The sequence below is a fragment of the Lytechinus pictus genome, chromosome 2 (assembly GCF_037042905.1).
Source record: "Lytechinus pictus isolate F3 Inbred chromosome 2, Lp3.0, whole genome shotgun sequence".
In the NCBI taxonomy this organism is placed as follows: Eukaryota; Metazoa; Echinodermata; class Echinoidea; order Temnopleuroida; family Toxopneustidae; genus Lytechinus; species Lytechinus pictus.
The window spans coordinates 63360089-63421036 of NC_087246.1; the positions used below are offsets into that span (position 1 = coordinate 63360089).

At 35.6% G+C, this 60948-nt stretch overlaps 1 protein-coding gene across 1 annotated transcript; it reads left to right on the plus strand.

The window, feature by feature from the left end:
* The first annotated feature begins 34290 nt into the window (after positions 1 to 34290).
* LOC129253825 (DNA topoisomerase I, mitochondrial-like) lies at positions 34291 to 59222 on the plus strand. The gene is made up of 18 exons (XM_064095366.1): positions 34291 to 34416; positions 36718 to 36739; positions 37577 to 38207; positions 38582 to 38651; positions 40323 to 40450; positions 42009 to 42138; positions 42757 to 42926; positions 43642 to 43757; positions 44626 to 44747; positions 45067 to 45189; positions 46408 to 46595; positions 47572 to 47716; positions 48261 to 48404; positions 48870 to 49055; positions 49947 to 50130; positions 52213 to 52435; positions 53206 to 53355; positions 53953 to 59222. The coding sequence occupies exons 1-18, from the start codon at positions 34408 to 34410 to the stop codon at positions 54053 to 54055; spliced, it is 2844 nt and encodes a 947-aa protein (XP_063951436.1). The 5' UTR covers positions 34291 to 34407; the 3' UTR covers positions 54056 to 59222.
* The last annotated feature ends 1726 nt before the right edge of the window (positions 59223 to 60948 follow it).

The window sequence follows — 60948 nt, forward strand, 5'->3', positions numbered from 1 at the left end:
TGCGAGTGCGAAGCGCGAGCTGATATTTTATTATTATTTTGACCTAGGATCGAGACATTTTAGGCTTAAGGACATGTTATCATCATATAAGAATGATGACTATCTTCTATTTCTTTTCCTAAATCTTGTTAATATTTATTTCTGAAAAGGGACAATTTAGTTATTATGATTTCATACAAATTTTATTTCATATTAATCTGTTAAGCCTAATGAGTGTGTGAAATTTGTTGACAGTGCATGAGGCCTGAAAACTGGATATTTTAAGTATTTTTGTAATCATGAATAGGATTCATTGGTTGATATATTTTTAGCAAATAATGCGAGCGCAAATCGCGATCCGGAATTTTTTAATGAGGGGATTTAAATAGTTTGTTATAGAATTAATATATAGGTATACATAACTCACCAATCAAAATGCGAGCACACAGCGCTAGCTCATAGGCCTATATTATTTTTTTACGATCGAGACACCTGAAAAGGTATATTTAGAGAATCTTATATGAAATACAAAAAGACAATAGGTAGGCCTACTTGGCAAATAGTGCGAGCGCACAAAATGTTGCGAATGTTGATTTAAACCATAAAACGGACATTTCCGATTCAAACCATAAAACGGACATTTTCCAGAGCACTTAAAAACATAAATTGGTAAATAAAACAAAATGAAAGATCGATGTCCGAGCTGAATTATGTTTTGTATATTGATATCAAAACTTTATAACTACATATCAGCCTATTGAGCAAGATATGTATCTCGTCGAACAGGCAATGCGAGCGCGATGCGCGAGCGAAACTTTAATATAGTGAATGTTTTCCAAGTCTTCTCCTGACCTTATTTTATTCACTCGTCTTCCTCCTTTTATGTTTTGTCTTTTTTTTTCTCCTTTATTTCCCCCTTTTTTTCTTTCCCCGTTTTTCCCAATTCATTTGCTCTGTCAATAGGGGCGGGGGAGGTTGCCCTCGGGCCGCCTCGATCCGCCTATGTTAGAAGTTGTTATGATGAACACGATGCATATCTATTAAGAAATGAATGCGACCGCTAAGCGCTAGCTGAAAAACTTTTATAATGATTAAATGAAAAATACATTTTCAGTTGTCAGGTTACAATATCAAATATTTTCAGCTTGTGCTTCTCGTTCGCATAAAAATCTGTAAGGTCGTGTTGCGTATATAACTAAACAATTTATTGATGCCAGCGCGAAGCGCGAGCTCAAATTTTTTATATACTGACTTAAGAAGGACTAAGGTATAACTCCTATTCTAATTGCTTGTCCTTTTTCTCTTCTTTTTTTCTGTTTCTTACCCCTTTTTTGCGCCACCATGGGGGGGAGCAAAATCTTTGCCCCCTGGATCGGCCTATGTATGCTGACTTGAAAAACACTAACACTTACATGTGGGATTGAAGCAGAGGATGCATACCTCATTAATCAAATATTGCGAGCGCGTAGCGCGAGCTAAATTTGATAATAACCCTTTTTGTGACCCTGAACAGGGTATCTATCTCGCTAAACAGACTTAAAACTCGAAAACATTGTTCTTGTCTGTTATCGTAAAAACGGGATATTTTAATTCAGCCGCATTAATTTAAGTTTTTTGGGCAGGACATATATTTCACTATAAACAGGCAATACGACAGGGGGGTGAAACTCCGCTTCTGCATCCGGTTAGACATGGGGAAATTTTGGAAGGTCAAAAGTGCACACTGCTCCCATTTTTCGCGTACAAGCCTATGGACACCACAACTTCATGGCACACCAGCGAAACGGAGGCGTGGTCATAATTGGCCTGCGCGCACAGCGTAAAGATATGCAAATAAGTATATTGTTACTAATTAGCATAATGCGCGACGTGATTGATTATGAAATGAATTCATAGAGTTGCGTCTTTGGTAATTAATAAGGTAGATTATGTCATTCATTCCCCGTTATTCAGTTGTTAATTCATCTTTCCTTGTTTACATATTTTCCTGTCGCGATTATTACTACATCAATCAATAAAATTATTTATTTGCTATAGCTATTTCCCTTGAAGAAATGTGGAAGCTTACAAGGAATTCATTAATAGGATTGAACTTAGGGATCTGCTTGCTCGATCTATTCATGCAGTCATCACTGCATATTATTTTCATTACACATCATTAATAGCCATAATTGTTTATATGTTTGGTTTTTTTTTAGGGGGGTAGATACTTAAAATGATCAGAGAAATCTTAGCAAGAGAGCAAAGCAATTTAGAAGGCAATTTTGTCTTTATTTTGAAATTGAAATGAACAATCTGGTGCAAATCTTATAAAGATTAAAAAAAAAAAATTTCTGAGTTTGGGATGGGAGCAAAATTAAGACAGCCCAGTACCCCCCCCCCCCTCCCCCGCATGAATTCACTCTCATCAAGGCTATCTTAAAAAGGTCACTTCCAAACAAGATAAAATTTTATTTGAACCTGCCCACCCCAAAATCTATCCATCGATCCCACCCTTCCCCCCCTCTCTTCCACACACACACATACATGTACCACATAATCATGCGAGCAAACAATTATTCTCATATCATTTTTATCCCACTCTTAAATCAAACTCATTTATCTCTTTAGGAAGAATGTCTAATTTGGCTGCACCTGATCTTAAAATATCACAGTATGCCATATTTTTATGGGCTATCTTGCCATGCATGCATGGTATTTTGATACTTTATGTTATACTCTTACCTGTTGTACTCGTATTATACCCATAGATACCTGACAAACAAAATCAATCAATCAGTAGCACCATCATATTCCAGTCATATAGAAGTATTCTTCATTATCATCATTACCTACATCACAACACAGTTTGGTAGCAATACATCATTATCACATATCTTTCACGCAATTTGAATGAATAAATCACGAATATCAAGATTAGAAAGTATATTTCAAATTAAAATATTTATTAAGGAATCAATTTCTGAATATGTGATCAAAATATTCATGTCCTCTTTTTCTCGCCAAAGCATCACATTAATTTACATCAGCAAAATGCATACAATTAATGCAACAGAAATTGCAAGGCTGTTACAAGGGAGGGGATGTAATTTTTTTGGTAAAATCTTGAGAAAACAAATTAAAAAAAATCACTTTCATAGGTATTGATAAGCCTTATATAGTCAATATAAGGGGACATCAAGGATGTCATTAAAAAAAATTTACGATATACCTCTCTCTCAAAGTCGGATACTCAAATATCAAGTAATTTTTTTTCAGCATTTGCTGACAAGAAATAGCATGCTAATCTAACCGAGGGCACTTCACAAAAAAGGGAGCACATTGCCACATTTCTCTAAAGAGTGCCTTCCCAAATCTGCACATTAGTAAATTAGTAACAAAATTGCTTATTGTCTATTGTTGTGAAGTGCTGCTAGAGCTGTGTTCTATTTCCAACAATTTTTTTTTCATTTTGAAGAGCTAATTTAATTCATAATACGGGACATGAACAATACAGTGCTACAAGAACAAAAAGAGATTAAAAACGAACAAAACAGTGCAACTTTTCACTTCCCCAAAAAAATAAATTCAACAGCTTAATGTCCAGCACTTCATATCCTTGTTTCATAAAGACGTCAATTATGGTAAATTTGCCCCAATTGTAACTAGCAACTAGCGTGGGAACCTCAATGTTGATCTGTTACTTTAATGTTTCCATGGTAATTACCAGAATGGCAAAGAGTTAGAGTAGTGGTTAGACTTAATGAAATGGGGTCCAGGAGTGAGTGATTTCTTAATCCTTTGTTCTGTCACCTTGTTTTTTTTAGTATGCACATTTTCAATGAAAATCCATTATTTCTTATTGTCTTATGTATGTCTGTAGGCATGTACATAGCCCAGAACTCAGTAAAGACCAATTCTGAATTGATTATATTACCAGAATACAACTTATCCCTTTCAAACTACTTATATCATTAACAGTTCTTTCACTGCTACTACATGTAGATGATTAGAACATTAATAAAGGGTGGGTAGGTGTGCCCTTTGGGAAAATATTTCAATCTTGTGTGAAACCTATGGACCTAAATATCAATACTCCAATTTTTTTTTCTACAGATGTGTAGTTCAAGCAACATTCAATATGTATTGACATGTTTATTCAAATTCATTCAATTTTTAAAATGTGTAATTGTGATGAAGTAGCTACTTGTTATGAACTTGGCCTCCATATTTCTTCTTATAATCTGCCCTGGTGATACTCAAACTGCCTGCGGAACCTGCATGGTAAACACACAAAAAAAGAAAAGAACAAAATGAGCTGCTGATATGAATTATTCTTACTCATCTAGTTCAGTTTATTAAGAAGTTTTAAACTTTTAATTAGGCCCTAATCTTCCATGCAATATTGTTTAGATAATGCACATGTAGTAATCTATATAGCCAGATAAAAATCACAGATCACTATTTATAGAGCATTATTCATAGAACTTTTTTGATTAAGTGTGTAAACTCATTCAAATATATATCATAAAATTACTCTCAATATTTTGTCCTTTTTTATTTCTGTCTACAAAGTAACTGAGTTTTAAAGTGATATCACATATGACTCATGTAGATAAGATAAGATAAGAGACATGGACAATAAGTATGTATTGATGAGAATGGAAATACTGGTGAATCTGAATCCAAATAGATATTTACTCACAATGGAGCTTTACTATATGGGATAACATGATCCAGAAAAAGTTGCTATAGCCCTCCCCCCCCCCCCCCCCAATAAAAAAGAAATAGGAGCATAAAACAAGCATACCTTACAAGTTTTCAGTTCAAATATCCTGTTCCTCATCAGATTGTAACTCTTGGTGATGTGTAAATGGTAGTTGACTTTGTACTTCTGACTGGGCTTGGACTGCTAAGAACTTGATTCCATTGGATCTGCAATTCAAAATACACACAATACAGTTTAGAATTTTAGAGGTGATCAACATAATTCCTCTTTTAAAACAATATTTTCAAAATTTCCAGCTAGTCCTATCCTAAGCCTATGAATATTCCCAACTAGAAAAAAGCTGGTCTTGACCGAAAACTTCCTTCTCTCTGTATTATGTTCCACTGACGAAATAGGCATAGGCCTACCTGGCTCTGTTTCCACTGACCATCTTCATTGTCAATAAGACTAGAGTCAGTAAATGGTTCAAGCATATACGTGGCCTACTATAGCGAGGCCTTTTGTCAATCTTATACACCAAGCCAGCTTTGACAGATGTAGGATAATTATTATTTGTGTGATAATTTGGCTCTCGCTCATTCACCAGTGCAAGACAATTGGGTTTTTTTTATCGTCTAGATCTATAAACATGTGAATCTCTGCATCTAAGTGAGTTCCTCTTTAAGTTTGATTTTGATTTTTAAAAAAAGTTAGCTTGCTCGCAAGTTTAAATGACCCTTTGCCTTTCACCAGAAATATGGTCAAGTGAGGAGAACAATAAAGATAAATCAATTGGATCAGCCCTCTCTCTACTTATACTTATAAAATTTAAAATGGGGCACTTTAAATTTTGTCACCCCTTCCCATAAAAATTGCACTCATGGTATACGATAACTGAGCAGTTTGAAACCTGACAAAGAAATGTTGTCCCCCAAAAATAAGAATCATTTAACTCCGTTATATGATTTTAGTCCAACGGTCCAGGCAGGGACTAGAATAAAGTTAATTTAAATCTTCGTAGAAAAAGTCAAACCAGACAGATCTAGAATTTCATTTTTAGAAATCAAGATTTAAGTTAGACCTATCCTAGGGCCTTACTTTTTAGTAAAAAAAGACTAATGTTAAAATCAGTCTCAAACCATTCCACCAGTGGGCAGTGGCAATTAAATCTACCGATATCAATATCATTCCAAATAGATTTAGTTCATTTAAATAATTGATTTAAAATTAATTTCTTTTTAAATGCAGAGAATTATATTGATTCATATAAAGATGGAATAGCGGTGTCAAAAAATCAGTAGGCTCAGGCCCAACTTTAAACTTCAACTCAAGCTTGTCAGTGACATTAATTCCCAACACCTAATAACCTAGCCTACATCGCCATCGGCAATATCGCAGCCGCCTGGCACCGGCGGTATCAATGCCCATTTCCCGCTCTGACTATATTATTTAGCTTAGATTTAATGCAGCTTTGCCGTTACTGAACAAGTCCACATCTACCCCTGATATTTGACAATGTAGGCCCTACTGAAATACAGATTTAATAAGGACGGACATGGGCGCTAGTGTAGTTTCGCACCTCCCCGTTTAATGGTTTTCAAACATGTACAATCTCACCCTAAATAATTCACAACCTAAAATACTTGCATCTGAGCCTCCAAAGTCCAGTAGAAGTTGAATATTTGCCGTTTTGACACTTTTTTTAAACAAAGTTTTACACCTATTTCGGAATCACTCGGTCGCTTGAAGCTCAGCGCTGCACATCATAAGCAGTGAAGCAGTCGGTACGCGTACAGTACGGTACCACCATAGAGATGTATACTAATTACGTTATTAGTATACATCTCTATGGGTACCACCTAGTGAAGTGCAAGAAGAGCGAGTTTTTCTATGGTATCTTCAAAAAGATTTTTTTCCCCTCTTTCAGCTTGCACCAAGTATTACGGTAGTGGTTGTGCAGAGTGGTTGATGTTTGTTGTGTGAAGGTGTGTGTGGGGTGTGCGTGTGTGTGCTTGTTTGAATGAAATAAGGAATGTGAAAAACCACTAGGCACTACCGTAATACTTGGTGCAAGCTGAAAGAGGGGAAAAAATCTTTTTGAAGATACCATAGAAAAACTCGCTCTTCTTGCACTTCACTAGGATAGGTGGTACGTACTGTACGCGTACCGACTGCTTATGTGCAGCGCTGAGCTTGATCGAGTGACCGAGTGATTCCGAAATAGGTGTAAAACTTTGTAAAAAAAAGTGTCAAAACGGCAAATATTCAACTTCTACTGGACTTTGGAGTCTCAGATGCAAGTATTTTAGGTTGTGAATTATTAAGGGTGAGATTGTACATGTTTGAAAACCATTAAACGGGGAGGTGCGAAACTACACTAGCGCCCGGACATGAAGCATTCTAATTAACCAACATAGTTCTACGAAAAACTATTATTTTCTGAGAAAATATGTCAGTCAGATCCGGAGTCAGATCTCAGTAATGGAATATGGAAATTGTGGTTTCCGTAGTAAACTACACAAAGTACATAAGGCCCTGACTGCGACGCCGAACCCCAGCAGCAAACACATTACAATTACAACCGAGATCAAAGCACGAAATTGAACTTAACTTACTTTTATTTGTATGGAATGCCATTACTTTGATGTAGATGTTCCCTCATAATTTTCTGCTCAACTGAATTTCACTCAGAAATCATGATTCCGGATACTAATTCTATAAACAGATAATTAGTCTTGCTATTGTATTTCAAATGTTGAATTTCGCAGAGTAAAAAAGAACGACACTTCGCGCAGATATCGTAGGGAATTGTGGGAAGGAAAAAAATATTTAATGCATAAGGACATGAATAAAACATTAGCGTTTTATCCAATCATACAAGTGCATTATGCGTATTTTGACGTCATTACTCATGAATTAAACATTGACCTTCCAAAATCAACCTTCAAATTGGCCAAATGGCAGCCATGTTTGTTATGTACAAAACCTATGGAAAATCAAAAACGCGCGAAAAGAGTTCCCTCTCTAGCTCCCTTCGGGAGCTTACGTATACGTAAGATCGTATCTCTGTGCAATACGAGAAATGTTGCGCCCCCGGTCGAAAATGAATTTGCATGAAGCCCTCTAAGTTCAAGGTCAATTTGGCGCCCTCGGTTGAACATAAACTTGGCGCCCCAATGTGAAATATAACTTTGCCCTCCCTCCCCCTCTCTGAAACATGTATTTGGTCAAAATTCAAATTAGCGCTCCCCTAGTTCGAACATCAATTTGGTGCCCCGCTAGATCGAACATCATGCAATTCGGCACTCAATTTGGCGCCCCCCTCCCAGTTCAAACATCAGTTCGGCGCCCCATTCGAACGTCATTTTGGCGCCATCAAATCGACGTCCATGTCAAAATCTCCCTCTTCCGTTTCCCATCTCCTTTTCTTTCCTTTTTCTTTCTCTTATCCTCATTCCCCTTCCTTCCTTTCTCTCTTTATTTCCCCCTCTTCCTTTCCCCCTTTTCTTCTCTTTTTCTCCCTCTTTCCTTTCCCCTTTTCTTCTCTTTTTTTCATTTTCTTTCCCTCTTTTCCTCTCTCTTTTCTCGTTTTTCCTCTCTCCCCCCTTACTCTCTCCTTTTTTCTTCTCTATTCCTCTCTCCCCCTCTTTTCTTATCTTTCTTCCTATCTTCCTCTCTCTTTAAATGTTATTCTCTTCCTTCCTCTTTTTTTCTACTTCTTTTCCCCCTTTTCCTTACTCCGTTCTTTTCTTGTCTTTTTTTCCCCTCTTCGGACCCGCGGTCTAACGGACCCGCGGTCTATCGGGATGTCCCCTAGATATATATGTATGCATGCACATATGCAAGCACACACTCAATCGGACCTATGGCTATACCCCGCATATATATATATAAAACGAGAAATTTGATTGGCCATTCCAACATCTGTGTTAAAAGTTACGAACCGTTGCGTACGTTATGACACAACCATACGTACGTTATGACACAACCACGCGTACGTTATGACACAACCACGCGTACGTTATGACAGAACCACGCGTACGTTATGTCAAAACCATATGTACGTTAAGAATGTCATAGAAGTATAATAGAAAATGTCCATACGTACGTTCTGTCAAGACCATACATACGTTATGACAGATCCACGCGTACGTTATGAAAGAACCATGCGTACGTTCTGGCTTGCACGCGTATGGTTTTGGCATGCGTTTTGGCGGGAACGGCCCACCATAGAAGGCTAGTGTAACAACGCCAAAACGTAACGATGACGAACAGCGAGCAAGGCAGCAAACGTACGGAGAATATGATGACGAAACACATAGCGTCTACACGAATAGCGAGGACGATGAATCTACGTTGTCACCAGAGACCTCTCCATCGAAAGCTGCCGGGAAAAACAAAGAATCTAAGACCAAGAAAAGGAAAATGAAACCAGTAAAGAACAAGAAGAAGTGAGTTCGAAAATATATGAATATGAAACATTTGGATCTTGATAATTAATATATGACAGAGTCTATTCACTTTGTATCGTTAAACGTACGTGGAATATGTGACATACTTAAAAGAAAGAAAGTATTTCTATGGTTAAAACGTCAAAAATGTGACATTGCATTTTTACAAGAGACTTTTTTGTCAAAAGACCTGGAAAATTTTATTTCAAACGAATGGAAAGGTTTAGGAATTTATGATCATGGAACGAAACACTCAAAAGGTGTAGCTATTTTAATCCGAAAGGATCTTGACATTAATATTATTGATATATATGCCAAAGGTGATGGTAGGTCCATAGCGTTAAGATTCATGAGTCATGATCTTGTTTATTTTTGCCTGAATGTATATGCTCCTGCTAAAAATGCACAGAAGGAGTTATTTTATGCGTCACTGTATAGTTGGGTGAACAGGTTAAAGAAACAGAATGATATCATGATTGCAGGAGGAGACTGGAATTGTGTGCAAAATAAAAAGTTAGATACAAGTGGAATGTCATATACATACTTACCTAAAAAATGGCTTGTTAAATTTCAAAACTGTAATAATTTAATAGATGTATGGAGAAAGAACTTCCCAGAGAGGAGACAATTTACTTGGAGGCAGTTATCACTCAATACATGTATATATTCACGGCTTGATTATTGGCTAGTCTCCAAGGCATTTGTTCCATATGTGCATTCTCTCGATATTAAACCAGTATTAAAGTGTGATCATAATGCTGTTTCGATGAAACTTCAGGTGACAACAAAAAAGAGGGGAAAGGGTTTTTGGAAATTGAACAATTCCTTACTTGATGATGAAATGTACAAAAAAGGCATAAAAAATGTTATTAAAAAGATTAAAATGGGATATAACAATTTTGATAATCAATTGAAGTGGGAGATGTGTAAAGTTAAAATAAAGGAGTTCAGCATTAAGTATACTTCTGATGTGTCAAGGAAGAAGAGAGAACATATAACACACATTGAAAAAAGATATAATCAACTTTGTGAAAAACTAGATAAAGATCAACGTAGCAAAGATGTAGACGAAATTAGTCGTTTAAAACGTCAGATCAATAAATGGTATGAATATCAATGCAAAGGTGCGTATGTTCGCTCAAGAGCAAGGTGGCTAGAGTTTGGAGAGAAATCGACTAAATATTTCTTCCAGCTTGAAAAAGCAAAAGGCAAAAAGAAAGAAATAGACTGTATCGATATTAATGGAAAGATTATTAAGGAAGATGAGAAAATTCTGTCAAATATACATGAATTCTATACTAAACTGTATAAAAAAGATGATGTAAGATCTGATTTAAAAGAATATATAGGTAACTTAAAGTTATATGTTTTGAATGATGAAGAAGCAAATATATGTGAGGGAAAGCTTACAGAAAATGAATGTTGGCTTGCACTAAAGTCAATGAATCTGAACAAGTCTCCTGGTAGTGACGGCCTAAGTGTTGAATTTTATAAATGTTTTTGGGAGGACTTGAAACAGATGGTAGTTGCTAGCCTGAATCAGGGATATGACAAAACACAATTGTCCTCAACTCAAAGTCAAGCCATCCTTACTCTTTTGTATAAAAAGGGCAACAAAAATCTTCTAGATAATTGGCGGCCCATATCACTTCTTAATATAGACTACAAACTAGCAGCTCGTGTTTTGACTGTTAGATTGAAGAAAATTATTCATTGCATTGTATCTGAAGATCAGTTTGGTTTTATGAAAAATCGTTCTGCACCTGAATGTATTAGACTTGTACAGGACATAATTGATTTTTGTCAAAGTACTGAGACACCTGGTATCATTATGTCATTAGACTTTAAGAAAGCCTTTGACACCGTTAATCATAATTTCTTATTCACTTTACTCGAAGAACTTGGTTTTAAAAATTCGTTTATTAAATGGATTAAGACTTTGGATAATAACGCCAGTGGTAAAATAATGAATTATGGTTGGATATCTAAAAGGTTTTCGATTAACAGGGGTGTAAGACAAGGATGTCCATTGTCTGCCCTTTTGTTTATTATTTTGGCAGAAGTTTTAGCAGCAAAAGTTAAACAGAATTCAAAAATTAGAGGTATTCAAGTACCTAACCCTGAATCAGATTGTTCAGATTTCATAGATATTCGCATAGTTCAGTTTGCAGATGATACTACAATTTTTGCAGATTCTGTCAACTCTGTTAAAGAAATAATGAGAGAAGTAGAAAATTTTGGTAAAAATGCCGGACCCAAAATTAATTGGTCAAAATCTAAGTTTATGAGATTAAATATCAATGTCCAAAACACTGAGGATTTAGAATTTACAGAAAATGCTATAAAATGTCTCGGGGTTTATGTTGGAAAATTTCATGGAGAAATTGAAAACTTAAATTGGGAAGGTAAAGTGAAGAAAATAAAAAGTACTTTAGATTTATGGAAAATGAGAAAACTAACTTTGTATGGGAAGGTGACTGTCATAAAGCATTTAGTCACTTCTCAATTAGTATATACAGCAATAGCAGTCCCAGTACCATTGAAAATAATTAAATTGGTAAATAAATTAATATACTCTTTTTTATGGAATTCCAAAGCTGAAAAGGTCAAGCGAAATGTATGCTGTAATTCTGAAATAGAAGGAGGCCTCAGAATGGTCAATTTACTTTACAAATGTTCTTTTCTTCGTTTATCATGGATTCAAAAATATATCTCAGGTGAAAAAACACCATGGAAAATTTTATTCAATTATTGGATCAGTAAAATTTCTGACATTCCTACGTGTTTGAGATTTAATTGCAAAAAAAATGATATAATAAGAATATGCAAAAGAAAACAATTACCAGTGTTTTACATTGACCTTTTTAGATCGTGGTCTGAAATAAAGTATATTCACATGTTTAATGTTTGCAATGTAAACCAAGAAATTATCTGGTATAATAGTAATATAAAACATGAGAAAGAAACGTTATTTTTTCAAAACTGGATCAAAGAGGGGATTTATACAGTGGGACAGATTATAGAAGATGGGAATTGGAAAGATTTTTCATGTATTAGCAACTATTTTAACCGCAGACAATTGCTTACTTCTTTCGAATTGTCAAAACTCAAAAAGGCATTTCCACACTTCTGGTTAGAGAAATTACGTAATACAAGAGCCCCACAACGGCTACAAAAAGAAGAACCTAATGTGATTGAGTTAGCAACAGGTGACTCAATTAATGTTGAGAAAATGTCAGCTAAACACTATTATAGTTTGTTAGTGGATAAATATAAAGAAGAACCCGTTTGTTTACATTTTTGGCAAGATCGTTTAGACTTGTCAAAATAATTTGATTGGAGTGAAGTATTTAAATTCAAATTTCAGCAAATTAATGACAATAAAATAAAACAATTTAATTTCAAACTTTTTCACAGAATATTGCCAAGTAAAGACAATTTATGCAAATGGGGAATTTCGAATGATAATTTATGTCGTACTTGCAATTGCAAGGAAACTATATGTCATTTTTATTGACATGCAAATAAGTGAGGTTATTTTGGAAAATAGTTTCGTGTCTAATTCGGAATATGTTTGGCCTTGATATTGACATTAATGAAAAAATGATTATTATAGGATATGATATAGGCAACCGAAAAACAAAACTCGTCAATTTCATCCTTAATTATGCCCAATATACTGTATATAAGAATTATGTCAAAGAATGTAATGATAAAAAGAAACATGTGTTACATGGAAACTATCTATTGAAAGATTTGAAAGCAGAAATAAGATTTTACCTAAGTTTAAAGTATAACCAGAAAAGATTTAATGAAACTGAGTTGCGGAAGATACGTTTTTACTTTGTGTGAATACGCTACCGGTCACGGTTTTTTGGTCCGCTGTTGGCTGGCCTGTTGGAGCCGGAGAACAATGGATTCAGTCCACTGAATCTATTGTTCTCTGGTTCTCGACGGGTGACAGCGGGCCGAGGAATTGTGACTGGTAGTGTAAGTTTTTTCGGGCTACCAAAAATGTGTAATTTATGATTTAGGTGGACTGATCGGGCCACCAAGAAAAAAAAGTTAGTGTGGATTCTGGCCTAGGACCTCATAGGAATTTCCAGGGCTCTTTGGGGCTTTTCGGTGGCAAAATCGATCACCCTGTGCCCTCATGTATTTTTATTCCTGTATTAATCAATGAGATTGGGTGTAATTGTTAAATATCATGTGTGTTTGTGCACAAAGTATTAACTCTTTGTGAATCACCACCGCCTGGTGAATTCTTATGCCACAGATTGGGGACAATTATTTATAACCAACTAGATTTAATAATTTATGATTGCGAAGTGTCACATGTGATGATTAATCCCAAGTTGTAATTATACATGATAATTATTCTGAAGCTGCTTTATTACATTATTTTTTGTTTGTTTATTTTAGCTTGCTATACCACTGAGGGGTTCAATAAGACCAGGAGTAATGTACACATGGTCTTCCAGACAAACCATGATGGATGAGTAAGTATTAACCTTGTAAATCATTTTGCAACTGTGACCTGGCATGTGAATAGTAATAATAATCATTGATATGTCATTGCCTATCTAGAGAAGTATTAGAGAGTTTGGATGAGTGTCATAGTGCCAAGAAAAGTTAAGACTTTCGTTTAGTTTCGGAGGTCTCTAGTGACAATGTACTTCCTAGATCTAATGGTAAATTATTCCATGGAAGAAGCCCATTCATTTTAGGCTACTCATGTTTTGGGGGGTATTTAGTGATGCTAGTGTGATGATCTTAGGCAATGAGCTCATGAGTCTTGTAAATATCTTGGTGCTAAATAATTTATATTAAACTCTATACACTTTGCAACCATTTTAATTGTTTGGAATCACCATTAGGTCAGAGGAAATGTATTATATTCAGATGACCTTGACAAAAAATCTTTCCAATATCATTGTAGAGATAAATAGGCACAATCTGACATAGCATCATGTATTGCAGATGACTGATGATGTTCCAAAACTTCAAACCAATTTGCAGTTGGTTCCTGGTAATTTTTCTCGAATTACCTTTACTATCTTTCATTTGGATGAACACAGGTATTTGCAAATGGATATGTTGCGTCAGCTTTCCCGACATAGCATCCCATGGTTTTCAAATCCTCAAAAGAAAGCATTGACCAGGGCCCCATCTTACAAAGAGTTACGATTGATCCAATCAATCGCAACTATGGACGGCCAGCAACATCAACATGTATTATTCATGTTTGTTCAAAACATTTTCTAACTATGATGTATATTCATGCATTCATTGTTTTCTTTAAAATTCACTGTGCTTCTCTTTGTTTACAAAGGACATTGTGCAAATTTCCTGTAGAAAAAATTATGACCCTGGTGGATTTTCATAGAGTTACGATTGATTGGCTTAATCGTAACTCTTTGTAAGATGGGGCCCAGGTTGACTAAAATAATACGTCAGTGATCAAATTTTGAAATCATTTGTTGTTTTGTACGCTTTTGGCTTATTGACTATTATTCAGGCTAGTGTCAAATCTTGTTTTCTTTTCAGTGGATGTGATGAACAAATTTTTAAAGAGAAACGATATATATCATCAAATCATCTTTCCAAAGAAATGATTGTACTATCAAATTAACTAGCTGTGATAATTTTTTCAAAATTACGAATAAAAGTGTCTCAAATTACAAAGAAAAAAATGATGAAATATATGTCCATACTACAATTTTGTATGTTTTTATGCAAGAACCATAATTGTGGAATATCTGTTTATTCCTTTGTTTTCTAAGCTGGACAGTTCAGAGAATAGACTTGGAGATCACAAGCCCCCAGAGAAAAGTCACAATCTACAAAGCGCCCTCTAGGGACCAGGAACAGTCATTGGAAGGAGGAGATAATGCACCACTCTGGGACTCAAGTGAAGAATTATACATTTTCTTTTCTTAGCAGAAGTATCCGATTAGCATAACAATGCTTGCATGAGGAGTGTCTGAATTCCTAAACGATTCGGAATTCACTGACCGAGTTCGACACAGCACAGTACGGACGTCTTATTTTCAACGCTTCTTCCACGTGTTAAACTCTATAGGCCTTATCGTAATAGATCTACGTTTGGATTCGATGTTAAATATAAAATAATGGCGAATCAAGAAATTAACCTCGGGTTATGCCACACATTAAAGGCAGTTTCAGAAAATTTTACTCAATAATCTGGAGTCTCTTCGCCTTCTTGTAAGCAATGCTACAAAGGAAGCATTGGCTCGTTTAAAGATTGGGCTGGCTGTTTGATTATGTTGATTCTCGATACATTGCCCGGGTCAGCGGAGCTTCTACAACTAAAAAAGGGCATCGGAGATGTCTTTCGAAAGGTAATAAGGTTCAATATGAATATAATTCTAGACGCCAGGAGGAGTTGGATAAGAAATTTGCCTTATTAGAGTAAGGTAAGCAGCGGGCGCAGCCCTTGCTTTGCTGAAGTAAGGTATTGCAGATATAATTAAAAGGAAGAAACATATCAGAAAAGCAGATGAATCTGAAGCAGGTTAGTGAGATAAAGATGAATGAAAATTCCAAACTAGGCTATTGCTTTTGAAATTTATGAACGGTTGTACATAATAGATATGGCCTTATGTTGTTAATGGAAGCTGTTCGTTTTTCAGCGGAATTACTTTATGACTTAATTATGGGAGATTAATCAAATAAATATATAGAGATCATTTTTATATTTTAGGTTGGTCCGCATTGGATGAATACTGATGAGGGAGAAAAGAATGAGGCAAGCTCAGGCTTGTGAAAATAGAAAGCGTAAGTTATTTCGTTCAAAAAACAAAGGTTATATTGGGCAAGAATGTTGGAAATTTTCAAGGTTCTTCTACTACTTCCGACAACTTATTTCGTATACCCTTTGGGTCAAGAAATCGATATTCGCTTGGCAGTGTTGCCAACTTATATGTACAAAATAGTTGGCGCGGGTATGCAAGTTGCCTCAGACCACCGACGAACGTTTTGCCTGTGGTAGACATGGGCACTGGAGAAGTTGCCCAGGTATCAGGAAGCAAGATCCCAGCAAGATTCATCCTTCAGAGATAACAATGCTCAACAGAGTTAAATGATCCATTGATCATGGTCAAACTGAGCAAGGTAAATGTCAGTTTTGTTCTGTATTTGACGAAGTGTGGTATTTGAAAACTGAAGAGTAGAATGATCAGAAGGGCGTAGCAAAGGAATCTATTCTTGATTCTACCTAGTCCATAATTATATGTTAAGAAAAGATGTGTTATTTTGGTTGAATTCCACCTCTTACTAATGAACCTAGACATAGGTATGACACAGATCAAACAATCTGGAATATATTGACTACTCCTGGTCCGTCAGCGGGCCCTTCTAAATTAAGAAATACAGAAACAGAGCATTGTTGAATTTGTTTCGGTTGGGAAACATCGAGTAACGTTAGTGTTGATTCGACAAGATGTGCAGGGTAGGAGGAAGAATTTTATTTGAGAAATTATGAGTATGATCAATGAAATTCAGAACCTTTGGTTAAAGGTAGATTGAATGCTTCCTTACAAATTGGAAATCAACTGATGCATCTCAATTTGTTCTAGATGTCAATGAACATGGTTACAAATTACCTTACAATAAGATGATAAGTCAGCATTGACATCGATCCCGATTTCGTTTCTGAAGCCATGAACGAATTATTATTAAAAAGGGTTTGGTTGTTGAATCCACCACTGCACCCCATGATGTTACCCCCTTTCAGATTCAATTCAGAGTTCAGATATAAAAAAGAGACTGATTCTTGGTTAACGTTATGTCAACTAACACTTGTGGAAGAACACTATTATACTTGAAGACTGGAATGTAGTCATGTCTTATTTAAAACAGGGAGATTTTATGCTTTCCTTTGAACTTAAGCAAGGTTATCATCATTATTACATTTTTCAAGTGCATGAAAAATTGTAGGCTTTAGTTGGGATTTTGGTAGTGGTACAAGGTTTTTCTCCTTTTAGGTGTTGTAATTGGGTTGGCAACAGCTACCTTTGTTTTCATTACACGATTTAAGCCTATCGTTAATCATTGGCGTATAGAAATGGTATTTTCATTTTTGTTTTGTATATAGATGATTGGGTCGTGCTGCTTCCTTTGATTCGTATGATACTATGGTCAAGACGGTGAAAAATGACTTACTTGAAGCAGGTTTGATACCAAATGTTGAGAAATATCTCAATGGACTCCTGTCCAGTGTTTGGATTGGTTAGGAATACCACGGGAAAGCAGAGTAGCTTATATAAAGATTACTGAAAGAAGGATGAAGGATCTTGAGTTATGTTCAGATTCATTTCAAGCAGAATTGCCTGAGGTTTCAGAACGAAAGATCGTAGTTATAGTTGGAAAGATACATTGTATCCAGTGTTTGGCACAGTTACTCAAATTAAAACCAGATTTATGCATCACGAAATCATCCGGAGGGTACATTGGGATAGGACATAATGTGATCAATAGTGATGAATTGATATTCGTGTTCTTCTTCTGGAGAAGAATTTGCATATTCTTAACGTAAACATTATTTCTGCTTATTCAGTTCCACAGACTTTCATCTATCCTGATGCAAGTCCATCAGGCTGCGGGGCCTGGGTTTCTGAGTGCGCAGGCATGAAATGGGATGAGATTGGTTTGAGTTTGAAATGGTTAAAAACTCCACTTGGAGAGAACTCAAGTCAGTAAGTATGACACTGCAAACAGTTGTATCTCACATGAGACATAAAACTGTCAAGGTCCTCTGTGATAATAAAGGAGTAGGATCGATTGTAAATAAAGGAAGTATGATTGCAGAATTGCATGAGATGAGTTTACACATCTTTGAGTTGTGTAAAAGAAACAACATTAGTCTTCACGTTCATTGGGCTCCCAGAGAGGAGAACCGTTTTGCAGATGCATTAAGTCGCATGATAGATTTTGATGATTGGGGTGTGTCAGATGAATTTGTCGGATTTTTGGACAAAATCTGGGGCCCTCACACTGTGGACAGACTTGCGGACGATTTTAATTTCAAAATTAAGAAGTTTAATTCTAAATATTGGTGTCCCCTAATAGATCATGTTGATCCCTTCTCATGTGATTGGTCGGGCGAGAGTAATTGGTTGGTTCCACCTATCGAATGTATAGCATGTATAGGGCAAGTACTTAAGCATCTGAAGGTTTTGTTCTGCTAGGGGGACTTTGGTTGTTCCCTTCTGGCCGTCTGCACCCTTCTGGCCGATTCTTTTCTCTGAACAAAGTGATTTTCGTTCCTTATTCTCTGAATACTTCAAAATTGATAATCCTCAAGGAATTTTCGTTCAAGGCAGAAATAAAAAAAAAAAAAAAAAAAAAAAAAAAAAACGGTTTGTGAGAGATGGCTGACATGAATGCTGGTATGTAATAAATCCATTTGATGGAGGTTAATTCAAAATTATACTGTTGGAATGCAACATGTAATTTTTACACGGCCGCATGGCAGATAGCTGCATAGCTAGGATCCACTTATGCTGCAGAGCAAAGAAGTGGTGATGGAAATTGGAGAATGTTATGATTATGTAAAAGGATAACCATCGTAAAGGTTGATAAGGCATTGATATGAGATTTCATTCTCAAATTAGTTATAATTTACTGGCGGCGGAGCTCAGAATGAAGAAATTGGTGATGATTGAAAACATTCAAGGTCTCAAAATTACAGAATTCTTGTGAATGAAATGTTTCAGAAAGTTTTTTGCAAGTGTTTTAAGGCAAAAATAAATATTTTCGCAAAGGAAATGAATCCCAAAGCTATTGTTTTGCTAAGCCTTCAAGATGATTGAAACGAATTATGATATGGAATTGTGATCTAATGAATTTCATACTGAAATTTTAGTGAAAATATAAAACCACCTGGTTTGAGGATAGCTGCATAGTTAATGTTTAATTTTGCTGTCATGGCTGTAAAACGTATTAGAAGTGATTAAATTTTGAGAATTTGATAAGAATGACTGAACTTGAGAATTTATCACAATTTGAATATATTGTGTTGAGATAAATATATACCAGCTTATAAGTTTTGTTTAATTTTTCTTAAATCCAGAAATTCTCTTCATGAAGGATATGATATAACTTTGAACAAGGTCTTGACAGCTTCGAGAGCTGATAACACTATGAGTAAATACAACAGAGCGTTGAATACCTGGAGAGATTAGTGTAAGCAAAATAAAGTAAATTCTGACACAGCAGAACCAGAAGATATTAGTCGCTATCTTATTCATTTGTATCAAAGAGAAGCTCCTTATTCGAGGATAGAATCGGCTTTTTACGCCATTAAGTGGCATTTTGACTGCAAGCCAAGGATGAATGTTAATCCCTGTGATCGCAAGTTCATACATATTGTTTTACAATGTTTAAAGAAATTACTAAACAAACCGATCGTTAAAGAAAGAAGTTATAACCCCAGACATTTTGAAAGCAGTTGTTGAGAAGTATGGATCTTCAACGAGTCTATTAGATATTCGATTATGTGCTATGATTTTGATTTCCTACGCAGGCATTCTACGATTTGATGAAATGATACATATTCGTAAATGTGATTTAGACTTGTATTTGTCTCATGTGAATACTTTCATCATGAAAAGTAAAACCGATATTTACAGGCAAGGAGCATGGGTTCTTATAGGTGCTACAAATTCCCCACCTGCCCCGTATTAGCTTTGAGGAAATATTTGATTGCAGCGGGGCTTAACGATGCCTCTGATGAAGTATTTCTTTTTAGGCCTCTAAATTACTGTAAATCCAGTAATAGTTACAAGTTAAGACGTGGACAGTTGTCTTATACTAGATGTTTAGAATTATTGAGAGAGGCGTTGGCGAAAGTAAGGTTGAATCCAAAGAGTTTTGGCATGCATAGCCTCCGAAGTGGCGGAGCCACAGCAGCAGCGAACTTTGGTGTTCCAGACAGGTTGTTTAAGAAACATGGTAGGTGGAGGTCGGAGACTGCTAAGGATGGATATATTAAAGACAATATGAAGGATTGTCTTTCAATTTCTATGAATTTGGGGCTTTAGAATTATTTTTATACCGGGTAAATTAGCCTCAGCCTAGTATGATTATACGTATAACTTTGTTAAAGATGGATTGTAGGCGTTCGATGAGATTGTTGAATGAGACATGTATTATTATCATTATACATTTAAAGTTGGTTAAATTGAAATGATTGCGTCGTGTAACTCATTTTCTTGTTTACCCGTTCTTTGATTGACTGAGAGGGGGAGCTATAAGTTTAGCTTGTCTTGCCGTCGAAGCTTGGTGCTCCCCTCGAAACAGGTATGTTTTTTGTAAAGTATATAAATGTTTTCTATTTCAGGTGTTGATGTTGTTGCACTGGTTGTGCTTAAGGATAGTGAGGCGTGACTGAAAATAATTTATTCACGATTGAGAGTCGAATTAGGGAATAAATACATTTTCTTTTCTTAGCAGAAGTATCCGATTAGCATAACAATGCTTGCGTGAGGAGTGTCTGAATTCCTAAACGATTCGGAATTCACTGACCGAGTTCGACACAGCACAGTACGGACGTCTTATTCGGGATGGATATGTGGACGATTGACTGGATGCAAGAAGATAGAGCAAAGAGAATTCTGATGGATGAATAGGCCTTACAGCATGTACAGTACATTGATGAGTTCTTCGAGATCTGAACTCAGAGGGAGGCCTCAGTACATTCGTCAGTAAGTACCGTTCGTGCTGTCTTGCCGTCGAAGCTTGGTGCTCCCCTCGAAACAGGTATGTTTTTTGTAAAGTATATAAATGTTTTCTATTTCAGGTGTTGATGTTGTTGCACTGGTTGTGCTTAAGGATAGTGAGGCGTGACTGAAAATAATTTATTCACGATTGAGAGTCGAATTAGGGAATAAAGGGAATAGATGACACTGTTAAGAATGGTTTCACTTGCAATGGATAACTCTTTCATTCTCCAGTGGTGGCCATTAACACAGGTTATTCAAATGTTATCGTCACTTGCAATAGATTGCAACAGGCGATCAGTAATGTGCCATTCACATGTTATCACCCGATGCAATAGCTTGCATCGGGTGATCGATAATGCATCATTCGGATGTTATCGTCACTTGCGATAGATATTTTCAGCAGCAGCATTTTCATTTATGAAGCGTCACAACGCAAATCTGTATGATGTACAACCTAAGCTCTGCCCGGTTTGAACCAGTGGTAATCTGTAAGCTTCAGAATCAGACGTCATCAAGACTTGCTTTGCATAAATAACACAGTTGTGTTCTTGACTGGTGATAGATCACACATAGCAATCAGTCACCACTCCTGATGAAGGAGTCATGTGACTCAGTCATGACATGTGATTCAGTCATGTGATATATCACCACGTGATTGATAGCATTGTCCATCACCTTTGAAGATAATGTCTGTAAGTGGGTTATTATTGCTTTTCTAACCATATTGTATAACAAATGGCTGCCATAACTTGTGTATCTAGTGGAACTCTTTTTACTTTGACACAGTGTTGTAACTTTTTTTTTTAATCAAAAGTTTGGATTGGACTGAACGTTGGGTGATAGATTACCCAGTCACGATAAAGGGTTCCTCAACAACAGTAAAACAAAAAGGAAAAGGAGGATGTGCAATAACTCAATTTGTAGAATAGTGGTGAATTTGATTATGTCTGTAGTCATTGATTTTAGAATCAAATTTTGTCTAATGAAACACCTCTGAATAAAATGGATCATCAGTTTTGCCAAGCTCATCTACTATCTTGCAAATCTTTGTCCAAGATTTTAAGACATCAATTAAGACATGATTTGTTTCTTGAATAAATGTTCATCTGTTAAAATCAATTTTAATATCAATTTTGGTTGATGAAAAAGTCCCTGGCTTTCAGTCAAAAATGTGTGACCTTTCAGGCACTAATCCCCTGTACACATTCCTTCAATAAGGATGTGAAGTAATTTTTCCCCGGTACCTTACAAACTATAAAATGAAAGAGAATGCCATACATCTTGTTTTGGATGACCAATATTTCACTGATTCTAAGCTCAATTTGTGATATTCTACAAAACTAAGAATAAATGAAGCCCTTGTTTATTTATTTATTACAAACTATTGTAACAGATATACTTGTCACATTATCTAAAATTTTGTGTCTCTAAATATGTAATGATGATTAAACTTGGTGTGCTGTCATTATTACAGATAATGACAGTACTATCATAATGTGAATAATCATGTATCTTCTGAAAATATCCTTATTCTTGAATGTTACCAGAAAGTAAGGTCTTGCTGCAAAGATTTGATCACACTAGGAAATACTTACATTACTGTGGACTGACCTTATTTGTCATTTCATAATTGACACAGAGAAATTGACCTTGGGGGTGTTTCACGAAGAGTAAAGTGTAACAAACTTAAGAGTCATGCTTAAATGCTGACGCTCACACATACATGTATAACGTGTGATGTTGTTGATTGATAGGCAGTAGCGCGCGTCCTCTTGTCAAGGTTTGACCGATGCTGTGATGTGTCTTATACCCCATGCAACTGGGAATTTAAGTGCAACTTTCACACTTCTTTGTGACACACCGTCCTGATCAATAGACCAGTTCGTAGTTCTTCATGGACAATTTTGGTCAAATGACCTTTCATTTCTTTCATTATGATAGGCAGATTTCAAAGCAAGATATTACCTAAGCTTGCCTTACATAGCAGGATGAAGAAATTGAATAGATCAGCTGACTAGAATAGCACACCAATGAACACTTTATGAAGGTACTTGTTGCATTCCTACTTTAAATGCATATCATAGCATGTTGCACAATGTACTTTGCAAACTGTGAAATACAGTTCGTGGATGCATTGTTGCTTTTTGTGGATGTAAATGAAAACCACATTCAAAAGAATATATGAATAATCAAGACATCAAAGTTGGTGCTTATCTCATTAGATTTTAAACCACCATGTCACTTCCTCTGACCTTCCTCTGATCATGCGTAGAATCTTTTGATCATGCGCAGAAAGGAACTACGAACTGGCTTATACAGCTGAAGGGTTTATGGGTGTGATTCTTTTATTTAGCTAGCACAGGACATCAAGGCAGGTTAGGGATCAATGCCTACAAACATACTAACAAACTTAGTGGTCTTCTTGACTCTATATAAGTGCAACAAGAGCAATCAGATACTAGACTCAGACCCGATTTTTATAATGTGCATGCACACAGATGAGACATAACCCATGACTTTTCCAGCCTAATATGTAGAATATGTTTACAAAGTTTACAAAGTGATTCTATTTCATGCAAGCTGTGCAACCTACTGTTCATTATGAACAACAAAACTTTGAATCCACTTGTTGTACTCTGCACACCTTACATGCCTAAGATAATCTCTCAAGAACAACAAGTACTTTTGTATAAAAAAATGCGTGAAATTTTCCTGGGGAGGTAGAGGGGAGATCCTGTACAATTATCTTTTAATCTACCCTAAACAAGCAATTTATCATGTCAAAAACAAAAATCATATCAAAACAAAAATATTGAAAGAAATAGATTTGAATTTGAATATGCGGGCAACTTTTCAAGATCACTCTCTGTGCTAGCTCGCATTTTCTAATTTTCCCTACTAGAACCCCTCATTTTCCAAATTCAAATTCAATTTGCTTTATTGCATTTGCATTGAATACGTTGTTAAACAGTCCGGATACTGACACATACAAAGTTCACAGAAAATAGAAAAATACATGAAATTTATTAATATATACTTGCGAATTAACAAAATATAATCAAAATTATTAAGAGTATGATTAAATATTGCACTTCTTGGGAGCGTTCCATTTTATCCGTCAGTTACCATAGTAACTGCTTCTCAGCCAATCAAAATCAAGGAAAGATGTCAGATCTGACAACTTGTGGGACAAAAATGTTGATGAAACGCTCCCCAGGTACAGTGATAAATATTTTCCCCCAATTTTTTCTATATCTAAAAAATCAATCAAACACACACAAAAAAACACTGTTATTGGTTGTTGCCTGGCCTTATATCTTTAAACAAAAAATATTCTGAGATCAACTTGACAATTTCAGTATGTTGATTTCATATGAATAGGTTTTTTTTTTACAAAATGCCTTTTAGAAATATCACTCTGAGGCTGCCAGGGGCTCCCTGGACCCTATCCCCCGCGCCGGCGGGCTTCGCACTACGCGAAGAAGAAGAGAAAAATTACAGCAAGATAAGAATAAAAAGATATATGAATGAAATAAGGGAAGGTGAATAATTGGAAAATGAAAAAAAAATTGGGTCATTATAAAAATGAAAATTTTGCTCGCGCTTCATAGATAACCATCCTTTTCATGATTACCAAAAGTGCTTAGAATGTGTCCAAATTTTAGGTCGGAATATCAAAATTTTTAGCTAGGGCTTTGCGCTCGCTTCAATTATTGTTTAGATAGATACCCATCCTGTTCATGGTTTTAAAAAAGTGCTTAGAATCTCAAGTTTTGGGTCGGAGCATCAAATATTTTCAGCTCGCGCTTGCATCAATAATTGTTTAGATATAGATACACACCCTCTTCATGATTACCAAAAGTGCTTAGAATGTCCAAGTTTTAGGTCAGAATATCAATATATTGGTACACTTGCGGATCCAGGGGGGCATGTGCCCCCTCCCCTCTTTGAGAGACAAAATTAAAATTTGTAATTTAAAAATGCCATTAAAACAGAAATGTACCCCCATTTTTTTTGCTCGTCAAATTTTTCCTCGGGGAAAATGTGCCCCTCCCCTTTTGGAAAATCCTTGATCCGCCACTGTATGGGTGAAAACATTTTTTCTGTCCCCACTTGTAGCAAATAACTGGTTTATATTTCAAGGAATGAAAACTGCATTTTCCACATGATACATTGATAATCCTGGTAAACGGTCAGAAACTGTTTTGGTGTGCATGAAAACATTAAGAAAATTAGAGATATTTTATGTTGGCTAAAGAGGGGGGGGGGGTGATGGGGATATGATTACGTCCCTTTCTCCCCAGTAAATTACAACTCTTAAATATGTTTCCCAATTTTCTTTTCTCTACTGCAGTATGAGCATCAAAATAAATGCCTTCTTCCTCCTCTTTCTTCTTCTTCGCTTTTTATAATTTGGACCTGAAAACCGTGTTCATTGGTGTCACTCCGACTTGAGCCGGGAACATACCTTATCGCCCTGCTAGCTACTAGTAGACATTATATTCCTATTTTCTCCCTCGTTGTTATCTCTCTCTCCTTTCTATCCATCATTTTCTCCTCCTCCTTCCTCTTCTTCTTCCTTATAGAAATAAGAGGGTATGAAATTATGAGTTTGATGATATCTGCATTATAAATAACCGTTAGGCCTACAATTTTTTGACAAAATTGAAATTTCGGGTAATAGTATAATATAATATTATTGCGCGTTTGTGACGTAACAAAGTGAAACATTAAAATTTCATAAGTCCGTTATTGGTTGGATTTTCATCAAGCAATATTTGTCTAGATTCGTTTCGCCCTTCTAGCGACTTAAACAAGTATACATGCTACCCCCCCCCCCCTCTCCGCTCTCCCGATATTAGGCTTTAACTTTCTCTCTCTCTCTCTCTCTGTTTTCCTTCTTCTTCTTCTTCTTAAAGGCTGTGCATGTAATATCCAAACAATACAAAGAATAAGAAATCACAATAAAGTAAACTAAAACAAAACAGAAACAAAGCGGAAAGAAAAAGACAGAAACAAAAACAACGAAAATAATTATGTAAAAACGGATAATCAATATGAGGACTTTTACAAATTCAGATTCAAATAAATCAAGATAAACCGTGCGAATTATGATCTGCCAATGAACTGACTGTAGGGATTGTTTCTGACCTTACATGTTTGATTGACGGTATCGAATAGCTATACCTGTTTTTGTACAAAAAAATATCCCTGCTTCCACATAGATGCCAAGATATGACACCCCCCCCCCCCCCATTTCGATTTTCATTCCCCGGTTTCATTCACGCCAGTGGGGTTTTATTGGTTTATGATCAAAGTTATTAGCAGATTAAAAAGTTATTGGAACCCCCGGGATAAAATCATATGCAATTCAAAATTATAACCATACTCTCATGATGCAGCGGATATAATCTTTGCCATAGGCCTAAATCTCTAGGGAGGCTTGCATGGCAAAATTACTTTTAAGATTGAGAGCTGGAGCGGATCGAGGAAGTCTGCGTTCTTAGAATGCAAAATTTAACAAATTAAACCGAGTTTGACTGCACTTTATAAAAGAAATATTGTTTCTTTCTAGATAAAAGTGTGTGGGGGATGATTACGATGCCGTTGAAGGCCTATACTGGTTATGTTATTCTCCCTCTCCGGGGGGGGGGGGGCTGACAGCTGTAATGAGCCAAAAGTTTTGGGCTCGGTGTAAAAATGGCAGAGGTATATAAATGGCCAGTCTTAAACCCCCATGCCAAAAACCCCAAAGCCCCTCCATGTATACAGTAGATAAAATAAGAAAGGTTCTGAGAATAAAATTAGAGTTATAATGTTTGACTAATGGAAAGGGCAACATTTTTAAGTCATACTGTAGATTTTCTGCACCAAAATTGATAACACCTGAGTTGGTTTTTCTTAATTTATTCCTGGACTTACATGCACAACCTTCTCATGTCAAATCGCTCTTCTAATATTCAAATTTGAAGCACACTTTGGATCCCAAGTATTCTACTTAGTTCATTAAAGGGGAAAATTCACCCTGACATAAAATTCATTGTAAAAATAGCAAAAAATAATTAAAATGATATTGGTTAGGGTTTAAAGGAATTCATCAAAGATTTAAAAAGCTATTAGAATTTATATTTCAATGGTGATGTCATTTGCGAGCAGTTTTTTTTCCATATATGGTGTAATGAAAAGTATAAATGAAATGTCATTTTAAAAAATGAAAATGGTTTCTATTGTTTTTCAATTTTTTTTTATTTCAATTTATTTCATTTTCAACAGAACAAAGTAAAGTGGTCGAAATAATTTCAATGAACTTATATACAGACAATATAAATTGAGGCATGTACAATTTATTATATTTTTACATAAGTAAAACAAAACAAAGTATTTTAAATTAGCAAAATATCATTATAAAATAAAATTCTGAGAAAATGGAGGGATCCACTTAAAAGCAGTGCTTGTATTGTGTGGACCCCTCTAAATAATTATTGTAGTATACATACAAATCATTTCACATCCGCTCCTGAAAGACTGTTTAGCAGTCATGAACCACTGATTAAAAATTTGAAAAGTATACGGTATGGTGCACAAAATACAGGACAGCTGCTCGTATTATACGTATATGACGTCACAGATCAAAAACTCAAACTTCTAATAACTTTCTGAATGTTTGATGAGTTTTCCGTAAACCTTCACCAATAATTTTTTCTGCTATTTTTACAGTAAATCATTTGTCAGGGTGAATTTCCCTTTTAAAATAGGTCGATAGAATGGTACCTAAGAAAAGCCTATAAATTTGAAATAAAATCCTTGATTCGCTACACATTTCCAAATTCATGCGGTAACTGTTACCATAGAAACTAGTTTAGGAACCTGACATTCACTGGACTAGCTGCAATGAGGTATTGCTCTGAAAAATTGAACACTAATTGCTATTATTATATCATTTACATTAAACTTAACTCCTTAAAAAAAGTTTGGAAATATGACTTTGATCAATAATCCCTCCTCGGTTTTTGTAAATATCAATGTGTAAGAAATATTAATAAATAGATCATTAAATTCTCTTTAAAATGATACCCTACATGATATGATTATGGTTCACATGGAGGTGCAGTGCCTTGAAAAGTGGGGCAAGGTCAAAATTCAAAAGTTGCAAACTGACACAATATTGAAAGTCACTGTTCCTTTTTTCCTAGGTGATGAGTGAGTTTTCTCACCGGTTTCTTTTAATTGTTTACATGCACCTTATCACACCTCTGCATGAGCAAACACATAACAAACAAACAAACAAACATGCATGGGTATTTCAAACCACGACTCAAACCATGTTATCTCACAGAACCATCACTACATAAACCACAACAAAACATAAAAAATGAAGAAGCAGGGGCTTGATTTGAATGGATTTTCATCTCTATTGACACAGACAAAAGAATCATGTTCTGTATTGACCATTCATGACTATTTCTGCTCGTTTTGCAGCTTTTCAATTCAGACCTTATCCAACACTTTTGAATCCTGCTCTTTTCATGATGGCATGATCATAACAAGCATGGTATCATTTTAAAGAAAATTAAATGATCTTTTAAATGATATCAAATATGCAATGTGTAAAATTGGGAGTTGGGAGAAATTAATGGCCAAACTAAGATTTCCAAACTATTTTTTGCTCGTTTTGCAGCTTTCCAATTCAGACCTAATCCCCCTCATCCAACACTTTTGAATCCTGCTCTTTCCGTGATGGTATGATCATAACTAGCATGGTATCATTCTAAAGAGAATTAAATTATCTTTTGAATGATGTCAAATATGCATTGTGTAAAATTGGGAGTTGGGAGAAATTAATGGCCAAACTCAGATTTCCAAACTTTTTTTGAGGGGTTTATATACGTATCATATCAATATCTATTCGGATCCATTATGATGTTAAAATATAACAAATAACTTTTATTACAGATCGTTTTGTTATTTTTCTGTTATCCAAGTATTGCAAGTGGTTCGAAGAAATCCCGAACTTGTCTATTTCAGTGTGTTAATGGTAGCCAAGGGCGCCGGAAGCGGGGGGGGGGCACTTGCCCCCCCCCCTAAATAAAATTTTGATGGGGCAAAACGAGATTTTGCCCCCACCCCAATGTGCCCCCCTAAAAGTAGAAAAATGATAAATTATTTAAGGACAAAAGTAAATGATGAAGGCACTTTTCTGCCTAAAAATTGTCATTTCTATTGTCAAAAATGAAAAAATTTCGCCCCTGACGGGGCAATTACATATCATAAGTATAAGCCTTGCGTCTTTTGACGAACATGTCCCTCTGTGAAACATACCTTTGATAAGCCCCTTTTCCATCTTATCACAGTGTGATAACGTTTAAAGTGATTGGTTAACATTGGTTTGACTTTAAAAAATCTGAGCTAGAAGGTCACACTTGTCACCTGTGTCTGTGATATGTTACAAAAATGAAGCCCAGAAAAAATTGCGTTTGAAAATAATTAATTAGTGCTTCAAAAATTGAAATATAAAGTGACCGAAAACACCATCTTAATTTCATCCCATACACTTATGTGTACTATTTAGGCGTCTATAAGACGCCTATTTACAAAATCGGGGTTTGCCTTGTAATTTTAGCTTTTCATTCTCAATAATGGTTGTTTTCAGGGTTTATTAGTTCTAATACATGCACTTGTACACATGTTTCATCTTGGTTTGAGAATTTTTTAAATCGGCTGCTCACAAAGTTAAACAATACCTTTAACCTTTTAATGAATACATTTCAGACTAAAACCGAATGGCAAATTGAAAGTGGTTCACCAATGCGTGCTGGCTGTACGCGCGGTCGCCCACCCGGAAACGCTCAGACCGGACCCACTAACGCGCGTGAACGCTAGTTATACCCCCGTCACACTTATTCGGAATCAGCAGGAATCGGGCAGAACCAGCCGGAATGAAGAACTTTCAAAATTCGTGCCACATTCGGGAGGGAATTTGAAATTTTCGCTACTTTTGCAAAAATGTCGTTAAAATACTTAGAACGTCCTTTGATCCCGCCTCTAATGATTCTTGCACATTCGGGTGTATTGACTGTCGAATGCAGCTCGAATACAGTCGGAACACAGGAAGAATATTAAGAATGCTGTTAGAATGCAGCAAGAATATTTAGAATGCAGTCAGAGAGCAGTCAGAATGCACTTTGAATGTCGTTCGATATTTCTCCACTTCGGATGCACTTCGAAAGTTTTGAACATGAGCAAAACATTCGGGACGGTCACAAGAATGGACCCGAATGTCTGGAATGCACTCAGAATGCAGTCAGAATTTTTAGAATGCGCTTCGAATATCCAGGAATGTACCAAGAATTTTCATTCCGACGGCATTCCGGCTCATTCCGCCTCTAGTGTGACGGGGGTTTTACTCGAGCAACATATGGAATCTATGTCATAGGCCCTAGGCCTATAGCTGTCAAGCCCAGAAACCATAACATCTCAAGGTCGTCATACTCTAGTCTAGTCTCAATCTTCCAATTTCTCGCCTATCAATTTGTGTAGTTCTGAAAATGACTGTAAAACGGTATCAGGGGAGTGTTTCATCATGTCCATGGTTTCATCAATATTTTCACCGACAAGTTGTCAGATCTGACATCTTTCCATGATTTTGATTGGCTGGGAGGCACTGTTCCTATGGTAACTGTCGGATAAAACGTCCGACAAGTCCTTTCATGAAACGCCCCCCAGGACAACTACCCCCCGGACAATTACCCCCGGACAACTACCCCCGGACAATTACCCCCGGACAACTACCCCCCCGGACAATTACCCCCTAGACAAAGGGCAAATTTTTAAGTGCTCTGTTTAATGTCCGTTTTATGGTGTGAATATAACTTGCAGCTTGCGCTATGCGCTCGCATTATTTGATTTGCCAAATTATATAACAAACTACTTAAAACCCCCCTTTTATGACAGTTTACCAAAAATTTCGTCTCACGATTTGCGCTCGCATTTTTGTTAAAAATATATCAAGTCACAAATCCTATTCAAGATTACAAAAGTGCTTAAAATATCCAGTTTTCAGGCCTCAGTGTCAACACATTTTACTCACTCATTTAGGCTTATTACATTAATAAATATGATAATAACATTTTCATGAATTCTTAATGACTACATTGTCCCTTTTCAGAAAAGAATATCGACAATATCACAGTTTCATATGTTTCATATCGCGCTCAGGAAGAGGAATAAGAAAGTTGTCATCATTTTCATATGATGACGAAATGTCCTTAGACCTAGAATGTCCAGGTCCTAGGTCAAAATAATAATGAAGATATCAGCTCGCGCTTCACACTCGCATCATTTATTAAGTGCTTTCCACATCCACTTCACAATTTCCCTACACAATGCTTTAGATAGTACTCAAATTCACCATTTTCATACCGGAACATCAAGTATTTTCCGCTCGCGCTTCGCGCTCGCATTGCTTTTTCGATGAGATTAATATCTTGCTCAATATAGGCTGAAATGGAGCTTAAAATATCAAGTTTCGAAGTCAATACACATAACATATTTCATCTCGGATATCGAGCTTTCATTATTTTTAAATTTACAAATTGATTTTTCAAGTGCTCTGTAAAATGTCCGTTTTATGGTCTAAATATTAATATTTTCAGCTCACGCTGCTCGGTCGCATTATTTTATTTGCATAGGCCTACTTCTTTATAAATTCTTACAAACCGTCCTTAAAATGCACCTTAAACGAATTATATACTATCATGATTGCCAATTTGTATAGAAAAAACACTGTATTTGATTATGTCATATTGTTTACAATTTAGTAAATTTGGTACTTAATTTCCTTCTTTAATGTTTAATTGCTTTCACCCAAGAATAATACACACAAAAACATTTTGTAATTTACCAGGTGTTCTTGTGTGTATTATCTTTGCATAAAGTTTTTTAGCTTACTGTATTAAGTTATAAAGCCACATCTTAATCTGGAATGTGCACCAATTGTTTCATAATTCTTAACTTCTTGTTAGTTGAACTGTTTTAAAATAACAGATTTATAGGTCTACTTGACAGTGTTAGTGTTGATAGTTGTGTTATCGACTTTCAATATTTCTACCTATGAAGGTGTCTTTTTTACGTTTTATCTATTTGCCTGATTTCTTTCCTGAAATTAAACCCAAAATAAATATTTAAAAAAAATCAGATCAGTTGGAATCAGAGATATTCAGCATTTGTGATTATTATAACTAATCGTGTTCAATTGTTATATGAAAACTTAGAATGAGGGCCAGTTTACAAATTTTCTGATGTATATATGCATAGCCAAACGGGAGGTTTCGGGTGCGAGCCCCCCCCCCCCCCATTTTTCATGATGCAGAAGGCGCCGCTAAACAAAAACAAAAAAGGAAAAAAGAAGAAAGTGAGAGAACAGGAGAAAGAGCAATATAAAAGAGAAAGAAAAAGTTATTAACGTAAGGTAAAGTAGAAAATATTTCGGAAACCTGTGCCACCGACCAAAACTTACAATGGGTCCTGCTTAATTCTAAAATTGATGCTGGAGAGAAGGGGGGATTTTCTGAAGGTAATTGTCCGGGGGGTAGTTGTCCGGGGGGTAATTGTCCAGGGGGTAGTTGTCCGGGGGTAATTGTCCCGGGGGTAATTGTCCGGGGGTAGTTGTCCGGGGGGTAGTTGTCCGGGGGGTAGTTGTCCGGGGGTAGTTGTCCGGGGGGTAGTTGTCCGGGGGGGGGTAGTTGTCTGGGGGGTAGTTGTCCGGGGGGGGGGGGTAGTTGTCCGGGGAGGTAGTTGTCCGGGGGTACGTAGTTGTCCGGGGGTACGTAGTTGTCCGGGGGGTAGTTGTCCGGGGGTAATTGTCCGGGGGGTAATTGTCCTCGGGGGGTAGTTGTCCTCGGGGGGGGGGTAATTGTCCGGGGGGTAATTGTCCTCAGGGGGGAATTGTCCGGGGGGTAGTTTTCCGGGGGGTGATTGTCCAGGGGGTAGTTGTCCTAGAACCCTGTAAAACAGAAAAGGATAAAGAGTTAAAGAGGCTTGAGTTGTTGGATTATTGGATAAAATAATGTCGTCCGTGTATGTAAATGTACATAAATAAATGTTTCTGAAAGGATATTGCATGAAAAATGTAATTTCTGGTATTTTGAGTCAATATAAGCGTAATACGTAATTTAATTGATCAGACATGAAAACCACATTCCGAAGCGATCGTTTTGCGCGAAAGTTCTCATAAATTAATATTTAGTGAAATCTATGTTTAATTCTCAAGAAATTTATTTTTGAATGCTCTAATTATAGAAACGCAACTTTTATACTCCATTTTTACACAAAGTCGACCGTTGGGGGGGGTCCCACACCCTCTCCCGCTCGATCGCTTCGGTATCTCACGCTGTCAAAAATATTGTGCCCCCTTCCGAAGGGGGCACAATATTTTTGCCCCCCTAAAAGTGAAAGTGTTCCGGCACGCCTGATGCGTGGTAGCGCACATTTGGTGTTTACATTAAAATTCGTTTGGTAATATGTGATGAAGTGCTGTTCTACTCTACGAAATGGCCAAGATAAATCCTTTCATTACTCACTAATTGAAATCATTTTGGCATGACAATTGTTGAATTTAATCATATCAACGATAAAGCTGACCTAAAATGAATAAAAAATCTAAATAATATCTTATCAGTTCATAATGCTCATTCCGTCGATATATAGGAGTCCATTCAAGGCCAATGCATTATGACTGATATTAACTGGAAAGGCTCTGTCTTTTCCTTGTTGATGTAGCATATGTCATGATCTTTACCTCAGTCATTTTACCTCTGCCATTTTTACCTCTGCCATTATTACCTCTGCCATTTTACCTCTGCCATTTTTACCTCTGACAATATACCTCTGCCCCCCCCCCCGGGGGGGGGGGTACTCGACCAAAAAATTGGTAGGTGTGTGCCGCCGGCGAGACAAAAACCGGGGGCCTTGGAGCGGACTTATTGTAAAAAGGAGGGTCCTCGGAACGGGCTTTTGAACTACAAATGCTTGTGAAAACGGGGGTCCTTAATGGAACGGGTCATTTTTACCTATGCCATTTTTACCTCTGCCATTTATGCCTGGCACCAAGTTTTGAGGGGGCCATGCAGATATGGCGTATCGGGCAAAATGTATAAAAAGTTGCAAGTGAGCTAGCACAAATTTCGATATTTCAGTATTACAAATTATTATGATCGACTTTGACATTGGCCCTAAGTCAGAAAATATTTCACCCTTCCCTCTTTTTTTTTCTTGCATGGTCGTGTTTTTTTTTAACCCTAACCCTTCCCCTCCCCCTTAATCTCAACTGTACGCTAGCGTACTACTACATGATACATCTATTTTGAAAAGAAAACAAATATAGATGAACAAAGCAAGTTGAAACGAGTCGTTTCCAAGACTTGGCCGGATCATCCGGGCATTTTTTAGACCACGCGCATGCGCTCTGAAAAAAGTTCGATACTTAGCCATTTTTCTGCGATCCTCATCCGCCATAACGTGGAAATTGGTTAGACAAAGAATCACCAAAATGAGTTCGGTAAGTTCGCACATTTTACTCTATTTTGTGGTGTTAGTGTCATAGCGTGAATTGGAATATTAGTGTATGTGGATTGAGATGGTTTTTATGTGGAATCAGTGTGTTAATACGGCTGCCGCCTCTACATCACACATGTGTTAGTTTTTGTTCGAGGTCGAAAGGAACGCTTCGCCATTGAAATGCACACAGTTGTGCTTCGTACTTAGTTATTTTTGCGTTCGCCCTATATCATTGCACACAGGGCGATAAGCTCTCCGTACCGTACTTAGTAATTTTTTTGGCTTGCTCCATATGCTTTGTACATGAATGGCATGCGTGTGTATGGTGTGGTGTGTGCACGAAGTCGGCGGCTTGATCAACGTGACCGCTCTAATCTGTATGCCCGGTGTTTGGCCCATACGTCATTTGAGATGTTCCGCTTTTCACATGCTTTCTATGAACTGTACCAGTACCGGTACTGCACTGTGGAGTGGTGTGTGACGTAAATTTAAAGTGACATTCATGTCCAACTTGAAGATTTTAATTTGATGAATTCTAATGAATGTGAATAATATTTTTGAGTGCTGGTTGTGGTCTTCAAATATGAATGGTGAACCCATTACTGGCATTAGCATTACCATGTTGTTAAGTAAAAAACTTACCTTTTTTTAAAAGAAAGTCCTCAAATGAAATGGTGAAATTGAAAGAATTTAAAGATTTTATTTTATTTGTAACAGTTAAACAGTTCAAATTAAGTCTTCTTTTTACACTATTAAAGTTAGAATTTGGAGTCTTGGACTGGTAATGAATTAAGAATTGTTGACGTCTGATTGAAATCAATCACTGACCATTTTTTTTATGGAACAGATGTTGAGTTTGATTGTAAGTTTCTCAAATACATAGATCTATTCTACTACATGTACTACTACTAGATCTAGATCTGTCTTGTCAATTTCAAAATTTTTTTTTTTAATTTAAATATTATTTGCCTTTGCTTGATGGCTGATGTATTTTTTTTTTCCAATTATGGTTTTGTGACCTTAATTCGCGTGTTACAAATATACCTAATTTTGCGCACAGTCAAATATCTCAATATCTAATATCTTGAAAAACTGATATCAACAGCAACGGAAAGAGAGACCCAAAATCAGGGTTGGCAATTTTTTTTAATTAAAAAAAAAAATCAGATTTGTATGATTTAAATCAGATTTTTTTTTATTTAGGCCTACATAAAATAAGTCTAAATCAGATTTTTTTTTTTAACAATTTTTTTAAAAACAAAGTGCAAAAAATAAAAATACATTTCTAAAATCGTACATTTCACTACTAAAATTATTCTGAACTATTTAAAATTAAATCTAGTCAAAATAGATAAGAATATGTAAGTCGTAATGAAGATGCTGTTTTCAGCATCATCTCGTGTAGAGTATTTAGCTCCTACTGACTGGTAGTTGAGGAACCGTCTTCGTACAGCTATACTGCAAAGTTAGTGTTCCTATTCAAAACTCTTAACATGAAATGAGGATTAGTTTCTTTGGAAGAAACATTGCTACATTGCAAGATTAACTTCCATTTCATTTACTACTACTTGATTTCAAGTACGTAGATATGAAGGATTTATTCATGTTTTAATGATATAAAAAATCTGTCTATTTTGAGTAAAAAAAATCAAACTGGCACAAATAAAAAAAGTCATATCATTTGTACATGTTTCAATGGAAATCATGATTTAAAAATAAATAATTTCAACTTCTATCTGATACAAAATCTTACCTTTGTTCAGTTGATTTCTTTCTAAAGCTTTGCAAAACGATCATGCGCAAATTAAGGTCACACTTTTTTATGATAGTTTTTCAGCCGAGCGCATTAGTCGATCGCCATGGAATTTTCAGATCGCGATACCAGCAAAACCCTTGACCTACGGTACTTTATAATTCTGTCAAGTGAATTTGATCTTGCCTTCCATTTGGTATTTATTATTTTGATTAATTTTGTGTGAACTGAGAAATTTTTGATTGAAAATCAACTTTTTTAAATGTGCACAAATTATGGTTACCCTATCATATGTTTTATAATTTGGGGTTTTATTTTTAATTTATCTTTGACAAAACTGATAGAATTATAATTCATAAATTTGAATTATAACCTTAAATTTATAACCATTTGTTAGTCAGCAATCAACATGACTCACAATTAATTTCCAGAAAACCTTCACCTGAATTTTGTGGGGCCTGCATTCTTTTTATTTTTTTTTATTTTTTGCTAATTCCATGTATATTTGATATTTTTATTGTTTCCTTTGTTTTTATTTTCTTGTTACAGAAAGTGGACAAAATAAAGTCTGGTAAGTAAAAAAAGTATCATTTGTCCTTTGTTGATCATGAGAAAGTAACTTATAAATTATGAAATAAGACAATTTTATATACTGAATTTAAAATGATACCAATTTCATGACAATATATTTTGTTCATATGAGAACAAAACATGTGCATGTTTTTGCACATATATTATCTATGTTTAGCGTGTGCATGCTGTAAATTTTTATGGAGGCTAATTCCGTTATTATTTGTTGTAGAAGGTTGATCAAAGTATCAAATTGCTCAGAATTATCTTTTGATGCTTTGATCTGAAAAAAGTGGCAATTCTATGTTGTATAGTGCCGTTACGCACGCGCGCAATTTTTTGAAATGCTTAAAATGACATGATTCATACTCTACTTTGGTCAAAAAAGTGATTTTGAGCATTTTAAAATTTTGACGTGCGTGCATAACCTTTAAATGACCTTTGATGAAATGGACAGTTGACCCTTGACCTGAAGTTAATGTCATGAGAATATGGTTAATTTTTTATAATTGATAATGAAGATATGATTGATAATGTGATTTTACAAAATGGCATCATGATGACCTTTTGACCTTGAACTTGTTTTATAAACCTCACATGATAAGTCCCCATTACTGATGAAAATTTGAAGAAAATTGATGATGCAGATTTTGAGATTTTGTGCTATCAAGAAAAGGGCGGAAAAATAATATGTCGATCGACAGATCACCTAATTAGATTCTGAAGCTGACTTTGACAATGTAGTTAAAGAAGCAGACTGAATCATTCAAATCAGAAACTGCTTTCTTTGACCCATTCAACATTGAATTCATATTTTGTCGATTTTTTTTCCATTTAGACAACCATTCTAGCAGCAGCCCAGCCAAGAAACCATTATCAAATAGTCATAACACTTCCAGCTCGAAGCATAAAGACCCTAATGCCAAGCCCAGTTCCAAGTCGAAAGAAGGGGCCGTCAAGGTCATATTGCTCAGTGATGGCACCAAGATTAAAACAATGCCAGACGGGAGCAAGATCAAGGTTATGCCTGATGGCCGCAAGTTTAAGATGAAGCCTCCGACCTCATCCTCAGCCCCAAAGCAGAATAATAGTTCACATTCCAGCCGGCCGAATTCTGGATCCCCACCACCCAAACCGACATCAAATTCATCCAGACCAGATAAACCACCGCAGAAGCCATCGCACAATGATAGCATTAGCAAGTCAAAAGAAGACGGAAGGCCTAAAGAGGCACCCAAGCCGAGTAGCTCCAGTATGCGCCCAAAAGAGAAATTGGCCTCATCCAAAGACATCAACTCAAAGCATAAAGAGTTTTCTTCTTCAAAGCACAATTCCAAACATTCTTCTTCATCCAAGCCAAAGGTCGAGATCAAGAGGGAGAAGCCTGAGATAAAAGAAGAAGTTGCCAGTCCACCTAGAATTAAAGAAGAAATTAAGAGTCCTGAGAAACACATCAAGAAGGAAACAAGGTAGACTTGACCTTTTCATTTCCAGTTTATTTTTAATTTTGAATCATGAATTAGTTTTATAAAGAATCAAATTCTTGAATAAATGATATGTTGACATGGGACTTTGGACTTTTGTTGGGTATAAAGGATGAAGAGGTTTGGATTCAAGCAAGTTTTGTAGCCCTGAAGCCTATGGATTTTTGCTAGGTTTAAGGCATTATAGTTTAGGTATTTCAAGAAGTTAGAATTACTTCCTTGTGAGCGTTGGATACTATCCATATTTTTAAGCATCATGATATGCAACTCCAGCTAATTGAATACTTCTGAAATTGTATCAGTTTTGCCATTTATGAATGAACTGCAAAATTTTATCTCTTAAATCCTCATTCCATCAGCCCTGTGAAGTCTGTGAAAAAAGAATCTTTGAGTGAAGAAGATGGGGATGAAGATGAAGATGTACCTTTGGTAAGTTTAGAATATCTTTGGATTTGACTTTGCTATCTGTCTCAAAAAGTTGTTCAAAAATGTTTATCAGATAGTATTAAACAGATTACTCAACTGCTGCTTTTACTTTATAAAAAAGGCCCTTTTTTAAAACTCATGAACAATCTTACAATACAAGGAATGATTGGGCTTATGGCAGGTTTACCAGTGTGCACATCAATTTTTTAATTTCTTAATTTCTCTGCATTTAATTTAAATAAATTTGATCTTAGGATGGACTTTTCCATTCCACTAATTTACATGGATGTACTTTTCATCCGTTCATAATTTATTCATACCAATCTGCAAATATATTTACAGCATAGAATGATATGTGTAGTTATTATGAACTTATGATGACAATCAATTGATGGAGTTCATGTGAAGTTGAAGTGAAGCAAAGTAGCAGTAGCATTCCTACATGGACAGCCCAGATCAAAGTTCAAGTTGACTCTGACAAAGGATACATGTAATGCAGGCCGATGTACTTCTCTCCTGATATTTTTGTGGGATGTTACCTTTGATGTTAAAAATAAACCATTTTTGTAGCACCTGTACAAATTTAATTGATGTCTTATTGCAGTCCTTCACGTTTATAATTTCGTGGAGCTCTATAAATCGCTCTCCTTATTTTTCTGAGGAGCTCAATTGAGCTCCTCAGAATCGCTCTCCGTGAGGAGCTCAAATCAATTCATTACAATACATGTATGATAAATTGTAGATTTTTCTTAACATTGTATATATGCAGTAGCTGTGTTAGCTATTAATTAATCTGTGGTGAAACTAGGCCTGGGTCACGTCAATACGTTTACAAGATGTCGTATGCGCTACTGCTAAAAAAAAAATTTTTTTTTAAAATTGAAGAAAAAAAAAAAAAAAAAAAATTGCTAAAATTTTTCATTTTACATCTTTAAATCCATGAAATGGCCTTCTTTTTTCCATAATACCTTGAAATTACTTTGATTTAGTTGAAAACTATCAGAAAAATGAAGAATATTCACCTCTTTCCCGACTCTGATTTGAACTTACCTCGGTAAATATTGTAGTCCCACATGTAGACTTTCATGGTGCTGCCATGAAAATCTACATATGGGACTGCAAATATTTACCGAGTTTAAATTAAAATCAGAGTCGGGAAAGAGATGAATATTCTTAATTTTTCTGATAGTTTTCAACTAAATCAAAGTAATTTCAAGGAATTATGGAAAAAAGAAGACCATTTCATAGATTTAAAGATGTGAAATGTGAAATTTTAGCAATTTTTTTTTTCATTTTTCATTTTTTTTTTTTTTTTTAGGAGCGCGATTTTTTGCTCTCCTTATTTTTTTTAAGGAGCGCGGTAGGAGCGCCGGCGCGATCGCGCTCCTCAAAAATGAAGGTCTGTTATTGACTAGTCTTATGTCAACAAGTTCAGTCCCTTTTTTAGTGATTTTTTGCATAGTAGGCAAGAATTTTTTTTTTTTAAAGCTGGAAATTTTGAGGACTTATTTTCTTTATTTGTTTATTTGAAATATATTTGAGTTTTATTAATGAAACTTTACAAAATATATAAAAGTGTAGTTAAACCGATTAACTGAACCAAGGTTTTATATTGCTAGGACATTTCACTCTTGATTACAAATACATTTAGCCTTTACCTTTTCCATTTTACAGAACCAACGATTTGATGATAGCATCAAATCAGAACGCTCAGAGTCTAGGAGAGCAAGTAAGAGACCACATTATGCTGAAGACGATGAGGATGAAGATGAGGAGGATGATGATGTCCCCCTGTCGGAAAGGTAAGCTGGTCCTTGATTACCAAGTAGATTGCAGATAGATTGTTGTTCAGATCAGTCATCAAATCAACATCAAATCTTAACTTAAGGTTAAGTTTTTTAAATGACAGCATAACTTAGAAAGTATATAGACCTAGTTCATGAAACTTGGATATAAGGTTAATCAAGTATTACTGAACATTCTGCCTGAGTTTCAGGTCACATGACCAAGGTCAAAGGTCATTTAGGGTCAATGAACTTTGACCAAGTTGGGGGTACATGTATTTGTTGAATTACCATCATAACTTTGAAAGTTTATGGATCTGATTCATATAACTTGGACATAAGAGTAATCAAGTATCACTGAACATCCTGTGTGAGTTTCAGGTCACATGACCAAGGTCAAAGGTCATTTAAGGTCAATGAACTTTGACCATGTTGTGAGTATCTGTTGAATTACCATCATAATTCTGAAAGCGTATTGTTCTAGTTTATAAAACATTGTGATAAGAGTAATCAAGTATCACTGAACATCCTATGCGAGTTTCAGGTCACATGACCAATTCAAAGGTCATTTAAGGTCAATGATCTTTGGCCATGTGGGGGTATTTGTTGAATAACCATCATAACTCTGAAAGTGTATGGATCTAGTTCATAAAACTTGGACAGAAGAGTAATCAAAAGTAATCAAGTATCACTGAACATCTCGTGCGAGTTTCAGGTCACATGACCATAGTCAAAGGTCATTTAAGGTCAATGAACTTTGGCCATGTTGGAGGTAAATATTAAATTGCTGTCATAACTTTCAAAGTTTATGGATATAGTTTATGAAATGTGGACATAGGGGTAATCAAGTATCTCTGACAATTCTTAGGTCACATGATCAATGTCAAATATTATTTAGGGTCATTGAACATACATGTAGTATTGTATCATTATATGAATGGTGTTTTTTGTGAATAATTATTTCATAGTAGTTTTCAAAGTCCGCAGTGCTGCTATATTGAATCGCGTAATGCAGGTGAGACTGCCAGAGGCGCTCCACTTATTTATTGTTTAAAATATTCTAATTTTCTAAGGAGTGTCATATGGAACAAAATTTTATTCCTTCCTGAACATGTGGAATATCCATTTTTTAAATCATTTTGTAGTGAAATCAAGCAGGTCTTTATTGTCAAATCTGTAAAAAATGAAATATTGTATAATTCAAACAATAAAAACAAAAGAAAAAGTGAGTGATGTCATCAACTCTGTCATTCGTAAATATAACTGAGTTGTTCATATAATTATTTTGTGAAAAATAAATGAAAATTTAAGGTGTCAGAACTTTTTTATTTTACATCCGCTTTTGATGAAAATTTCTTGGTTTTGCTTGTTTGATTTTATTCTTATGATTAAATTTTTTTTTTTTTCTGTTGTGGACTTGACCTTAAGGTATTTCTATATATAAATATAAAAGTATAATTATTCATATATAAAACGTTTTTGTCTCACATGCATAGCAGAGCGAGACTATTGGCGCCACTTTTCAGACAGCGGCAGCAGCATAATTTGTCAAAATGATTTTTATGTTAATCTGCAGGAAAGGGTCTGCAAAGAAGGTAAAGCATGAAGAGCCTGTCAAGAAAAGTTCCAGCAAGAAAAGGAAGTACGAAGAGAGTGAGGAGGAGTATAGTGCAGGGGAAGAGGATGAAGATGATTACAAACCTTTGGTATGTAGAAATTTCATAACATTTTTTTCTTGAATGTCTTACTCTCACTCTTTTGGACTATCCTTGGGCCTGATTCATGAAGAGTCATAGCTATGGTAATGTTGCCACTATTGGAAGTCCCATGGTAACACAGCTCATCAACCAATCACAATCAAGGCAGTAAGTTGTTGGTCTTTGTGAAAAGGGCCGGAGATAAAAATTCTCTTTCAACGAGGCACATAATTTTCCTAATTTTTTTTTTTAATTAAATTTTTGGAAAAAGAATTTTCAGAATGATTACACAGGCCAAATATTCTTTAGAGGTGGAATAGTTTTCATAAGCACTAAATGTTGTACACAGAGTATATGTGACAATTTTGAATAAATAATTGTGAAATTGCGGAATCTCTTCCCCCCCCCCCCCTGGGCCCTTGAGGGTTAAAAGGATAAGCTTCAGTTGCCCTAGTGCTGAATCATAGATACTTACCTACATGAAATATGGAAATGAATTTCTCCTTGAAGAAAAGTTATGAATTAAATTTCATTTTTATCCTACAAGATTGTATTAATATACTATGTATACAATAATGCCACATTTCTTTTATATTCATATTTTTATAATTAATTAATTTCTGACAGGCCAAGCAAAAGAAACAAGAAAAATCCAAATCCAAGACGAAAATGAAAGACACCAAGTCAGCCAAAAAGGATAAAAAAAGTAAAAAGGGAAAGGGAGTTAAAGAAGAAGTGAAGGAGAAGAAAGGAGGAAGGAAAAAGAAAGAGGAAGAGCAACAAGAGGTTTGGGAATGGTAAGTGAAATGATGTGCATGATATTACAGGTTGAACATTATGGTTTGGAATTGGTGTATTGAGGGGCACATTATAAAGTTAATGCTATAGTTAATTTGCCATCTTTTAGTAACTACCATTGTAACAATGCTCAATAGCTTGTAAATATCACGGATCCCATGGACGTTACCTTATTTGATGGGAAAGTCACCATGTTAGTATATTTTATGCTACAAATCAGTCTAATCCCTCCTAATCTTCAGATGCAAAACTCTTGTATGAAAGGTAAGGATTCAAGTAAGCCCAACCTGTCTTGTCTCGATTGGTTGATTCCATGGCTTTGGGCTGTTTGGACTATGTTTCACTTTTCAATTTTTCGGTCCAAAGGATGAGAGGTCGAAGCTCATGACCCAGTGACATAAGACTGTTTCCAATGTTTAGAACAACCAAGCCAAACTTTTTAAGTAGTGGGGTGTCAGCTTTCATGGGGAATTTAACACTATTTGGATATGCATCACCCAATGGTCAAACCATGGTAGAAGATGGTGAAAGATTTCTCGCTGGAACATTGAGTTTATTTTTCCCAAAAGAGGTATCTTTTACATGTTTTTCAATGCGTTTTACAAAGTCTGGGCTCAGCAAATAAAAATCCATCCCTCCTGAATGCTGACGCCCTACTGGATATAAGAATGAAAACATTCCTTGTAGTGACCCAACCATGTTCTATCCTTACAGGTGGAAGGAGACCCCACATCCAGAAGGAGTCAAATGGATGTTTCTGGAGCACAAAGGACCTCTGTTTGCACCACCCTATGAACCTCTGCCTAACTCTGTCAAATTCTTCTATGATGGTAAATAGATACTTAGTATGATGATCATGATGATGATGATGATAAGAGGAGGAGAAGGAGGATTAGGTGGATGATGATAAGAGGAGGTGGAGGATTAGGTGGATGATGATACGAGGAGGAGGAGGAGAAGAAGGAGGATTAGGTGGATGATGATAAGAGGAGGAGGAGGAGGAGAAGAAGGAGGATTAGGTGGATGATGAGGAGGAGAATATAAAGAAGCACAGTTCTTGATAAGAATGTAATGACACGAATGAAAATTGAAATTGGGGTGAGGACATGGTTCACAAAGGTCACTACATGTATTTCCAAACCAGGCCCCAACAGCATTTATCCAAAAGGGAAGCAGTGCACCAATGAAGAAATGAAAGAACAATTATCATTACTGCTGTAGATCAATCAATTTTATATTCATCCAAATTTCACCTTGTGATTTAATGGGAAAATGGTAATCTCCTTAGGGTGGTAATAAAAATACAATATAGCCCATTGTTTCATGTCCTTTAAAAACAGAAAATAGATTCTTATTTGAAAACGATAAAAAGTTAAGTAATTTTGTTTTTTGAAGCGAATATAGAAGGTATAGAAATCTTTCGCCACATTGACAACTGTTATTTCACCATATGCATAGTGATTGCAACATTACAATTTTTGACGAAAAGATAATCATAGTATACCCAATATTGGATTCCACTAGAATTGACAACCTTTTAATGATATTTTATAATGTCCGGAAAAAATACAATTTTGCCATTCATGTTCTAGTCATTTCGAGAAGTATTGCATAAATTTTCATGAAGTTTTATGATATTATCCTTTGTGGTGTTTCAAAAAGCGGTTTACAAAAGGATGTTTTTGTTTCTTATCATAGGAAAGGAGATGAAGCTTAGTGAAGAGGCAGAGGAAGTGGCTGGATTCTATGCCCGTATGATTGAACATGATTACACTACCAAAGATGTCTTCAATAAAAACTTCTTTAAGGACTGGAAAAAGGTATGTTTTAAATAGCATTTTGGTAAATCTTTACTGATGAAAATCAATTAATATTATGCATATGATCAGTAAAGTTTCACTGACAATTTTCTTTGAAAAAACAGTAAAACATAAAAAGTTGTAAAACAAAGAAATATGTAAGAAATTTAAAAAACAATAAAAATGAATATGGAAAGCTTTTGATAAGTATTATCTGATCATTTGGTATGAACCTGAATAAGGGTTTGTAAAAACTTGTTTATGAAAACCATGATCTGTTGCTGCTCTTTGCTATTGGTCATGTTAACAAGTTTCATCAATTCTTTCATTGTACCCTCAGGTGATGGATGCCGAAGAGGTGGCTATTATCAAGGATCTGAAAAAGTGCAACTTCAAACAAATACATGCCTATTATCAGAGGAAATCAGAAGAAAGGAAAGCAATGAGCAAAGAAGAGAAACAAGTAAGCTGTCATTCTTTGCTTGGCATACTGAATTACATAAATCTATTAGCTGTTAGAAGTGTAGTACACAATTATCCGTAAGGGGTTTTCATTTGTAAGCAGGTAAATAGTGATAACGAATGACTATTTTAAGTCTCGCGCATCTTTTGAGACCAAATTTGCGACGCCCGGGTATGCGGTTCCGAAATTACGCAACATTTTGTAAGTGCATGTCAGACCAAAAATTGTTCCAAAACGTGATTTTGTGTACAAAGTCAATGCAAATTGAGTTTTCTTATCTTATTCATAAAGATATGATTATTTTTGCTTAAAACAGCTGAAATCAATTGATTTTAGCATAATTATGCTTCGAAAAGGTTGTGCAATAAATCTGGTGAAAAAAAACGAAGAAAAACAAAAGGTTGAAAAACAAAGAAATACAAAAGGTTGAAAAACAAAGAAATACATAAGAAATTCATAAAACAATAAAATACATAAGAAATTGATTTCCAAACCGAAGTTTTTTTCAATTGCGATTGTTAAGAATGCTACAAAGAATATTTCTACCAAAAATTAGCATTCTAGGAGCTTTATTTAGTGAATTAGAGCAAAAAGTATGATTTATGCATAAATTAGCATAATTAATTCATATAAAATAAAATCTTGTTATTTTGGAAAATTTTACCATACAGCCTTGTAGATTACATCGCACACTACCAGCGTGCAAATTTTTGCGGCGCTCGCGCGATCGGCGGCCGAGATCTCAGGGGGGGTTGATTCAACCCCCCCCCCCCCCCCCCGGCCACAGAACAGCCAAAAAAGCCCGGCCTAGTTAGGGTTAAGGTCATGGCCTTGGATGTTTATTCTAATGCCCCCTTTCACTGATTTTGGATATTTTTGTGCCCTTCTAAGTTTTCCAATTTGCTGTGCTTTATTTATGTATATTAAAAAAAGCCCTTTTGAAGAGTGGCCTTGCCCTAAATATAATGAAATTTAAGGCTTGAGATGGCAAGATGATAACTTGTTTTGATGGGGGCGTCTATTCAATGGAACCTTTGTGAAACAGCCTATCTGTAGATAGATTCCCCCCCTCATTTCTTTTTTCCTTTGTTTTTGGACATGAAATAAACTCCTCCATCTTAGTCTTACACCTAGCACACACTCTAGTCTGGATTAGGTTCAGTTTTCATTTCAGCAGGCAGTTATCAAGTATCCATTTATTGATGTACCGTAATATAGGATATCAAGAAAAAGAATGAGGAGATCCAAAAGGAGTATGGCTTCTGCTCTTTCGACGGTCACAAAGAGAAGATTGGCAACTTCAGGGTGGAGCCTCCCAGTTTGTTCCGAGGTCGTGGTGAACACCCGAAGCAGGGCAAGCTGAAGAAGAGGATAGTGCCAGAAGATGTCATCATCAACTGTAGCAAGTGAGTATGTGTCTGTACTTGCAGCTGAGTGTTCATAAAATACCAAAATTGGAGGGACAAGCAGTGCCGTATACGGTATTGTCAGTGACCTGCACCTCTGACCCATGGTCCGCTTAAGGGCATTTTCATTAAATATGTGCGTCCAACCCAGGGTTGGGCTCAATTACTTTCTTCAATTACAATAAGGTAATTGAAGAAATGTTCAATTACAATTACTTTTCAATTAAATTACATATTTTCAATTACAATTACCAATTACTTTTTTCAGTTACAATTGCAATTTCTATTACTTTCTAGAAAAGTCATAAATGAAATCAATTTGTATTCTATACACAGAACCACCTATTTCAACATAATTCTAAGTTACGGAGATACTAACAAGATGAAGGATTAGATTAAATCATAAATTCAGTCAGTTTATTGTAAAGTAATTGAATGTAATTAAAAGTAATTGAAGTCAATTACATTTTTTTCAATTACAATTACTTTCCCTTTCAAACTTCAATTACAATTATTCAATTACCTTGTAATTGAGCCCAACCCTGGTCCAACCCAATGTGTGTGTATTTTGAGACCTTCATGAAATGATATACATGTATCTCTGTTTTTCTTTTTCATATAAGAAATGCAATTCTTTCCACATGACTGTGGCATGACCATTTCGTGAAACACTAAGAAAGGAGAAAATTAGGGTCATATGTTCAAATAGGTTGATTATGTCATGGAATTGGCTTGAAAAATTTCCTACATCTCTGTTTCTCAGTATCATTCTGTCTGCACACATTTCAGGCAAGTTGCAAGAATATCAGCATTGTATTTTGCAAGAGAAAAATTAGTTGTAATGAGTAATGTAAGTTAAAACATTTTTCCTCACCTACCTTAGAAACTATGTTGGAAAATAATGATACCTTCTTGCATGTTATCATCCTTATTTGAGTGAAAAGAAAATATTAGCTATAACCTTTTTTTTTCACAGGGATTCTCAATGGCCAGTTCCCCCAGAGGGTCATAAATGGAAGAAAGTTATGCATGATAACTCGGTGACTTGGTTAGCTTCATGGACTGAAAACATTCAAGGAGCTATCAAGTATGTTATGTTGAATCCTAGCTCTAGAATAAAGGTAAGCACTCCTCGTCCCATTTCAACTATTTTGTTTTTTCCAGAAAAGTAAATGATGAAATTGTAGAAATTACTCAACATTTTGATTCCATGATGCTATGTGGTGTAGAAATTTGTTAAACTTAGTTCATGACTTCAACTTTGGACCAAAATGTATCCATGTAATTTCCCCACCCCTAAATTTTGGATAAAATCTGGAAACTACATATCTTATGTCTTATTAATTTTGTCTGTAGCCAATGTAATGTGCATGCCATATATTTCACAAACATGATTTTCATGACATTTCTTGAGGTTAGGAAATTTAAGCCCTGTACTTGTACATTAGAAAATGAAATTCAGCTTTTTTCAGCAAAATATTGAAAATTTAACCTGAACAAACAATCTCGTACAGTATTTGTTGACAGAGCAGTTGTCTTTGCCATTTTATTGGTCAAGATTTATATGCTGGATTTCATTTCAGTATGGTACAACCACTTGGTACTTCCTTGTCATCTATACAACTGACTTTGATGAAAATTTTTCTTTTTTCTTTTTGAATCCAGGGAGAGAAGGATTGGGCAAAGTATGAATTAGCAAGGAAGCTGAAGGAATCTGTGGACAGGATCAGAAATGAGTACCGTGAAGACTGGAAGAGTAAAGAAATGAGGGTCAGACAACGTGCTGTTGCCTTGTATTTCATAGACAAGGTAAATCTTGTAACACTAAAATGCCATCTTGGGGTTGGTAGTGCATTGCAGCATTCTGTGTTAAAGAAAATTTATACAGAGCAATGATAATGTTATTCGGTAATTATGTAGCTTCATGATTCTCTGAGTTTTCTAATTCTGTTATGTAAAAATAATACAGACAAAGAGTTTAGAAGAGTTTTATATTGTCACAACTCACAATAATAACAATATAAACTCCAAACCAGCTAGTAGCTCTATCCTAGTTTTGCATGTATTTATTCTGTTTTTTTTTTGTAAGAAATGTGGAATGTGCCTAAAGTAGCTCATGTATTTCATGAGTTTTGCAAAGAATGTTACTCCTTTAGAATTAAATTCTGTACTAGACTTGACATTTCTCTTTGCATGTCAGAGTAAACACAGACAATGAATTGTCTATATTCCATGGATCTTTTTTCTCTTTATTACCTCCATTTATTACATTAGCTTGCATTGAGAGCTGGTAATGAGAAGGAAGAAGGTGAGACAGCAGATACTGTTGGTTGTTGCTCCCTTAGGGTAGAGCACATTGAACTGTTTGAGGAGCTAGACGGCCAGGAGTTTGTGGTTAAGTTTGATTTCTTGGGTAAAGATTCCATCAGGTACGAGAACTCTGTACCCGTAGAGAAGAGGGTGAGTGTATTCCTGTCTTTTTTTTACTCTTCTCTTGTCTCTTTTTATTGTGAAGGGGATGGGAGAATGATTGCTTTGGGATCAGCGTTGTTCTTTCATAAAGAATCCAGGTTTACGGTAATTTTGCTATTGTAGTTACGACCATCGGAACAAATTCAAAGCTAGTTACCGTAACGACAACATTACTATAATATAATCATGAGTATTGTCTAAAACAGGCCCCAGATTGTCGTATGTCGTAGTATGATTCATGAAATCAATATTGACAAATGAAAGACGGAAGAAGTGAAATATGTTTTATAAAAATTACACCTATGAACAGTATTACAATGTTTTCATTATTTTGATTTTTTTAATGAATTCTAGCATTAATACTATTTTTCTCCCTATCTGTTGAAAGCTTTCTATTTAAATTTCAAGATTTATGCAGATCAAGTTCAAACAAGGATTTCTTTTTAATTGCTTGCTAACAATTGAACTTTTGTTGAATCATAGCATTCTGTATAACACAATAGCGTTACTTAAATCACTGAATAGATTCACCAGATAGATGATGAAATATGGCAAAAATTTTCTTTATTTTTCAATGAAACTAACCATTGTTAACTAAGCTCTTTTTTTATAGTCCATGCTTCCATGGATGTAATTTACATAATTGCTGATATGATTGCAGATGCAGTACTATAAAACGGTTGAATTAGCTCACTCATCAAACTCCATTTGATTATTCCAGCACTTATAACCGGGAGACTCACAGAACACTCTCATACTGATTATCATGAGGGATGCCAAAGCTTTGCAAAATGAAGTAAAACCAAGCATGTAACTTTCTTAATTGTGAAGAAGAATTTTGTTCTTATCTTTGCATCATCTTCGCATCTTCTTTGATAGGTCTTCAAGAATTTGAAGCTGTTCATGGAGAACAAGAAGGGAGAGGACAACCTATTCGATCGACTCAACACTGCTATCCTCAACAAGTACCTTCAGGAGCTGATGGAGGGCCTTACTGCCAAGGTTTTCAGGACCTTCAATGCTTCCTTCACCCTGCAGAATCAACTTCATGAGCTTACAGATGGTATGAATATTTGATGGGAATCTTGGTATTTCCAGCCTTTCATGTCCAATCTAATGTCTGTACATTTATAGTGCCCCATTATCCACTTACTCTAAAAGACACAAAAAAATCCCATAAAAACAATAACTGGATGTCTGAAATTTGTATGTCTTCAGTTGAGGTCTAACGCGAATAACTTCTCACAAGAGCGTAGGCCATCCACAGTCTGTAGGCACATCCAGTAAATGACCAATTGCCCAGTAATTCCATCATGTCTTATAAAACTCATACAGAGTTTCTGCTGATTTGATTGGTTGAAAGGTCTTTAATATTTTATCCATTTTATGCTGCATGCATATTTGATTTTTCATTGCATGGCTATCATGTTTTTTTAATTTAATTTTTCCATTGCACAATATCTATCCACTCTTGTTGAGGCTGTGTTCAACTCAATAGATTGAACAGAGCATCAACTGGAGTGAGGATAGATCGCATAATGAACTCATGTACATGCATCACTTGTTTAATAGTTTTCACAGACTCCTTTCTTGGCTGATGTATTGGCATGCTTTCAGAATTTTGTCATTCACTATAATTGACTTGGAATGTCTTTCAAAATTGAAACATTTGTTCAAGCTTCTGCAGATTACTTTATCAAGATAAAATCTCTTGCAACCGCTGAAACCTGTTTGAATCAGACAATATTTAAGACTAATGGGAAATATATTACACATGCTTTGAATGATCTTGTCTTCAGGTTTGGTTTTTTATCTCGCCTGCATAGCAGAGCGAGACTATAGGTGTCGCTTTTCCGACGGCGGCGTCGTCAACATTGAAATCTTAACCAAGGTTAAGTTTTTGAAATGTCATCATAACTTAGAAAGTACATGAACCTAGTTCATGAAACTTGGACATAAGGCTTATCAAGTATTACTGAACATCCTGACTTAGTCTCAGGTCACATGACCAAGGTCAAAGGTCATTTAGGGTCAATGAACTTAGACCATGTTGGGGGAATCAATATCGAAATCTTAACCAAGGTTAAGTTTTTGAAATGTCGTCATAACGTATCACTGAAGATCCTGCCTGAGTTTCAGGTCACATGACCAAGGTCAAAGGTCACATAGGGTCAACGAACTTTGACCATGTTTGGGATATTTGTGGCATTGTCATAACTTTCACATTTTATGGATCTAGTTCATGAAACTTAAACATAAGAGCAATTAAGTTTCCCTGAACATCCTGTGCGAGTTTCAGGTCACATGACCAAGGTCAAAGGTCACTTAGGGTCAACGAACTTTGACAATGTTTGGGGTATTTGTAAAATTGTCATCATAACTTTGACATTTTTGGAATTGTCATCATAACTTTCAAGTTTGTAGATCTAGTTCATGGAACTTGGGACATAAGAGTAACCATGTATCCCTGAATATCTTGTGCTTGTTTTTGGTCACATGACCAAAATCAAAGGTCATTTAGGGTCAATGAACTTTGGCCGTGTTGGGGGTATTTGTTGAATTGGCATCATAACTTTGAAAGTTCATGGATCTACATGTAGATCATGAAACATAGACATAGGGGTAGTCAAGTATGAATGATTGTTTTGCACCTGTCTTAGGTCACATGATCATGGTCAAAGGTCATGTTGGGTCAATCGACATAGTATTTTATTATCATATGAGTGTTTTCTTTTGTGAATAATTATTGACTAGCTGTTTTCAAAGTCAGCACTGCTGCTATATCGAATCGCGTAATGCAGGCGAGACTGCCAGAGGCGTTCCACTTGTTTTTTCAAGGTTCCATGACATTTTCTCTGGCGACAATTGCTCCGCTACAAATTCCACATGTTAATGGAATGACCAACTTCAACCCTAGATTTAACACTATACCCTATCCTAAACCTAACATAAAACCCTGTTGCAACCCTAACCCTGACCCTATATCTTATACGGAATAAAGCCTGGAGCCATTGTCGCTGGAGCAAATGTCATGTCACCTTTTCAAATTCAGTTCCCAGGTGCCATGGCTGTGCTGTGTATCCATCAGTGTGTTGAACATAACCCAATATGTTTGACAAGCAATTTCCCCATTCTTTTATTTCAGCTGATGACACGGTCACTGCTAAAATGCTGTCTTACAATCGAGCCAACCGTGCCGTGGCAGTGTTGTGTAACCATCAGCGTGCTGCACCCAAAACCTTTGACAAGCAGATGGAGAACCTCCAGGAAAAGATCACCAAAAAGCAACAGGACATCAAGGAAGCTCGCAAGGGGCTGAAAGCGATCAAGAGCGAGTATAAGAATAGCCGTAATGAGAGATTGAAATTGTAAGTAAATCCTGATTTAACTAAGGGTGCAAATATTGTAGCTCTATAGTAGATCTCTATACCTGTGGGGACTTTAAATTGGCCTTGTACAAAATGTCATTGTGATGCTGGGTAGGCCGGTAGGGACAACTCCTTCATTTGCTTCAATTCACAACATGACAAAATTGTAATTTTTCCCAAAATTTTATTCAGAATAATATCCTTCTTTCAACATAATATATAACAATATGCTTAATATGTTATATTTCATTATGACTCTGAAGGAAAAAGAGGATTAGGAGAAAGCCACAAATCCCAGATTATTAATTGTATGACAAAAGGAAGATATGTTCTTACCACTTGTTACATTCATACTCATGTATTTACATATGCTCAGTAATCTCATTTTTCATATGTTCATTATGCTTTATTGATGATCTTATTTCTTTCACACTTTCAACATTTATTTTCTTAACAAGGTTGGGTTCCTCTTTGAATTAATCCAAGTCCATAGCACTGGATTTCCTATTGACTTACCTCAATACCCCTCTCATGGATTTTTTTGCCCTTGTTTATATTTTTTCCATTTGAAATGTGATATAGAAATATGCCTTGTTGAAAAATGAATTTGCCCCACGAATCTTGAAAATTAAAGCCTGCAAGGTCATCAGTTCTTGAGCTAGAATTGAACCCATGACCCTCATGTTTGGGAACTTTGCTGACCACAATATTCCTACATCTCTGATGTAGATAATGGATACAATTATTGATAGATTCTTTATTTTGTTCAGGGCCTTGGAGAAAAAACAGAAGCAAGTGGAGCGTCTGGAGGATCAGCTAGCTAAGCTAGAGATGAAAGCTACAGACAAGGAGGAGAACAAGGAAATTGCCTTGGGAACCTCCAAACTCAACTACTTAGATCCAAGGATATCAGTGGCATGGTGAGTACAGTGTTATGTAGATGGATCATTGGGGGATATCAGGTTTAGTGTTGACTCTTTGATGTTCGTGTTGGGGCGATTGTTACATCAGACAAGCACCAAACACCTAACCTTAAATATGGTGCTCGTGCTTGGATGAATCTTACATTTGGTGTTATGGAACTTTGGAAGGCAGCCTGATTTATGCTTTCAACATCAACCACAACACAAACACCAAACTTGAAATGAACCATTGTGGTGTAGGGTTTGCACATTGAGCTTTAATTCCATTTCAATAGTCTAAAAAAAAATGCTTTCCTCAATGTCATTTTATGTCATTATAAATCATGCCACTTGGTTTTGTTGCTCCCAAGGGAAGTGTTGGTAACTGATGCTACTTTCTCAGACAAAAGATTTTTTCCACAATTTTTCAGCCAAAGGCCCATATTTAAGGCGATTCTCCTCAGTTTTGTCAATGATTTGTCTAATCCATTTAGATGGGTATCTGAAACCACCTCGATGCATTGCCAACATACATTTAGTGCTGTGTGAAAGTTGAATATTGGTAAACATGCGATCATTCTTGCCTTTTTATTTTCCTCTTCTATCACTTACTAGGACCAAGAAATGGGATGTGCCTGTTGAGAAAGTGTACAACAGAACTCAACGAGACAAATTCCGATGGGCCATCGACATGGCTGGAGCAGACTTTGTATTTTAATCCTAGTTTTTAACTTTTATTTCTCTTTGTATATTTAATCTTGAGGATCTAGTACTGACAGTATTCACAAAGCTTCAACTGCCACCACATAGTTGAAGTTTGATTGTTGTATTGTTTTGCTCTGTTCAAAATCTTATCCTGGACTGCTTAGCTCATTAGCTGTTTCAGTAAGTATATATATATGGTCATGAAATAATATATTAGCAATTAACTCGTATCATTTCACATGCACATGATGCACTATTAAATCCTACAGAAAATAACCTGTGAAATTAAGGTAAATGTTTCACATTGGACTTGTCAAGTAAGGGCTTTCGAAGGTATGTTTTATTGTCACATGTTTGTGGTTAGGCAAGTGATTCACAATCATTTAGCAGTGCTTGGTGAATACTGTCAGTACCATATTGTGTAAGTTGATCATGATGTTTTTTAGCAGAGTCATTTTCAAGGGATTTTTTTTTGTGGTTGATTTCACTGTGATGATATGTTAATGTGACAATGAGCAAATAATGTTGACCTGATTGGAGCTATAACTCTTTCTTCGGTCTAATGATTTTTATGACAGCAGAGTCGGCAAGTATCCTATGTCAGTATTTTTGTGGTGAGAGATCAAGGGAATATTATGAACTCTGGAGCCCTTTGCAGAAAGATTTTGCAATTGAACGCAACCAAGAAAATCAAATGCAACTCGACTTTTAACCAATGAAATGTGTGAATTAAGGAGGAGTATTTGATTTTTTTTTAGTTTTGATTACACGCGACTCCTGCAATGGGCCCCTAGTATGGACAGCTGGTAGTGTAATAATCTAGTAGATGACTAGTCCAGAGTCCATGTCTTAAACACAGGAACATGATGATAAATCATATGCTTAAGCATATGCCATCATTAGGAGCACCACAGGTTAGGGTGTGATATTGACAAATCATGTTATTTTTGGCTTTCCATAAGTTAGACGTGGGTTTGAATCTGTCACATTCTATAACAACAAGATAGGGCCTTGCCTATGAATTCCTTTCTCAACCATGAATACCTGCAACCATGATTGATCCTGTGTGAAACTTGATAGGTAAAGAACTTTGGTGGGTGTTGCATGAAAATATTTACAATCAATTGGGTTTTTTTGTTGTTGAAATTGTACAATGGATAGATCAATTTGAACTGTAGCAAATCAGGTCACACTCCTTGGTTAATAAGACAAAGCTCAGCAATCGATTGCAAATTTGTAATCGATTCCAAGGCATACTATTGATTTGGGGATCCTAAATAGGTTTGTATTTGATCATGAGTTTCTTGCAATGCCCCATTAGTTTATCATCTCTCAAGCTCTGTATGAAAGACAGTGAATATTGGTAGGCCCACAGCTTTAGAGGGGGCATGTAAGAACACCTCCAGATATCAAGCCCGTACATCTGGGATTGCTCTTGGTGTAGGGCTTCTAATCACTCCTATAATCATTAACCTGCAGACAAATGAAATTTCTTATTTTTTCAATAGGCTTGATACAGACACATCAAGGCTCTTGTATTGATAGGGTTGATTCAGTATTAGTCATGCATTAAGTAGAGATTTTACATTAGACTTTAAAGTCCTTTCTGCATGCATCACCATCAGAGAGATAGTCATCTAAGAAAATCACTATACTCCATAAGTGTTTTGATCTATTCAATCATGCTCCTGAAATAGAGTTACTGAATTGACTGGAATATTGGACCATGAACTCCCATTTCATTGAACATTTATGCGGAATCTGATTTACTATTTATTTGTGTGTGAGGAGAAAAGGGTAGCATTCCACTGTAGTATTGAGATAGATGTGCAGAGAAATAAATTCTGCTCATTGTGTTTGATTAGGGAAGAGAGTTAGGTGAAAGTTCTTTTGGTGGACATCTCTGTTCATTTTCTTTGACAAAACACAGCATTGATATGGCCAGTAGGAATCACTTGAAGATTAACCGACCTTTTCACAATCCAACAAACTCAATGTATTTTTAATGTGGAAAGCTTTGCATATTTAACTCTCTACAGCCTTTTATATATATGACCTTGACTTGAGGAATGAAATGTGAGAAACCAAGATCTGAATATTGATTTAACTAGACCAGTTTACTATGAATTTCATTGATTAAAACATGGAAGGCTTTGCTAATTGCATAAGACCTGGTGGAGAATTCTTTTCTGCAATTCATGCACAAGTCATGCCTCTTCAAAAAGTCTTTCAAATTTAATGAATTCCCGCACTACATTTTTCAAAAGCTTTAATCAAGAAATATCAACAATTTTTCAGATTTTTGCCCCCCCCCCCATGGTGAATGTACGACTGGGTGTAATAGAAATATTTATCCCCAAAAGTACAAAGCAACAAGATAATACAGAAATGGTAATATTAATGTTTGCCCACACAAATGGGCTATTTCCTCAAAATACTACAGTGCTGTAATTTGTATGTAGTAAAGTAAATTGTTGGGCTGCCTGATATGACAGTGATATTATTGTGCCATTTGAATTTAAATGAATAGATGATAATCATTGGGTCCTCGTTATGTCACCTCTCAATATTTCAAAAAAAAATTATTTTAATGTTTCCTGACAAGAAACCTACCTTAAACTATTCAAAATAATCCAAAGGTTAAGAAGCCTTAACATTTTGAATCCCACCTATTGCACCTGTTTTATATGTTGGCCTCAGCTGAATAAACATTGACAATCGTTCATCAGGATGATATATATATCTAAGTAGTATGATATTACAGCTTTTATCATGTTTGCAATATCATGCAGCCTTAGAAAGTAACAAGTCAACTCTGGTATGAAGGAATCAGTTAAAAAATGAAGATTATATTATGTAAACTGTAGCATCATTGAAACTGAATTGTCGTGCCGGAGAAGAGTATTCATTGAAAAATATCCTGCCTTATCAAAAGAGATTTTTATGATTTCATATTTTAATGATTTTGTAATATTTATTTATGTGTTTACAATCAGTGTGGCTTTAAGTTTACAAGAAGTTCATGCTAGAGAAGGAATCGTGAATCGTTATGACTTCATTTTATTTAGTGATATTACTTTTGTGCTTTATGTTGCTGAAGAATATTTTTATGTTGCCTAGTCTTAACCTTTTTTTAAAGTATAATTCTTTTATTTTATGAAAAATTATTTCACTAATGGTTTAATTCATGCTCATTTATTCAAAGCTTTTTGTTTGAATATATATTATTTTCAATTAATTTGGATTTGTATTGCTCTACGTAGTAGTAAGCCATGGGCATTTTTATATCTTATTTGTGTTTTAGTGTGTCAGCGTCCATTAGGTTGTTAGTGTACGAGTCGAAGACCAAAGTTTCAGGGAATCCTCCTCGATGCGTAAATTGGGTGATTTCAAGTTCGGTGTTGGTGTTAGAAGCACAATTCAGATTTCATATCTAGCTTTGACCGACATCTGCTGTGAGTTAACCCAAATTATGTTATTAATAGGTCACACCATAGTGAGATAACTCCCAGGACCAACTTGATTTTAATTTTGTCACTATTGGGGGTATGGCTAAAATGCGTCTTGACCCTTTTTGGTCAGGATTTACAAATAGACAACAACAACACCAAAGGTTACCACCAAATTTGACATCACCCATTCTGTCTCCAGTCTGATTTTACCCATTATATCGATGAGAACAGAATAATGAAAGAAAACCGCCATGATGTATCAAAAAAGAAATTTGACAAGTGTGAGGTAAACTGAAATGTAGGGCGATCTTAAAATAAGTATGAGAAATGTGGCAGCCAATGATGTAATTCTCTCTTGTTTTTATCCCTAGAGTGTAAGAATAACATGCCGACTGCCATTATTCAATAATATTGTTAAGAATGATATTTTTATACAGAAAAGTGGTCATTTGATTGTAGTCGGACAGCATGAAAATTCTGTCTTGTTTCAATGCCCCTTGTGCTTGGTTTTTTTTCTTAAAACATGCACATGAGGGATGTAGAATCAGTATTTTGATGTTGTAGTTCATATTAGTATGCACTCTTCATAGTAGTATTGAATGTGTAGGTCTCAATTATAGTGCTTTGTGAATTGTATGTCAGAAGCTTCATCACCACATGATCCATTATCAAAAGGATGAAATACCCCTTACATGACTGAATGCAATGTATTTGACATCAGGGTTGTGAGTGAGTGAGATTTCATTTTATATGGTCAGTTACTGTAAAGTTTCTTATATTATTACTGAATTTGTACTTATTACCTCACTGCAAAATGTAGGGTAATGTTATAAGAGACCATGTATTGTGTACTGTATTATTTAAAGATGAATTTTCATTCTAGTCACACAAAAGAAACATATTTTAACTCCAGATTTTGGTTTGCTTTTTTAATAGTAAAAAATGCTGTAATTGGCTGTCTTTCTTTTGTAAAAAATCCTTAGATTCCCCCTTCCAATCTTATATTATACATGTATATCCAAGTGATTTATGGCCTTACGAATATTAATCAAAGCTAAGACAAGTGCAGATTTGAAATTGCCTGTAGAAAGGGTAGAATAGATACACTTCCCTCTTCAGTATCTCTCTCTTTTTATACTACACCTTTAAACATACATTGATAATTATTTACAAAATACCTGCAGCATCAAATACTTTTAATAGATTGTAGGTATATTTCAATGCACTTTTGCAGTGAGGTGACGACTGTTTAGTTTAGTTTTATATCAAATGTGGCAGAGATGTGATGTAGCCCCTTGCCAAAACATTGTAAAATAAAGAAAACTAATATACTTCATGTAAGGTATGTATTGACATTCGCATGTGTCTTCAATTTTTCTAAGAAAAACAATGTGGAGATATCGTCTTTGTTTCAATAATATCTTTACCCCTTATGGTAGTAATAATGTAGTCATTCAACGCCTTTTTTTGATTTTTTTTTTTCCCATTGAATTTTCTTATCAATTTGAGTAATAAAATCTTGTGGAATATCTGTATTGATAATGGAATGTGATTGATCAGAAGAGGTTTTGGATGTACTTTGTGATGGATATTTTATGCAATGTTGATTCTATTTTTATGTACATTAACTATGTGTCCAGTTCTTCAGAGGGATTGTCATTGTTTTATTTTTCTCCCTTTGGATTGATTATTATGATAAAGACCGCTCAGGCAGTGCTCTCCTTAAAATTGATATGAAAGTTTGTATTTCTTAGTGGTCATTTGAGTTTGAATTATGCGAGTGATATGGCAGATAATTGTAAACTTGTATGTGTGTGTGGGAGGGGGGGGGGCTGCAGCCCAGGTTTCCTAGAACATGCTATCATTTGGCCTTTCAGAATATTTCGGTCATTGTATTAAAAAATTGAGAAAAAGGTTATTAGCTATTCATGATAAAATACTAAAGAAATATTGGCTAGAGTACTGATCAAATAACATTTCTTTTATAAATTTGGCAAGTTTTTCTCACTGCCTGACAAAGTATGACAGGTGGATGGTTTATAATATATATATATAAGCTCTGTTTTGATTTTCCTGTGAATGGACATTTAATGATAAAAACAAAACAAGATGAAGGGAAGAGTAAGGACAGACACCCACTTTCCAAAGATGCGACTCTTGGAAATGACGTAACAAACCCCATTCCGGGAGCTATCTCCCTGGTGCTTCCTCACCCTCCCCAGACAAGATATGACATGTATGCCACTGGGTTGCTAGATTATAGATAAAGAAACAAAAATAAGAAAGGGAAAGGGGGAATGAAACAAAGGATGGTGGGAAGACTAAGCAAGGAAAAAGAATTGAAGGAAGAAAGGAAGGAAAAGAATGAGAACAGAAGAAACAAAACTGAAGAAAATGAAAGAATTAAAGAGACTTAAACAATGAAATTTTAACAAAGGCTAGTAATAGCAATTTTGACCTTTTCTCAAATTCCATCCGGGGCTTTATTCTGATAATTATCTTAAGATAAATATTCTTGTATCTTCAGAGTTACAATAAAATCCATATTATGAAATTTCTTGTAACTTTCACTGAGCGTGTATGATGTCGGAGCTGTATAGTCAGAGATCATAAGAGACTTCCTTACAAAGAAGTTGCAGAGCTTAAAAAAATTCAGAAAACCGATTTGAGAGATTTAGCGAGCTGTTATCTTGCCGAGTTACAAAAATATTTACAAGAATATATGAGAATTTTCAGAATACCAGATATGGCCCTGGGAAGCGGGGGTGCTTCGATCAGCACCCCCAAGATTTTCCCAGGGGTGCTGCGTGTATTATTTTCCATAGGCAGCACGCCAGCACCCCCTGGAATACTGGTAGTTGTGGCAAATTGGAGAAATTTAGGGAGAATGACCAACATTTTGTGTTAAGACCCTTTTCTTTTTTTTGTTTGTTTTGGCTTATGAAATTTCTTGGTACCCAAACGACCTTCAATTTTAGAACCTTTTTTTTTTTGCTTGTCAAATTTACTTCAGCACCCCCAGCCAAAAAAAGATCTTTCCAAGGGCCCTGAATACCAGCCCTGTATATAATAAGGCAAGATACTTCATCCCTACTTCATTCAATCATGGAAAACTCCATCATGATGCAGTGAAAAGTAATTTCATTACATACTGTACGGTACGGATCATGTGACCAAGTACTCTCACGTGACAAGGCCAAGACCAACGAACGTAGAGGGCAGCAACACACGACAGTGCAAGGCCCTATATAAACAAGGTTGCGACACCGGAAGTTGCCGTCATTTTCTCATGGAGCTTTCGAATAGTTCCAAACTCACCAAAGTTTGTGTACAAAGTCAATGGGGGAGATTTTTCGACAGCAAATTTCAGGTAATTAAAATTGTTGTTGAGAAAAAGAAAATGATAGTTTTTAACGGTAATTTTATGTGCTTCATTTCTATATGATTGGTTTGC

Excerpts from the sequence above, each read along its gene's own strand:
- LOC129253825 (XM_064095366.1), top strand. Across the intron at positions 42,927-43,641 it reads CAACAAGAGGTTTGGGAATG|GTGGAAGGAGACCCCACATC; the intron begins GTAAGTGAAATG and ends CTATCCTTACAG. Across the intron at positions 46,596-47,571 it reads GTCATCATCAACTGTAGCAA|GGATTCTCAATGGCCAGTTC; the intron begins GTGAGTATGTGT and ends TTTTTTTCACAG.